Below are 66201 nucleotides of genomic sequence, written 5' to 3' on the forward strand. Positions count from 1 at the left end.
CCACGGGAAAGTTTCTCAGATAAATATGTATTGGAGAAAAACTGGCTTTAACCGAGGGGAGTAAACCAGTTGAAGGGCCACAGGGGCGCATTGTTGATCTCATGCTTTCAAAATATGGCTCTGACAGTTTAACACATTTACAAGAATGGTGTGATGAATGTGATTTCCCGGCAGTGGGGTCATTAAGTACGGCACATATAGCGAAACTAGGCATGAATTCCAATGTTATTTTATACTATTTTAATTCTGCTATTTTATCTGCTATTTTAATTCTGCTATTTTTATACAATTTTAATTCTGATATATTATATTATTTTAATTCTTCTATTTTAGACTATTTTATCTGCTATTTTATCTGCTATTTTATCTGCTATTTTTATAATGGTACTTCAGACTCATTTACATCTACAGTGTGATTATTGTACTATAAATGCTCTTATTCTGTCTATTCTTGTACTAATTGTATGTTTTTGCTGTGAAGCACTTTGGGCTGCAATTCTTGTATGAAAGGTGCTATACCAATACAACTTATTATTATTGTTATTATTATTATTACAACCATTTATAAAAAGAGTACACATAAATCTAGGAACATCAATATGATTTTCTATTTTTGAAAAGTCGTGGTGCGGTGACGTCATCACCAAGAGACCGTAATAAAAGTAGATGAAGATTCACACTGCTGCTAGCACGTTGAACAAAAGTGCAGGTATGAAATGTAAACCGTATAATCAATGTGTTGGCACTATGGGGTCATGGCATGTATGAACATAAGTGTATTTGTTCGCAGTGATATTTATTGTGTTTTTGGAGAATAAGCGGTCTTGCTTCTAGCCATGAAGCTAATGTTAGCAAGGCCAGCTCAACATATAAAGTTAGTTAGCTAGCGTTAGCTTGTTAGCCCACGAAGTTGTCGCTAGTTTATAAGAAGCATACCATTTGGTCAAATTTGATATCAATCATGTAATTACAAACTGAACTAAATCTCTATCTAGAGTTATTATTTTTAGTTAGATGTTCAAAAAACGACTATATTCTGTAGCTACTATACGATATGCGTAATGTACTTGATGCTATTTTTGTTCAACGTTAAACGGTTATGTTAAAGTTAGATCAAATCTCAATTCAAACATAAAATTGGGCAAATAACTTAAAAAATTAACAATTGGTAGCCGTTCAGCCGTTAATTTCAATCTCAATTTTGAAGCCAACGTGCAGTCTTTTAAGTGCTCCATTTCCTGGGGAAGAAATGTGATTTGATCTTCTGCTGAATCTTTTGTCAACTGCTGCTTCCAATATCAAGAATACACTTTATTAAAAAAAAAAAGCTGCCTTTTTATGTATGTTGTAGGTGTAGCTGTGACATAAATTTGCGCCGTCATTTTTGCAGGTTCAACAATATGGACATGCTATATGGTCCATTGGGCCTGGGTGTAGTAGCAGGACTGGGCTGTGGGCTCCTCTTCGGTTGGCAACTTCGAGCTCGCTTGGGTCCAACATCCAAAAGCCTGGTGGCAGCGATGGGGAACGGCTCTGGTGAAGCAAGCGTGATGGGAGAAGGAGGCGAGTTCAAGATGATACTAGTGGTCCGAAATGACCTGAAGATGGGTAAAGGGAAGGTGGCTGCCCAGTGCTCCCATGCTGCTGTATCTGCTTACAAACAAGTTCAGCGCAGGAACCCTGAGCTTCTCAAACAGTGGGAGTACTGTGGACAGCCCAAGGTGGTGGTGAAGGCCCCTGATGAGGACAAACTGATTGAACTGTTGAGTCATGCCAAAGAAGTGGGGCTTCCAGTCAGCCTGATTCAGGATGCAGGAAGGACACAAATTGCGCCCGGATCACGCACGGTGCTGGGTGTTGGGCCAGGCCCAGCTGATCTCATCGACAAAGTCACAGGAGACTTGAAGCTCTACTAGAGTTCCAGCTTACATCTGTAGGACTTGCATACAATGTCCTTGTTGTTTAAACTATTTGCAATGTAAACTAAGTTGAGCTACCATGAGTTTATATTTTTTATAAAAGAACAATTGACTCAATTACATGTTAACTTGTTTTTTTGGTGCAGTTGAGTATGAATCCACATCACATTAATTAATCACATTAGTTGACTCTTGAATAGCAGTAGCAAAGGCTTAATATGTATTACTGCAATACTTCTGTGACAGTGACAAAAACACCAGTCTGGAGGCCTGTGTCTGAAGACATGATGCTGAGAGGAAACGTCAAAAAAATCAGAATCCTAGCACAATAAAAATATATCGTTTTCAGTGCATACATTCTCACTTGTCATAGCAGGAAAAGCACAAGTGTTACAGAAAACATTAACGATGGCTTGGTTCCATTAAGTGTCCGAGTAAGCTATTGCAGTGAAATGTTACGCAATATAGCAGGGCCTTTAGAATATGCAAGTAGAAATGAAATGTTATTGCGTACACCTGTGCTTTTCCTGCTGGAAATGAGTATGGTCCCAAAAGGATGTTCTTTTAATAAGACAAATCTTTCCTCCATCTTTCACTGCCATGAACAATCTGATTTTATATTATTTTGCAGTGCAGCAGTAGAGCTGGTTACATCAATGTGATATCAATATTGTAATTTGACTGGATGGGAATTGGATTTTGCTATAAAATGATGAAAAATCTTAAACGCTGCATTAGTCCTGAAATTAGGGGTGTAACTAAACGTTGACCCAGATTTGAATCAGTGTGGCCATTTCTATCCAAGCACATCCTCCTTTCTAAACATTCAAAGTGCTTAAAGATGAGAATTGTGGCACTTCTTGGTTAATATCAGGTCTATGGTTATTCTTTCTATTAAAAAGTCTGGAAGAATAGCCCTGTAATAAAATCAAATCATATTTTAGTTTGTTAATACAAAAGTAACTGTTAAATGGGCATACAATATCTTCTCATTGATTGCAGGACCCGGAATTTAATCAAAATCGTATCGTGATAAGACTTGACATTACACCCCTACCTCAAATACTTTGTTCTAGATAATCAAAAGTAGGAATGAATGCCTCCATCTAAACCCATTATATCCATGTTCTTATTGTATGCATCAACTTTAATCTTTTGAAAGTAAATTCAAATCTTCCAGCTGTTAAGAGATTAATTGTATCATACATTTGTATATGTAAATGTCTGGAAGTAACTCGCATCAGATTTGACTTTCCACTAACCTGCTTTACTCCCAGCACCCTCTGATTTGTACCACCAGAGGGTGCTAGTACTACATCTATGCATTAAATGAGTCTACACTGGTGCTGAACTGATCTGAGCACATTGAGATAGTATACATTACACATGGTAGACAAAGTGAGAGGAACAAGTTAAAATCCAATGTTACACCACAGTATGACATCCAGCTGAATCATAAGACATAAGCTTCACATGCACTGCAGATTCACTACTGAACTGTGATAACTAAGTGGTTTTAAGGCACCGTCATATTAGCTCCAGTCTGAGATCAGACATTCACTTCAACTGAAGCCTTTACCAAATCAGAAATTAGTTTTTCCTGTTTCGGTACAATTTGGCAGAGTTCCCCTTTGACCGGCAACTCTGCAAAGTCAGCCAATGGAAAAGCAGAAGGCACTATTCCAGGAGAGTAATTACTTTGGGCCTCATTCACCAACTGTTAATTAAAATTAAATTGAATTAAATTAAAACCCACTTGGGCACTTTTGACGAGACAAATTTTCTTATTTTGGGAGTTGTTCTTAGGGGAGACCAGAATCTGGGCACTCTCGAAAGCACATTTTATGCACATTCGAGTGCTGACATATTTGTGAAAAAATTATTGTTTATACATTTTCTTCAAGCCTACAGTTGTGAATTACATCCATTACTGACGTTACTGAACATGAAGCTTGTTTGGCGTTTACTTCCTATAGCAGTACCTCCACTTCAGAAATTTGTTTGCCGTTTACTTAATGTCAGCTTGTGCACATCGTCCTGCTCTTTTATGAGGATTTCTGAACTAGTCAAGAATCTTTTCACAAGAACATACTTTTTTTTTTTTTTTTTTTACATAGGAAGATTGGTGAATGAGGCTTTTGTACAATATTACATTGGACTATAAACTACAGCATCTCTTCATACACCTTACAGCTGATTATCTCAGTACTGACTTAACATTCCTATCAGAACCATGACACCACCTCCATTTTATGGGCATCATGTCATTGGCTGGAAGTTAAATGTGACCCGTATCTTTATTGCATTCTTCCCCCGCATAAGACAGCACATAATGTAAGACACAATCAAACTGTTCTTGACAAACAAGAAGCCTTTATTTTTAAGTGGAAAACAAAACCGCTGTTTCATTCATTATGATCCTGATTATGCACAATCAAGTATCGTAAGTGCACAATTTAAATCTAAAGGTAATTTAGATAAGAATATAAGTTCAAAGGAGTTAATGATTGATTTCTTGTATACACGCAAGCCTTTGATAAAAACTTCAAATTACCACAAGTCCTGTGATATTGTTTCTGAATTGGATGAGCGGGTCAACTGAAAAGGTTCAAAGGCAACCCTAGACAGGACATGAGGAGAATAAAGTTTGAAAAATCTCTCCTGCACACACTCAATAGCAGTGACCTAAACCGATATCCAGCAGAAACACACCGTGAATGAAGAGGGGGCATGTTAGTCAAACACAAACAGGTCTGCAGTCCCTCCTGAGGTGGAATGGTCCCACGTTAGAGCTTGAAGCACATGGAAATGTCGTCCGAATGCTAATTTGTGAGGAGAGTCCTGCATAGGCTTTGCTGGAAAGAATCTAACTTTCCTGTAAATCATATGTAAAACACTCACTTGGGTTTTCAGCCCCGTCATATGTATGTGTGGGGACGTGCCTGGTACGACGTAGTGTTTCAGGATTGTGGTCATGGAAGCGGCGGTCTCATGTTCAAATATAGAAGAACATAGTAGCATTTTTTTGTGTCTGAATATACAATAATTAAATGCATTTTACAGTCGGACAGAAGAAGCTGCTCACACACATCAAAAGGAAGAGGTTCTACATTAATTTCTTTTCACTACAGAGTGCAAATCAGATGCTTCACAACAGACCATTTTTTTTTAACTGAGAAGAGGACTAGCTCTTCCCACAAGCCCCCCCATTGTACATAAACCATTTCCCATTCAAATAAAATAGACAAAAGAAAAATTAATCTAGTCAATACGGAATGTGAGAAAATTAATCTTTGTGATTCAATCTTTTTCTTTGACAACAGAAATAAAACTGAGTCCTTCATGACAAAACAAAGGAAAGAAAGAAAAACAGAATAAAGGGTTGTCTGTATTATCCCCCGCTCCCTGTAGAGGGCAGAGAGAGACTAATGGTCTGGTGAAGGACTGAGGGAGATGGATGGATGGTTGCTCCAGCCTGCATGTGGAGAGAAGAGGGTGGGGTCTTTACATGCCGTAGCCAAAGCCTGGCTGAGCTGGTGGCTGACTGTATCCTGCAGGCGCCTGGTAGCCGTAGCCGTAAGGTTGCTGAGGGACCACAGGTACGCTGGGGCCCGCTGTCAGCATCAGCTGGGGTGTGCCTGCAAGAAACGCACACACAAAAAGGTTTCAAACATGGAACTGGTCCGTCTTATTTCAATTCTGCAGTTCTGATGTAAAACTTTAATGATTTGGTCACAGTGCGTCCTCATTGGTTTGTTCATCTTGTATTGACGAGACACTACAGGTGAATAGGATAAATATTTTAACTGAAAGTTTGGTATGAGAAACTCATTTTGAGAAAATGGCCTTTAAAGATCTGTATTGTGAAATTCCATACATTTCGTAAATGGGGTAAAAAAACAAAAAAAAACCTCAGATATCACATAAAAACTTCCCTAGTTGATAACTTACTTTAGGACAATTAGATTTTGTATTACAAGTTTTTTTTTTAAATGTGTTTAAATATTAAATGTTAATATTAATTGAGGCGTTATCTAATGACAACTGTTGGTGAATTTAGGAGAAATCTAGACAAAGTTAGTCAAATAAACACCTAAATGTATATTTTGGATCTTTTCTTTCCACTAGTCTAAAGAAAACATGTTGTGGAAACAAAAAAGCCCAAAATAGACCAGTGCATGAGAAAAGTGGTGAAACACGTAGTTTCCTTTTCAGCTGTGGAACTAAAAGCAGCTGATATCAACCATCATGAGGAACGCACGAAAAACTAATTGTAAAACACCGCCACCTCAATTATAACACTATTTTATTATTTGATATTACATTTATGAAACTGAATTTTGTTTAAGGCTTCTAAATGTTCTCAATCAACTTCTTACTATGACGGGCAGGACCCTAAGCAAACTCACAATTTCACTTCAGGTTATTTCACACGAGTCATTTCTGCATTTCTGCTTTCACTGTTTGAAGCAGGAATGTTTGTCACATACTTCCACGCACCTTTCAGGATTTAGCAAACATTTGTTTTAGAGTACAATTGTTGCCAATTTGGCCCTAAATATTTAATTTTATAGAGCAGAAGACAAGTTTCCAGGGGCTTTAATAATTTCTAATATGGAAGGAAGACTGCTGCCTTTGTTTTTGATCACAGTGAAATGGACACCGATGTCATTCGAGGACCGTTACCGTAGACGATGGGTTGCGTCTCTGTTGCCTGCTCCTCTTCTTTCCTTACAGACTCTGAGGTTTCTAGTTTATCTACCTGCGAAGCAAAGAAAGAATAGCATTTAGAGCAAAGCCACAACACCTAACGGGTAAAAAACATACTAAACAAGTAAAAGAACAAACGACAGTTACATATATATATATATATATATTTGTTAACTAATCTGTGACAACATTTCTGACAAAGGATGTTCATGTGGTCCGCCACGCCAAGCAGAGGTCACACAGTAGCACGACAAAACAGAACCCAACTGTCAGGTACAAGTATTTTAGGCGATTGAACCAGTGCTGTAAATAATAATAATAAAAACTCCTCTGTTCTGTCAGGGTGGCCTGTCCGACCGTAACAATAATAGCAGCCAATAATGTAAATACATGAAGAAAAAAAGAACAGGCAGCAAGTCAGATGCAGCAAGGAGCAAAATGTACTGGTGCTCGGGGGGAAGCAGCAGCACCTGGATGCAGGTTATATTTACAGTTAAAGTAGAGGCTTGCTCAGCAGTGCACTTCACGTCTTGTATGTATGCATTTATCATTCAGTTTCTCCATGCCTCTTTAGAAAAACCGTAGCTCTTTAAATTAAGTTTGAAGCTCCACCGTAAACAGAAACATGCTCCAAGTGTTACACCGCTGGCAGTAAGTAAGAGGCTGCAGCACGGAGATGCAGTTTGGGAGGGAGGAGATGGTGAGTCTCAGGTCAGGCGCTCCCTCCACAGCTCAAGGCTTTCTACAGGAAGCCAGGCACAACCGGCAGCCTGCTGTTACGAATCAGCAAGAGAAGTGTTCACGCATGCTTTAATCCTTTAACCAGCTGGTTCACAAACACAAACATACAGTGTGCAGTGTGAATATCTGTTATCTGTGGGGAAATGAGGGGTGGGCGATATATCCAATATACTCAATGTATTGCGGCTTGTTCTTTGTGGGATGTAGTAAATGACAATATGGCAAACTTTAAGAGCAAATTGCCGCATCATTTCTTTAAGCCACCAGTACGAGACTCACTTTGACGTTTCGCTTCTCTCGCGTGTAAGAACTGACATCACAATAAAACTTCCAGTCGTGACAGAAGTTTCACGTTCATGCATTCAATAAGTCAGTCCGTCTGTCTTTCATAATAAACAAATAATATATAAATAACACAAAATGAGTAAATAATAAAATGAATGAAAATAAAAATAATCTACTGCCTGCAATCAGTATTTAGGAGAAAGTTTCAATTTCAATTGTGTGAACTATTAGTCAAACTTGATAAGAATATATTTCCAAAGTCCCATCTGACTTTAAAAGTACACCACACCAGGTTCTCATTGAGAAACTTCCTGTGTCCTCAGACCAATTTCACTTCAAAATGGTAATAGACCACCTCATAGTGGCACTCAGACAATATCAGGACATTCTCCCCAACCCTCTAAAACATCCCATGTGTTCCCTCTAAATACAGATAAGTTGGACAGGAAAGTTTCATCCAAATAGTTCTCTATGAGAAAATGTTGGGATATATCATACATCACGGCATAGCCGGAACATTTTGAGATATTATTTATAACCCATATCGCCCAGCCCTAGAGGAAAATGCACTCTTGAGTGAAGTTGCAGAGAATGTATTATACTTGTTGAAGCTTCTCCACCGTGTCAAACTAAATGATGAATTCACGGTAAAGCCGATATTTAACATGATTAAAGATACTGTGTGTAGTGCATTTTCTCCAACAAACTCCCCAGGGTATATTGTTTTATTTGATTTGGGACTTTGGGTATAATCTCTGTTGCAGTCTGCTGCTGGTTCATAGTTCTTTAAACAGGGGAAAGAAGCAAACCAGTCCCCTCACAACTGGCACAACAATGCATCTTATGTTGTCATCATCTACGAGTTAGCTCGGTTACAAGCATTTCTCACTCAGAGATGGCAGCGTGTGTTTTTCTCTTGTACTATATGTCCTTAAAAACGGACCACTTGTTTCCGACCCACATGCATTACTATCCCATCCTGAAGCCAGTTTGATTTGCAAGCGTTTCCTGACTAGATTAACATGTTGAGGTTTACTCTGTTCCCTTACAGAGGCACCGTAGCTCAGATGCCCATCAGGTCAATTATTATACAATCACACCCGTTTGGTTTTTTTCTTCTGATAACTGATATTGCATGCTTGTTAATGCCAGATGTCAAGCTGTGTCTGATGTCAATAAGAAATCTTCAATCCTCTGTTCTGGCAGCAGATGGCAGCAGTTGATTTTCCTCAGACAAACTTTTTTATTATTATACTACATATCTAAAAAAGTTCCCAAACAACTTCAATGTCAGCTTGAAAGATGTCTCAGTGACTGTGTCAAAGTGAGAGTGCAGCTAAAACCATGCACACTCGAAGGCCGCCGTCTTCTGAGCTAAATACTTTGAGATCAAAACAGAGCATTTAGCTTTCACCTGTTCCTTAACTGCATCAACCTGGAAGAGAAGAGGTGCAGCATAGAAGAACATCATTACAAATATTTTTACCTGGAAAACAATTTGACAACAGACAGTCAGAAATAATTCTGAGTATGTCTTTCATTTAAAACTTTCTACAGTAACTTAAGTCAAAAGGGAAGCAATGGTATCTTCATAGTTTAAATACTATAAGAATTTTAAATTGGTCAACATGCCAGATGTTCTGACTATTTGCAAAAATGTTGTCTATGAAAAATAGATGGTTTATGAATCAGAAATAAAACTCCAAAAAAACAGAACCAGAAGAATTATGATAAATTAATTAATGTTGTAGTTTGAATAATTAATGCTTATTATGCTTATTAATAGCATCACTATTGCTGACTCGTCTTCTCTTTATCATAATGCTCCCGTAAGATAACCTGCATTAAATCAGGATAAAACAAACTAAACTTCACATTTGCTCCTCTGACAGCAGTGTTGCACAGCTATATGGCCTTCATTTACGCCAAAACCTTTTTATTCATCAGTTCACTTAACTGAAAAAGATCTGACCCACCTTGCTGAGATACTCCCTCATGACCTGAATGAAGTATGGCATAGAAAAGTCCATGATGTTGTGCCTCCAGGCGGTCTCCAGCACCACGTCGGGTCGCAGCAGGTCATAGCAGGTGAACAGGCAGGCTGCGAAGCACTCTTTCTTGTCCTCCTGTAGGAACCAGGACAGCAGCTCCTCTGCCAGCTCGATGTCCTTGGACTCTGACGCATACTGCATGGCATCCTGCAGGGGAGACGCAGCACAGACAGGTTCAGGGGTGTTCTAAGCCAATTTCAGCAGTTTATCAGAAACCGTCGCAGAGAAAGTAAAAACCACCTTATAGAGCTTGTCCTTCTTGCAGAGCTCCACACTCTGTTTCCATCGGTTGTTGCCCTTGAAGAGGTAAGCAGCGATTCTCCTGAACTCAATCAGCTCGTGCTTCTCCAAGCGCTGGGCCAGGGTGATGTTGTCAAAGTTGTCGTAGGCATCTATTGATGTCCTCAGTGCCTAACGCGAGTGTGATGGGAGAATATTAAATCAAAGAATTAATCTTACAAAATAAAAACAACTAACAAATTACGGTAGCACTGTCCAAAACTCTCCCTCACCTGATAGTCCTCCTCTGTGATGAAGAGGTTATTAAGTGCTTCATTGACTGATTTGTTGTTGTGGTTCTGTACTGACCGCAGGTAGGGTTTGATCAGAGGCAGCTGTTTCACCTGTGGACACACATGTACACTCTTCATCTCACGAGCCAAGCTTCCATCCACATTTAGTACAATTTTTAACAGAATTTCCAGAAATTCATCTTTTCCATCTACTATTAGTCGGCTAATCGGTTGTTTTAGTCGACAAACCTTTTTAAAAGTTGATGTGCATTTTTTTGTTGTTGCTTTTTTCACGCTAATGACTTTTTTTCATGAAACGTACAAAGTGAATTGATTATATTTATTTATATAGTGCAATACAAGGTGCTTAATAACTTCGGCTAAACACAAGATTGAAAGTGGTGATTCTTTGAGGAACTCAGTTTTACAGATCCGTCGATTAAATGAATAAATCTATTAGTCAACAAAATCGTATGACTGTTACCGGTACTCTTTCTCTATCATAATGAGAGATTAAAGGTTACCTTGCTGAAGAAGTTGACAGCACGGGAGTGGTCCAGTCTGGGGGAAAGCACTATGAGCAAATCATTCAGTAACAAGGGCTTGAACTCCAGATAGAACTGTGTGGCTTTGTAGTACAGCTCCACGTTGGCCACCTATACAGGGTGCAGAGGGAAACAATAAAAGCAATAGTTAATATCAGGGTTATTATCCTAAAGCTAAACTGAAACAAAACTATTATTCCTTGATTGGCATTTACACTGCAGCAGGGATGTAGTGCATTTTGCAACACTAATGTGTTTTATGATACTTCAATGAATGAAGTATTTCTTATTCAGAAATCAGAAAACCAAAATTTGAGGCAATATGAGGAATAAAAGCCAAAAACAATCAGACAGTTGGATACCTCATGAAAAAGTAAAACATATGATATTTAAAAACATAATCCTACAACAACTCAAACTGTACCTTGGTGATTATGTCTTTGAACTGTCCCTCCTTCCAGGCATCTGTTGGGTGGTTCATCATGGTGATGATGGCGTTGTCGAACTCCTCGTACTTGTCGTAGAGGAAGACCAGCTCGGCCCACAGGTGAGCCTGCTCAGCTGCTCTCAGGACCTTCGGGATGTTAACTCTGGACCAGAAGAGCTCCAGATGCTCCCTCATCTTCTGGGGCTTGAACTTGGAATAAAGGATGGCCAGCTCCGTGAACATCCCCATGTGAGCGCGCTCAAGGCCCAGGGCGGCCTCCAGCATGGTGATCAGCTCCTCAAAGTAACCGCGGTCCTGAGAGAGTAAAGGGAGGATAAGATTTGGTAAAAGTGTTTCTACATGTATGTAGGACAAGTTGAAACAACAAACATACACACTAAAAAAGCCTTCATCTCCATCTTACTTGATAGTAGTTGATCAGCTCCTCCAGCTCGTCAGCGTGCACCACGATGTGGAGACCGCACATCTGGGCAAGTCGGAACTCCTTTCCGTCCACGCAGGCGAAGCACACCTCTTTCCAGGTGCGGGTGCTGTTGGCCTTTCGGGCGCCGTCCACAGCAGCCTGGTACTCCCCGAGGTGCACCAGAGTTGAAGCCAGACGACCAAAGTTGGAGACGTTGTTGTAGAGCAGCTTAGCAGCATCATACATTTTCTCATCATAGCAGCGGTCACCAACCTACATAGCAGAAAAAATAACGGAAGTTTATTTGTAAAGCACTCCTCAAAACCAGCGCTACAAAGTGCTTAACAAAAACACATAAAACACAATAATAAAATGCACAATAATGTTTGATAATCTTAAAAACAAGAGATGATTACGCTGTACTTTATTCTTAACGTCTAGAATAAAGTACAGCGTAACTCAATAGTTGAGGAAAAGAAATAAACCTAAAAATTAAAAAGGAGAAGTTATGAGAAAGCCTTTTGATGAAGTCAATAAAGCCGTAGTATTGTTGACCTGACAGCTTATTCACAAAGGGTTGTATGAGAGCAAGGCTCACCTGTTGGATGTGAGCATTGTTAGGTCCGTTGATGAACTCTTCCAGTTCAGCCAGGCGATTGGTTTTGGCCAAGGCAAAGATGAGCTCAGTCTCCACGTAGGACTCTCGGGCCTTCTTACGAGCCATCTGGAGGAATTTGACCAGGTCCTCCCAGTTACCTGAAACACATGGACAGTGAAATCAGGCTGATGGTGTGTTTCTACATTAATGAAGTCTTATATATGATGTATTTTCACCTGTTCAGTATAGATCTGAGTATTGGGAATGTGAACACATGTATAGGCTCTGTATTTGAAGATGAAAATCATACCCAATAAAGTGTGGTGAGCCACTCACAGGGGAATCAGGGTGGAGTGGGATACCGTAAGGGACATTTGGGTTCAAGATGTAAGAGTTTTTGTGACACTTACATCTCTCTTACTAAAACACTGGATCACTGCATCAACCGTGTTTTATGCTGATAGTGTGCACTTTCAAGAAAGAAATGCTGAATTAGCTGCAACTATCAGCAACTACCCCTGGAGGACAAAACTCAAACGCCACAGCACAGCTGATGTGATTCATATTGATTGCTTTCAAATCGAAGTGGCACTGGCACACAACAAACCGCTTTCTCTGAAACCCTGCCGATGTTCACAGTGACTAATCGGCTCACAATAAGTCCGGTGGTGTTCTTTCCCTCTACACTTTGCTCAGTTTTTGAACGCCCTCTGTTATGCCTCCTTGAAGAAACAGAACTGCGTGTCCTTAGACACTTTAGACACGACGAAATAAAATCGCCACCAAGTCTGGGGCTTTATTTTCTCTGCCATCTTTTCTTACTTGAGCTCAACAAGTCTCCTTACCGCTCTTATCAGCAGCCTGTACCACCTCCATGTATGCAGAGGGATCGTCGGCTTTGATGTAGGAGTCGATGGCCTCTTTAACTAAGTCCTTCTGTAGTTGAGCCTTAGCCAGCTGGCTCCACACAGCCGGCTCATTGCAGCGTTCTGCAAACTCATAGGCCCGGTCCAGGTTGCCAATATGTTCGATCAGCACCTGAGTACAAAAAAGGAAAAAAACGATCAACACTTCTTCAGGCAATAAGGCATTAGTCTACCTGTTAAAGAGCTAATAACTGACCTGCACAGCTGAGGTGTTGACATCAAACTTTTTGAAGATGGCAAAGGCCTCCTCGAAGAGCTCATTACTGATGGCAATGTTAGCGATATCGGGGGCGTCATAGTTGTCTAGCCTGCTGATGTACTCCATCACACGGGTACGGTCAGCTTTGATTGCGGTTAAGATCAGCAGGTTCTGCAGATTTCTGAGGGAAAAAGACATGGAACCCTTAGCACACGGTTGCTATTTGATTTTTAAATGACTCATGGGAACACAAACTTTTTCCCCAAAACACCTGTGTTCACTGAAGACAGAGTTGTCCAACACAATCTTCTCCAGCAGCTCAATGAGCTCGTTGGGCAAGTCTGCGGTCATGAAGGCCTTGACTGTGACGGATACCTCCTCTGGGTCCTGGGTTTCTGACAGTGCTGTCTGCACCACCTGAGGGCAAAGGAGTAGAGGCTAAAGCCGGGCTCAGACTACATGAGTTTTAAAATGCATCACATATAAGGAGAAACTTCACAGATGTTCTTCCCTTGAAACTGAAACTGAAACACACACACACAGAAAATAATGGTGCATCACATGTTGTGCCAGAGAGGAAACTAAATGGAGACTGACATGGTGCAACAATTTGCTGTCGTAATGTTTTGCAGTGAGGAGGCTAGAGTCTGGATAGGATGGTTAGGGAGACCAGTCAACGCAGGTCGTCTATTCTTCAGCGAGATTTAGCTCGTCTCTTATTGGATTTTGTGCTCCTGCTTGGAAAGTACCAAAATAATCATTAAGATTTTAACTCTAAAACATGTTTTAAATTAAATTGGCGCAACCCCGATGAGAATGAACAATCCAGGGAGATTTAGGACTGGATTTGTAAACCATCACATACCAGATAATCTGGACCAAACATCGGTACCGACCAAGTTCTGACCAGATTTCTCCAATGGGTGTAAATTGTCCGAAAACTCCTGTAGTCTGAGCACCGGGTAGTTGCATTAAATGGGATGAGACCCATCTTGTGTATACTTTACCTGGTCAATGAGTGGGCGTCTGAAGGGGTTGCTCTCCAGCAGCACGCTGGCCCACAGGTCAGGGTCTTTGCGGCGCACCAGGTAGCGAGACAAGCTCTTGAACAGGGAATTCTCATTGCAGACCTGATATGAAAAGGACAATAATTACAATTCTATACTGAAGGCAGTTTGATGTCATACAAAACTGAAAGACATTTGGATACATAGGCGAGAGGCAGGTAAGCACAAAAATCCATCCTCACATTGATCAACTCCTGGTCACACTGTCCTCTCTCGTAGGCCACACAGGCCAGGTGGGGGTCTCTCTTCTCGCAATACTTTCCCACCACACGGCTGTCATAGAACGGGTTTTCCCTCAGGAAGCGTTCAGGATTGTTGTTGCTGTCAATGTAGATCTTAGCCAGAGCATTATGGGTTGCGGGCTCCTCACAGCCTTCGTGGATACGAGACTCCAGCCAGGGCAGCAGCAGCTTCAGTCTGGAAGAGAAAAGGGATGTCAGGGACATCCGACAGGGATGAACACAAGGCACTAGTCACAGATTCCACCTTAAATTACTGTATGTGTTGTAATACTGCTATTTTTAAGAGTTTGCCGTGTTTAGACATCACAAGACCCAAAGCCTCTACAGCAAATTGCCTCACTTCTAGGAGAGTTTGATGATCAAAAATCCTTACTGTTTTTTAATTTGATCTACATTACTGCGGCAAAGAAGCAGACCGTTTGTGAGGAGAACAAATTCACAATCTAACAATTTCGATCACTAATATCACCCCAGTTGTTGTTAGAGAAAGTAATAACGCAGCGACACTGCTAAAATCAGAGCATTAATAACCTTATATTTCTAAGATTAATTGTAAGTCATTGAAAAGTTGTCCAAATGCCAGATACTCATGATCTCATCAACCATCTGGTGTTCCAGACAAAGCTGCAACTACTGGCGGGCACATTATTACATTATCTCTCCAGATCAACCTTTTCTAAATTGATGTCATTCACCATTATTTGGGAAGACAAAATTACTTAAACCTTTTAGTTGTAATGTTTTAAAGCATGTAGGTGGAATAGTGCAGCACCTGTTTCTCTTTTCCACCTCAGCGACAAGTTCATCAGTAGAGAACTGTCCCCTGACGACCAGGATCAGGCTCTTGATGACATCCTCTGAGCAGTCAACGTCTAAGAGACCACCAACCACAACAGGCAGACGGCTGGGATTCACCTAAAACACAAATTTAACAATAGATCTCGTTATGTTATTCCTGGAATACAAGGATGTAGTGTAACGTCATGATGCATTTGAATGCTTTCCCACCTTCTGAACATAGATCTCAATGTATTTCTGCAGGTTGTTGCGGTACAGGTAGAGGACCAGGTCGTGGACAAAGTCAAAGCGGTCACAGACGATGATGAGTGGCAGCTGATCAGTGAGTTTGGCTTCCTGTTGGTTACACACAGTGGAGGGAAAGAGGACAGATCCAGTGAGATAACACAACCAACAAAACGGCTCGACACACGCCACAACACACCAACACACCAACCAACCTCGGTGCAACAGGGTTGATCTGTTACCACTGCACTCACTTCTTAAAGAGAAAGGTGATTTATTTTATTGCAGGCATGACTGCATTGTTGATGGCTGGTGTACGATGGTAAGACATTTATCAGTCACTGAAAATGACATTTAAAATATAATTTTCCTGAAGTGATTCAAAATTAGACATTTCATACAATATCAATGGAGGGAAAAATAAAAGGTTTGTCACTTCAACAAAAATGAACGATTGCAAAATGAGTTTGTTGTACAGTAGAGTCACGGAACAAGACCTCTAAATATCACTAGAGATGCACCGATTTAAATGTTATTTTTTCAAATTCTGATTATTTAAAAAGACTGATTTGCTTTATTAGAACTATTACTCACAGCTTACACAAACATCCAAAAATTATTTATGAATCAGTATCCATTTACAAGAATGTTAAGGTGTGTGTATTGTATTATAATAACTCCCTCTAGTGCGGCACCTCCTCCCTGCCGTACACACAGAGCAGCGTGCTGGGGAGGGAACTACATTTATTTCTCACCTTTGCCCTGATGGTTTGATTAGGTCGCTTAATTGGTCGCTTTTTAGAATTAAAGTCTCCAAGAGGGTCAGAAAAGTTGGTAACGTTAGCGAGACAGTCGGCAAGTTGGCAAACACTGTGTGTGCGGTTGTGACGATCGTCGGTTAATGTTTGTGCTGCTGTGCATGAGACGTGAACCACCGTGCAACGCATGCTTGTAAATTTGATCGGCACAGAATCGGCTGTATCTGAGACTGACTTAAAACCATCGGTGCATCTTTATTTCTTACCTATTCAGACAGAAAGCTGATAGTTGTCGAAGCAACACTAGACAGCACTGACAACTAGTCCTCTGTCCTATTACGGGAATACACACTATACACACAGACACCTTCAGTGTCTTTAAATATGGAGTGCAGCACCCTAATTTGTTCACCATTAACTGCAATTACACACAAAACATCCAATGGCTAGGACTACATAAAGCTATGTAGTATGGGTGTATGCATTGTGGTGTATAAGCACATACATACAAATCCCAGTTTCAATCCTGAGCCTAAAGTTCTGGGGAAGGGTGAAAGCAAAAAAGGAAGGGAGAAGTCCTGTACTGTGGAGAAGGACAGATTTACCTGATACATGTCCTGCCATTCCAAAGACAAAAGAGGAAAAGCACAACATATAATTGACTGCTGGGGATCTCATAGTGACATTTTGTAGTCTATAGAAAGGGGTCAAAGTGTTAATTTGAGAAGCTTTTCTTTTAATACCATGCAGCAATTTAAAGACTTACTCAGAACATATTTGAAAACAAATTGCGAATGCAGATTCCAAAATTGGACACTAGAAGGTTTTGGCCCAAAAGGGCTTATTCTGAAAAACAAAAGGTTCCGTGGGGATTTTAAAAATAAAATAAATAGAAGCAAGAAAGCAGATGGGGAACAGAAAGATATAATGCATAAAGGGAGAGTGACAAAAGTAAAAGAAAGGACCAGGTGAAGGAAGAAAAGAGCTGTTAAATGTCACCATTTGATCACTCCAGCTGTTCCTGTGGCTTTACCTTGAGGAAGTTCTTGACGCGCTCAGGGTCGTAGCAGTTGCTCTCTCTACAGATCCTCTCCACCTCTTTGATCTGGCCCGTCTTGCAGGCGGCCTGGATGTATTTGAAGTGAACTTCAGCGTCTTGACTGAAGTTCACAATAGAGCCCAGGAAGTAGAACAGACCTGAGAGGCAGACAGTCACTTGTATTAAGCTACAGCTACACCAATCAAATGATAACATAATGGATCCAGTAATACATCCTAAAATATATACCTTACAAAGAAAATGGAGCTCTACGACTGCAGTTTTGCTCTTCCCCAATTAGCTTTCTTAAAAAAGGTGCAATGTGTAAGAAATGGCTGGAATTTTAGTTTAAAACAATCAAAAAATGAACTATCATTAACAGAATGTGAATTCTGAAATGGTACTTGTTTATCTACAGTACCGCAGGTACCGTCAGGACTTCAGACTAACGTCTTGTTGTCAATACAAAATGGTCCCATAACGTAAACTATAGATGGACGGCAGTGTTATTTTTGACCGATCTCAGAGTTTTGCATATTGTTGCCCTGCTTAGTTAGTGTCTTTTTTTAAATTGATGACTGTAATGATCTATCTCGACAGACAGACAGACAGACAGATAACTATATAAATAAAACCTTTATGCTCCAGTATTCCAGTAATAGTTGAGGTGAACTAAAATCACCTCCAGGCCATTCTGCACAATCTATTGATTTTCCTGCCTCTGCTCTACTTGTCTAGTTGATAGTGAGGGGACATCTATTCAAGTACATGAACGGGAGGGAATGGCTGCATAGATACAGCAGAAACAAGTCAAATACCACTCTAATGTCTCGCCTGGATCCAGAGATATTTAGGGTAATGGCCCTGTTGTACAATTATTCTTTAACCTTTTGGGATTGAATTGAATACTTATGAGCGTGTCATCAGTGTCCATAACATTTAAAAAGACCCAACATTTGTATGGTCTCGATTATAAAAGACAGTGTTTAACCAAAAATAATAATCAAATGAAGCAGTATGCTACTGTAAAGTTTGGGATCTCACCTTCAAAGCTCTTGAAGGACTCAAAGAGCTCAGTGAGAGACTGTGTAGTGAGCTGTTCATGGTACTTGGAAGCCACCTGGACACAGATCTGCAGGTTCTGGCGGATGTTGGCCGACAGCATGGCCCTGAGGCACTCTAGAGAGTCCTCCACGGAGAGCGAGCCAAAGTAGTTCACCAGCCACTGGAGGCAGAAGAGGGAGTTTTAGTTCAACTCATAGGTCGTACAATATCTACAGTACCATGGATTTAGTGAAGAATTCCACAATAAGGCATGAAAGAACAAGAAAGAAAAATAGCATCCAGTTTTAAGTTTTTATTTCAATCAGTGAGTAGCTGAAGCCTACCTCTGGGTTGAGCAGGTGTGTGTGCACTACAGCACGCTTGATGTCATACAGGTCGGTGTAGTGCTCCAGCGCCCTTTGCAGGAGTCCAGCCTTCTCACACAGCTGGGCGATGTGGGGACGATCGTAGTTGGTGAACATTTGGTTGCCCAGGATAGCATCTGCAACCTGCACCCATGACATGAAGTGAGAAGGAAGTTAGAAATAAATGCAACCCAGCTCTATTAATTGGATTCCTTAAAGTAACATATGTTAGATGTGCGCACCTGTGGAGCATGCATCAGGTTCATCTCCAGCAGGCGAGTCTGCAGTGGTCCTTCTGAGGGTCTGTTGTTCTTCAGTGCGTCCAGGAGGAACGAGGTGCACTGCTGGATTAGGTTGTACTCCATGAATACATCCACGATCTAGACAGACATGGAGACACACAGGAGAGCACTCAAGCGAGGAAGAGAGACCTTAACCTAGCAGATAAACCCCTGACAAGAATATGACTAGTCAAGGCCGTTCTTTGAACAAAATAAAGTACTACTGCACTGTTGCCATTAGTACACAACACCTCCCCGAACATAAACTTAACACTCCTGTCACAGTCTCTTAAAGTTCTGCACCATGACAGGATTTAACTTGAGATGCAAGACCAAAGACTTTGTTAAAGCTGCTTAAAACCCACACGCAAAGAAAAGAAAAAGTTGGCTGAATACGACACATTCCCTCTTCCAAAGATTGAAGTCTCCAATGCAATGCATTTAATTCTTGCAAGCTGCCAATAAAGCACTTTAGGCAACACAGAACGCTGTGTCAGCAGTTGACATTTGCAGTGCAGAGTTTCTGCAGTGGCAGGAGGCAAAGGAAGAGGTGCATTTCCTTTATACTACAGGAGAGCTGAGGTTCCCAGATGTTTGCAGGTCATGTGACTCAGTCAAATACCTTGTCCCGTTTCAAGGACATTTTGGGCTCGACTTGTTAACTGCAGAACTTGGGACGTAAGAAGGTCACAATGTTTATCTTAATTTAGAAATAAAGTTAGGTCTCACCCTAACCTCAAACATTCTGCAGTACTCCCTGTGCTGCAGGGGAAAAGCAGATTTTACTGAACACTAAACTCCTCATCTTGGGCATAAATATATTTTAAGTGCTGTAAGTGAGACCTATTCTATTTTTAATAATATGACAAAAAACAGCAGACATCCAAACTACTGTTTTATAATTAGGCAAACATTCATGTATTCCTGGTGGATCTCTAGAAATCCCTCTTCGCTTCCTCTGACCTGTGTGATGTCAGCGAGCGGCTCTTCATCCTGGACCAGCATCTGGGCAAACTGCAGGCCTTGTTCTGGGTTGATGCGCATCACATTCCTGAGCAGAAAGATCCAGTCTGGAGTGTAGCCCACCTAGAACACAAAAATATATCTACATTACAATCAGGTTTTAGTGCAAGGTTTAAATCAATTAATTTAGTCTTATGTTCATTATACTTCATGGGGACATGTTTTCATTAAAAGCATGATTTAACCTTCTTTTGCAATATACTTTGAATACTTGAATTAGGAATAAGGGAAAGCTTTCTTCAAAAATGGCAATCAAATCTTTAAGAACTCAAATATCATCTCAGCCAGACAGACGTACCTTCTTGGCGTACAGGACGATCTTTGGGAACTGACCAGTCTCTGCAAAGCACTGGATGACTTTGTTGGGGACGTTGGCCCTCAGGTAGACACTGAGAGCCAAAGTGGGATCCACTGCCTTCACCAGGTCACCCAGCTCCTCCGAACACTCCAACTGAAACGCAGGACAACTAGTATCAGCACTGGAAGTAATTCAGGACCATTTTTAAACAAACAGTCATATAGTCTATGTTGTGTTTTTTTACACTATCTGTACAAGTTAAATGGCTAAAGAAAAAGGCTAAATGAGATGAGCAAATACATAATGAAAATACATTCAGAATACATCTAACATCTACAATGTTGCGCCAAATGACAAAAAGAGCATACTAAGGTTAAGAAAAGGAATAGCAAATGGGTTAAGAAAAACATTAAAAAATATGAATATATGCTGAATACATTTTTTTTGAAAATTCAAAACACACATGTATTTATATCCCCCATCTCAAATGATATTGTTTACAATTGAAGCAGCTAAGAACCACCCAAATCTACAGTTTCTAAGAGCAAATTCCTTACATAACTGATGTTCTCACATGATCCACAATAATAGTCGAGTCATGTAAACAAACAGGAAGAGCCTCTTCCTGTGACTGGAGGCTGAGATGGAGATCTGCAATACCTTGTCTTCCTTCAGCCACTTCTCCAGGAGCTGCTTACGTCCCTGCTGGAGGACAGGCCTGCAAAGCTCAAGGGACTCAAACTTGTTGAGTTGGCCCTGGTCCAACAGGATACCAAAGTACTGCAGCAAGGGAGAGGTCTGGCCTGGCTGGGTGGGAACGCCCTGGAAGCGACGAATGGTGTCCGGGGTTCGCAGGATACCCTGAGAGAAGAAAGGTCAACTGAAGGTGAGAGGAGATCTAAACGACTGATGAAGGCAAAATTATTGGGGAGAATATAACGGAATCCAGCAATATATACACAACCATGTGAATCTTATAGGGCAACAACAGGTGAATATCATAACATTTTTAACTAATAAATAAAGCCATAAAATTTCCCCAGTTGATTACTTGCATTAAGAAAATATTTATTTTGGATTACAAGTTTTCTGAAATGTTATGTTTAAATATGCAAATGAAGCATTAGCATTATATTACTAAGTATGTGCTGATTTGCATACATTTCTGGAACTTATTTAATTGACATGCTAAAGTTAAAGGTTTTTAATATGTTTCTCTCTTTGTATCACTCCAGCCATAAAAAAAATATTTAGGAGGAATCTACAGACACAATTACAAAAAGTAAAATAAACACGTAAATGTAAATTTTGGATGTTTTCTTTCCACAAGTCTGAAAGAAGACAAATGCATGAACAAAACATTAGTGCCTATTGCGTCTTGTCTGTCAGAGAGCTGTTGATTTGCCCCATGCTAACAGAATGCATACCTTTGGTGCATTGGCAGCAACCTTAGCAGCCTCTGAGTAGTTGCCGGCAGCAAACAGGTTGTTGAACTTGCGTGCAAAGAGCTCTTCACCACCAGCGAGGTTGTTGCGGACAGCTAGGCGGAGTGCTAGATCTGGATTTTGGAGCACGTTAGTGATGTAGGGGATGATGTTTTCTTCTTCCACACAAACTGACAGCACCTGTGTTGCAGGAACATAGATAATGTTGTAGTACAGTACACTAGAGACAAGACAACTCAGAAGTCATGCTGCCAGATTTGATCTTAACACTTTTTATTTGTATAAATCTGAAATAATAAATCAACACATTTCTTATTTGCATCTTGTGCCAGAAACTAGCAGAGTGGGCAAGCTCAGCTGAATATAACTGTGGGCAATAGCACTAAACTCCATTAAACACCGTCTGGCCTTGGGTTGTGGCTGCTGAATGCAAATGTATTATTAGTGGGTCAGTGTAACGCATGGCTTTTCTGAGCAGTCTGGCAACAGACACAGAAAGGAGAATGAGTCGAATGAAAGAGCTGGGTGGAAGGAGAGAGGAGGGGGGCGAAGGAGAAAGACAGCCAGTGTTGGCCCCTCTACAAACAAGCCCAGCAGGTCAGTGCCCCAGCTTTTAACACGGGTGACTAGACCTCATTCTTCCTGCCACTAAAGAGTCACCTACTTACTCTAACGTGGGTGGCCTAATTGGAGGTAGTTGAACTAAAAACATTGACAGAAAATAAGGAGTTAAAAATCCTTTAATGGATATTCTGTGTTCTACTCATCAGTCAGGGAGGATACAACAACAGTTCTCAACAAGAGTCAGATGACACATGATCTGTAGTATCAAGTGATACACTGGCACACACACAAATCGTAAAACTGCAGGGCAGACAAAGCAGGTCTCTGCCATGCTGATGACGTGGAAGATAGGGTGGAGGTCGTGATTGGATGACCAGCAGTAAGAGGATTGAGGGCACCAGGCTGTGCCTCCCACTTCACATCATGTGCTGCTGATGGGGGGGGGGGGCTTTTTTCACCTCTTGCTTTTTCATTTTCTCTCACTTATTTCCCTTCCGTCTTTCTGTCCCTCTCTAGTTTGTGTGCAGCAGTTGTGCGCTGCAGTTATCATCATTGCTTGTCAATGCATGGCCAGGCACATATACACTGTCCTGTCTGAGTCTCAGAGATCCTGATGCTGAGACTCAAACACACTTCGGTACTACGTCAAATGCCAAAATTCTGTATGCCAACTAGCCAAGTTGCAGTATATATCCATGTTTGACCAAAATGTCAGTTCTGTAATGTTTTTTGTTTAACCAGGGTTTTTCCCCCAGGGGTCTTACTTTGACTTTGTTTGCTTACCATCAACTTTAACCCAAATACTGGAATACCACAACACAAATATTCAATAACTTAACTTTCATTATATCATGCTGACCTTTTCCAGCAGAAGCACACAACTACACAGCCAACTAAAATATTATACAGCATTAGATAAAAACACTTCATCAAATGGTAAGCTTTTGTTCCTGAGTCCATATGTTGCTTGCTGACCAAAAACAGCAGCAGATTTAAAAGAAATGTATACTTAGTATCAAGTTGCCAATATTGTTGGTAACCAACCCACTTAAGCAGAGACACTGACAGTGGCCTATTATCTCTCAGATCACTTCTTCTGTGTGCATGCGATGTGTGTACTTCACTGCCCCGCCATACAGCAAGATCCGTCACTGCCTCAGATCAGCTTTCCTCCCTTCACTCAATTATTCATGCGTTGTGTGGCCTGGCTGGAACATTATTCATAAGCTGGCTGGATCCAGTTCTCCTCTCCGGTTCAGCTTTACAAAAGCAGTAAGACACAACCCTCTCTCTGTGTGAAACCCTACACCTTGGATTATTTATAATGGCTCCTGGCAAAGTCTGCGCTTGCGTGATGACGACAGACAAACAAGGAGTTGCTGTTATTACCCCATGCAACAACTGATGTTGAACATGTCTCATTTACATTCATTCCCATGCGTCAGATTTGCTGTACATGCGATTGCGTGATGACATAATAGGTCAATAATAAAAATGTGGTTCTGTTGTGGCTGTGTGTTAGAGGTTAGGTTCATCAATAACATTATACTTTGACATTAGTAAGACTGAGCAGCCATGCTAAACATGCATTTAATTTCCTTGAGCACAGGTTGATCTTACCTGTCCCTTCCTGTTAACCCCGATGATGCCTGCGGTGGCCTCATGTGGAGCAGTAACAAAGATGGTCTCTCCGCTGATGCGGTTCATGTAGATGCAGGTGCCTGTCTCCAAGTCATACAAGTGAATGTAGCCATATTTGGTAATAAGGAAAACCACATCTTGTTTGGAGCTTATCTGTCAAAAAAAGATGACATATTGTGTTTGTAATTATGATTATGGTGGGGGAAAAACATACAACTCACATAATCCAATATATGATCTTTCTATCAGCCAACTGATTTAACTTTGACTGAGCAGGCGCTGTCACTTTTTATTTGAACATGGGGGAAAATAAATACTTGAACTGTAATGACTTGTTCAAATTCAAAATGTACAGTCTATAAGCAGATAAAAAAAGTTTTAAGTTTGTTGTGTGGTCCAGCAGAGGGCATTCTTAAAAATCACTATCAGCCATACATATTGCATGCCCGATTATTATCAGTAAACTAATGAATAAAAACAGAGGACAACACTAGCGAGCAGAGCCGTCCTGGTCACACAATCACAACACAAAAAGGATGCGACTTCATAAAAAAAAAACTGCCTTTGCAAGTCAGGAGGTGTGCTACACTTAAGTGTCACGATATACCAGTGTTGACGATAACCGTAAAATAAATAAATAAATAAATATATATATATATATATATATATATATATATATATATATCCAGGGGCCTCTTAAATCATCTCTGTCTTTCTGTTCCTGCTTTGTCTCCCTCTCAACACTCCACACACAAATCAGCGTAATTATTTATTTTCTAAGTAAAATAGACAAAAGACACAAAAAGAAAAAAGAAAAATAGCATTACTGAATATATATTTTTGCTTCTAATTTCCTATAGATATTGCAATAATATCGTTGTTGGGAATTATTTTGGCCAAGATTATTGTGTAGTGAAAATCTGATATAGTGACAGCCTTAGTCAGATTCAGGTGGTCAATTCTGGAAATGTGCTCAAGACCTGCATGGCCACAGGGAAGTCATTCTGGGCTTCTGGAGGAAAGAACACATCCACTGCTTTCTTTGGAAATGGCTGGTTGCCAGTTGGTGGGGTCCCCACTTCAATGATATGCAACTGTGTCGAAGATAAAGACATAAGTGAAAAACAGACTCAGGGTTTGCAAAGAGACTGACATTAAAAATCTATGTTCTTAACACCAGTCACCTTCCCACCAGCTTGCCCTCTGACAGCGAAGCAGAACAAAGTTGACTCCTCTGTATTCCCCTCCATCTTGAACTGGGCGAAGCTGGCAGCATGGCCTTCAATAGGCTGAGAAACCTTTCTGTCAACAGAATAGAGCTGCATGGCTCCAACCACCCGGTTTTGCTGAAAAAGGCAAAACACACATTAAAGTGTATACAAATATATTTATAAAACTGACTGGATATCCAACACTAAAGCAACTGTATCTATGGTAACTTATCTTTGCAAACAGGCTATCTACTGTATATTCTCTGTGACGAAGGCAGGTTCAAGTGCTAACTTTTATAACTTAATATATGTGGTATTAAACTGTATTTACCTGGGCTGAGATGCCGATGAGCAGGAGCCATTTCTGCTTGGCGTCAGTGCGGTAGTTGATGATCTGGCAGCCTGCCAGGCTGGAGTGGCGGTCGAAGACTTTCACAGGCTGCGAGTCACCCTCCATGCTCCAGTGGTAGACGGCATTGTCAGTCACAAGTGCAACTGTGTTAAGGGAGATCCACTTCCAGAAGGTAACATCGTCCGTCATGGTGTGTGCCTTCATCTTGCTCTTCATCTCAATATTGAAGATCTGAAGGGTTTTGGAGGCTAGAAGTAGGAAAAAGGGGGCAGGAACCAGGCCCCAGAAGAACGTTATAGTCTCTGACAACAGTGTATCCAAACATACCAAAACATCCATAGGAAACACCAAATTTCAATAGAAAAGGGAGAGTCATATTTGAAATATTGGTAGTCATGACACAGAGGTCATCAAGCAACGACGCCATGACTGATAGAAAGGGGAAGCCATACATGCCGTAGTCGGAAATTGTGTCTTAGCTGAAGTGTAGTGAGACTAATTGGAAAGGAAAATTTAAATACATTTCGGCCTCCTCAGACGGTACAGTAGGAGTCACTGTCAACCATGTGCACTTCTAGCAAGTAAAATGCTCTATTTGTTTTTTACTATATCTCTATTGGTACATTATGAATAGGCAGGCCAAAATCACATAACTGCAAAGCCGTCTGATGCCTATAGAATTTTATGTAAATAAATTAGGTAAGCGTAAGGAGGAAAGTTATTTTCAATTTGCATTAACTTAACGAACAATCCAGTGAGCAAAACTAAGAGCGGTCTTAGAGTGTGAATAACTGAATACATGCATATCTTTTCTTAGCATAATGATTATAAATGAAGAATATAGACTAAGAAAGCCAGTATTTAACTAAACTGTCCACAGCTCTTTAAAAGAGGTAAATGTACTCAGTATATGTCATGTATTGTCATGTCCGACTACGTAGCCCTCCCCATCAAATGAACAGCCTTCATCAAGAGAAATAAAGCAGACAGAGGGTCGAAGCAAGAAACAACTCACAAAAAAGGCAAACACATCTGCATCCGAGTGAAATATAGAACGGTGGAATACAACAGAAGTACGACAGATACAGGCACAATTAAGGGCAAAGGGTATAATTTAAACAATTAGGAGATTTTTGGACAAGAGTCACAGGAAAGGTTTCCCATATTGATTGTGGTTGATTGCCTACAAAAGGTTCACTCACCTGCATGGTTTGTTTATTAGTTAGGGTTAATTTAGTGAGCTAAAGCTTTGATAAGAAGCAGTGTGTCTTCCTTGTTTGCTCATTATTCAATAATCATCAACAAAGTGAGAAAAAGCAAAGATCAATGCGTTGGCACAACTGCCAAGATCATTGTGCCATCAGTAAGCCATAGGATCAGAGTACAATAGGCAGTGTGGGGAATGGATCACTTGAAGCAGCAGCCAAATTTCAAAGAGCAAGCAAAGGGATTTTTAATTGATTTATGATGATAGGCTGTTGGGAGGTATGTGCGCATTGTATTTGTCCTTCAGAAATTGTTATACATGAAAAGGTTAGGGCTGGATACTGTCACATGAGGAGGTCGGCTGAGAAGCATCATTACGGTAGACTGAGCAGGGAAGACAGTGGGGGGGAAAGAGTGAAGAAGAGTCTACGCTGTCGCTGACCTTACGCTGACCTTATGCTGCATAATAATGAGGAAAAGACAGGTACTAAGCTTGAATTCTCCACACACTGTTGAGCTACTGCAACGGTTTCTTTTCACATAATCAAAATATATCCTCTGTAATCACACAACTCATGTGTCCTGAGGCTAATCAGAAATATGCAGAAATGTTACTGTATTTGTAGGACTTCTCAGGTTTCTTTTTAAATACTTAAATTGCATTTTCTCCCTTTTTCCTCTGTTGTTTTGCAGTAAGCATTTACTATGGCATATTGTCTGAGCTGTTTTATAGCTAACTGGGGTGATCAGTGTCTTCGCAGCATTTGGTATAAATGTGAAAAATGTTATCACAGTGAAAGTGGATTTAAACCAATCTGCTTTTTCTGAAAGACCGAAACTTCTGTCTGCATGTCACATGTTTGTCAGCAATAAGCTACAAATACAAAAGTTCAGCACAAAATGTATGACTGCATATTGAACCACGTTTGTAGTAGAGTAAACAAAGAAAGGTTGTTGAACTCATTTTAAAACCAATACATTCAAATGGAAGGGGGCCAATTTAAAACAAATGCACACCTGTAAAGTTCTGTTACCATCAACCCTGCAGCCTTAACCTGACAAAAATGACTTTCTACCACATACTACCTCATCATTCCTCACTGTTAGTAGTTGGCACAATTATCAATTATTATTAGTCAAATGAGCTGGGATAAATACTCTTGTCATGTCAAAGCCCTAATTATAATTTTAAGTGATCAAAATATCATTGCTTTACAAGGAAACTTTAAGGATCAAAGGGCCTTTGTCATCCACTAATTTCATAGCATGAAACAGTGGGGAGATAGTTTAGCCAACAATCCTAAAACATAAGCCATGTGGCTCATGAAATATTTTAATAGTTGGGAAGGGACCGAGAGCTGAACACAGACAGCAAGGCACAAGGCTTTTGGGCTGTAGGATCAGCTGCACAGAAAGTGCTCGTTACACTACTTGTCACAGCCTGACTAGCAAACCTCACAGGTTATTATCCAAAATCTCTTCTTGACCCAGTTCACTCCTCATCTGGGACTACTTATGATAGAACCTTGAGATTGCTTTTAGCTTTGAAAGGAGCTTTATAAATACAATTTATTATTATTAACGACGTCCCAGCAGTACACGTCAAATCAATGCAGCTATCAGTTGCCATTAGACTTCCCACACAGGTTACAAGTCAGCGCATCAACTCTACACTCTACTAAACTCAACCAAAACTCTAAATTCATTCTTGGTATATAGAGAACCACAAGTTTGGCAAAAGTTGCTAAAGGAATTAAGAACTATTAAAAAAAAAAGTGAAACAACAGGTTTGGGTAAGAAGACATGAATTTCAAATGAAAATTGAGAAGAAATGTGAATTAAAATGAAATAATTTTTACCCATAGCATTACCACGTGTAAAACAAGTTCTAAATCACTTGAACATGTAATACAATGATGGAATGCCAGCAAGCTATAAGGCTGTGAAAGCTAAATCCTGTTTACGAAGAAACATTTTTCATGGCCTAGATGTGGAAGAAGGTCCAAAGAATTATCCAGAGATGGGTTCAGATGTGTGAAAAATATTAAAAGTTAGAAAATTAACATATAGGCTTTAAGAGCATTGGACCAAAACCTGAGTTTAAAGTGTCCAATGGTACACAATGGTGGATAAAGTCATGCCAGCTGTAATCAATATAGTCTGTGCTTCATTTGTTTGCTGCATTATATTGCTGATTGGGATAATTTCATAAATACTGTCTTAACTTAAACAGGATTTTACTTCCACAATGTAGTAGTTAAATTTCAACTCACCGTCTGCAAACACATAAGAAAGCAGTAAAGGAAAAAAAAGAACATAGAAAAGACAAAAACAAAAAAAACGTCAAAGCAATCATGGATGCTGGACAAAAAGAATAAAAATATGCTACTTGGAATTTTTACAGGACAAATGTTTGGGAAAAACATACATGTTGGCCAATAAAAACTACTTTACAGTGGAAAACTAAAGTAGCTGGATGTGTATGGACATACATAGAATTATTATTATTTATAAATACTTTTAAGTATTAAATGGATAATATTGCAATATTGAACAAACATGTCAGAACTGAAATCTGCAGGCCCATTACAGGGTGTTAGTTAAAACACAACACTGAAATAATATAATGTAGTTCTCACTGATTTGGACAAATATGGCCTCTGCAATGCCAATACACTGCCTTACCTTTGAGTGCAATGACTTTGCTGGCTGGATTCATGATGGCGCTGTCGGCTGAGATGGGCCTGCGGATAGGTGTATTGGGGTCTGCCATGTCAATGATCACCACCTGAGACTGTTCGCCCACCTTCTCCCGGATACAGATGAACTTATCCGACTCCATGGTTAGGGTGCTGAAGCCTATGTTGGCCGGATTGATCCCTAAGTTTTGGAGCTAAGAGAAAAGGGGAAAAAAGAAGAGGGGGGGTTAGGTTGAATAGAAATAGACTACAAAAGGTTACAGTTGAATATAATTTGCAAAGAAAATTTGTTGAAAATATAGAGATCTCATTCTTCCTGCCATCTCCAGGCTGTCATTTCACAAGAGGTAGTTTAATTTAATTAAGCTGTATAGAGTGGTGCTGGGGTGACGTATTTTTGATGGCCGACCTGGAAGTTAGCATCGCCCTGGTTCCCTCGACAAAAAGCCAATGGGATTTTTCCAATGGATTTTTGCAGAAAATAAGCTCTGTGGAAATAAACGTCTATGATACTTACACGTTTTGTTGAGCAGGATTATCTCCATATTAACGGCACTTTTGATTTTTAAGCATAAATGCAAATCGCCAGAAGTAAAGCACTAACGTTAGGCTATAAACGAACTACACTACAGTTGCATGACTTCACGTCCCCACCACTAAGCAAAAGTCCGACTCATATTTGCCGTGATGATGTTGAGTAGTCTCAACCGTTGTTTTAAAGACCAATTGAAGCATCAGAAATTCACATGTTGGGTATTTACTGAAGTATTTTATGTTGTAGACCAAAACGTTAAAACTTTCTTAAGATCTTATTTCAGGCGTCTAAAAAAAACCCATTCAAAAAACACATTGACTGAGACTAGGGAACCGGAAGTGCTAAAATGCTAACTCATTTCCGGGCTTTAGGACTCATTCCTGCACCACTCTATTTGGCAAGAGATGTCCAGGAATGTGATGAAAAAAAAAAGTGAGAAGAAAAAAAGACATACTTGTCAGACAGTAGGAAGTGACTTTCAAGTGTTTCATAGTGTCAGGATGCTTGCGAGCCCCAGTAACATTATACACAGTAATTATGATTTATAACAGTCTAATTAATTTAAATTCCCAGCACTGACCAAACAACAACAGTGTCCAATAAGAAGGCTTTGACTGTGTGGTCAGCTGCTTTGCACTAACGCAGCCAGCCGATGAGGTCACCAAGTAAAGCCTGACACTGAGCAGCAGCTCTTTGGACAAATGGAGCTACTCGCAATGGTTAGGGAGCTGGACTGGGTGGAGGACTAATCCAACGCCAAGTTCTCAAAGCATGAGCCAAAGACAACTACAACCACTTTAAACAACACTGTAGTCTCACTATAGTCTGAATAACAGCAGCTGAACAAGGTCTGACTTCTTGCAACTTTTGTCAAGGCTACGAGTAGTACTATTGTTGCATAAAGACAATTTTAACACCCAACTGTCCTGAAAACCAATTGTGATAAAGGATAAACACTAAATTGAATCAACCAACAAAAGTATACAACAGTTCAGCGGTGTGGCCTCAGTTCCCCTGACTTCCCTGGTATCCCAGCAGAACAAACAATGCTTTACAGGACATAAAGAGGTTTAACCTGCATAAAAGCAAAAGCCTGAGGATATGGGTGAAATGCTTTGCAGCACATAACACCAGCGAGCTCTGCAGCCTGGTTTACTGCCAATGCTGGAAACAGGGCATCCTGCCTGCCTCACACAAACCCTGACACAGCACTACCTACGGAGAGTAGTGCCAAAACAGCTCTGGGCAGGAGTGTCAAGACTATAGTACCAACACAAACCATGTATCAATGGTTACCATTCTAAATTAAAGCACTTGAAACCAGATTTTAACAATAACAATGAACAAATCACAAAATGCAAATCAATACACAAACAGTTCAGTGTCTTATTGCCAACACATTGCACGTAGCAACACTGCTGTGAAGCTAACACGAAGGAAATGAAACTAACAAAAACATGTCCTATAGATCATGTTTGCTGTTGCAACTTCCTGTATTTTCGCAACCTATCAGCAATACTCCACAGTTGTACAAATGTTGTATAAATACCTAAACTTTCTGGATGATGATTCCTGCCATATTAATTTGGCATAAACCAGATTATATTATTTCTACAGATTTAAAAATCATATGACCTTGAAAATGTATTTACAAACAAAAGGAATAAATATAAACAAATAGAATTACTTACTTATTAAGACTTTACCGTGTTACCCCTACATTGTCGCGGGGTGCAGCCCACCCCAATAAAAGATAAAAACTAAATATTTTATTTACCTAATGTCACGAGAACCGATACATCAGTGCCAGATGCCAATAATCGGAAAACCTGACTGTACTCATTTTTCTACAGTACCATATTTTCAGGGCTCTAGATGTCATTGTCCCGTCATCCCGGGGATGATAGAAAATGTGTTGGGGACCCAGTAAACTAAATATCGACCCTTTTTTTCATGTTAATATAGGCAAGAGGAAAGCTAGTTAATGATCAGAGGTTCCATAAAGTTGCTTAATGGTAAGTTCAAGCAAAAATTAGTATTGGGCGAAGGAAAATTATAACTTACTGTGGAGGCTCCCCATAGTATAATTTGTCCAGCCACAGTTTCATATTGAACCAAAATACTTTCCTCCCTTTTAACGGATGGGCTCACTGGCACTCGCCGGACACATTTCGTTGCGATGTCGGCAACCCACCTGACCAGTCTTGCAAACACGGTACAAGCACTACCATAGTGTGACATCACATATAAAGTTAAAAAGGTTTACAGTCATATGCAAAGTTTAAAAAAAGTTTCCATGTAATGAATTTCTCCTTCCACTCTGAACACCAAATACAAGGAAACACGAGGTATAAAGAAATACATACAAGAATAGAAATAATGAACACTACATACAATGTACAGAATAGAGAGCGATATGTGCACAATTATATTCAGATAGTGGGTAGCCTAAATGTCTGAGTGTGTGGTGTTAGGCAGGGGCAATGGATTGGATATGCATGTCTATACAAACAATGTTATGAAACAATTGTTTATAGAGCACACAATTGTTACCAGAAATAGTTTACAAGAGCACAAAGTTCTTCATAAATCTAATCTCTTATTTCTGCTCTCAAAGTGCACCAGATTGATTCATTTAACTTTAAAATGTGTAAAATGTTCCTAGATGGTCTGCGGTCCACCCACCATACGCAGTCTCACAAATTCTGTGGGAAACACTGCTGACTCCATGGCATTAGCTGAACAAGGAAATTCTTAAGACCTGTATTCTGCATTTCAAATAGTGATCATTAATGACTGCCGTATAGGTTAGCACATTTATAATCCGCCCCCACACACACACAATTAAAAATGTTAAATCGCAAGATGAATTGTGTGAACACAAATTGGATCTCGGCTAAAAAATAAAATAAAAACTACTAGGTTTGCCAGTCACAGCCACAATGTCCCCGTGGTTGGTGGAGTGTTCCTTTCAAGGCTTGCTAATGATAAAATGTGGCTCCAATGTCAACAATTTGACATAGTTGAGTCCTAATCAGCAAACAGACACCACAGTTCCAGGAATTGCTCAACGAAATGGGAACACCTTTTATCAATGACAGGACACACCCTCCTCTCAGCCTGCCCCACCCACATTCTTTCACTAGTGTGTAACCGGGTTCCCTCTCAATGACACTACAATAACTGACCTTACAGCACAAGTGTTACTACCAGCTCTGTGGAAAGAACTGAAAAGCAAACCGTCTAAAGCTAGATTTCACCAGTGTTTCATGTTTGTTTATTACTGTGGAGGTTGACAGTAAACGTCATTTAAGCTTCCATGCCCCTTATCGTTGCCATTGTCCGATACAGAAGCCTTGTTTACTAACCGTAACGCAACATTTATTTAAATACCAGACAAAAGGGAAAGAGCTTGCCGAGAGAATATACTTTCGACACTGAATACATCCGCTTTCAGTAATAAGTAGCAACAGATTCAGTTTTCTGTATCAGAAAACTTTATCACTATAAAAACTAGCCATCTTCCTTGAAATGGACTTACTAAACATGGATTAAAAAAATCTAATCAAAGCACATTCTTTTGTAACAATATCAGAAGATCCCATGTAGTAGCTCTGAGATCTAAAACTGTGAATTAACCATTTTAGACTTTCTTAAAATCTTCTCTCTAATCTCTGTTAAACAGACGGCGGTATGTCTACGTATTAGGCGGAAGAGGAGGGTCATCCTCCAGCATTACACAATCGTTTTCGCGACAGATTTACTTGATCTCTCTCTCTCTACACTCTACCATCTATTCTGGGATCAGCAGGAAGCACTTTCATTCACAATGAAAAGCATTCGTAAAACAGGAAAGAGCGGTATGGCATAATCACAATGAATATGTTACCTTAAGAAAAACAAAACAAACAGACAGCTGTTGCACTGTTTGAAGATTGACCACCACACCACAGTTTGTTCTGTCAGACTGGTTTGATTTCCTTATTGTAAGTCACTGCTGTGGGCAAACACTGCTGTGACATAAATGAGCAGGAATTTGGGTGAAAGCAGGTCAAACCAGTGGAGCTACAACCAATGTTGAAAATCATTTAGTCATCTAGGCTAGCCTGCCCAGGCCTTGGTTCTGCTGCTTTTAGCGCAGCTGTTAACACAAGCTTTCATGGGCAGATGCCAGTTAAAAACCTATGAATCAATCAACAGCTAATTAGCAACAGTGTAGCGAGAGGAGAGCACAAGGGAGACTGGACAGCAATCCAAGGGAAAAGTGAGAAGCAGAGTGTCATGTATACACTAGCACAGGGGTGCCCAAACTTTTTCCCTTGGAGGGCCAAAACTAAAACTTAATAGTGGGACACAGGCCAAAAGCAAACACCCATTTGTATTGTTAAGATACAAAATTGTAGTGGTACTAGCAAAATTGATAATAATGTATCCTACATATTCATAGAGCATTTTTAACTCACAAAAAAAAAAAAAAAAAAAGATCCGCTAGAAATATCTCCTGGGCCAAAACGAGCCGTATGCCGGCCCAAGTCCCCCACTTTGGGCAGCCCTTCTCTAGCACAATGATCAACAAACTAATATGGTGATTGTGTTCAACACATGTGGTTCAAAGCTTATTAAAAGAAAAAAGCACAGACTAGAGGGAGAACAACAGAATCCATTTACACAAGGACCTAAAGGCTAAAGTGGCAGAGACTAGGCCAGCTAGCCAGTGCAATGGCAGCAACAAATTGCCAGCAAGGCATTGTGACTCACTATTACACTATGCATTACTATCATTAGCCCCTTGACAAGCCTAACTAAGCCTCTATGCCCCCACTTTATTCTAATCACTGTCAGAACTGTCTTCAAAAGACATGACATTATAGTAGGGCATGGACTAAATTAGTGTTTTGCAAGGCAATATTTTTGCACCAGAGACAGTAAAATTGCCATGCAAATAAGTAAACAAATAACAGCCTCACTTAAAGCTGGGCAGCACGATATAGGAGAAAACTTTTTCTATGATAAATTGCAATATGAAAACAATACAGGATAATTCACCCTAAACAATATATTGTGTATAATAATAAAAACCCGGCTCTCTAGTCATAGATGGAGTTAAGTTAAATAAAGCTTCACAGCAGGAGCACATAGGGCAGGATAGGCTATTATTAGCACTGTAGAGAAGAACCAAAAGACATGAGCCCAAGTCCAAGCAAGTCTAGGGATCATTTATAGCATAATCTTGAAATCATTGTTGTATCACGTATCTTGTTTATGCTGCGAATATAATGCTTTGTTCAGAATCAGTTGCCAAAATAAATTCTTCTTTTTTAGTACCCATGCTGATTAATTGCTCAACAATGTTTCCTAGTGTCTGAAATAATTCAATGGAATTGCAACAAAGCACTTCAACCATAATGTGAAAACATTAACTTTGGCATAAAATTATTAGAACACTCTTGTATTTCTCTTTTGCATTGGACCCTTGACAGCTTCACTGCAACTGGTGCAATATCAGGCATTAAAACATTTTATGCAACTCTTGCCCAGTACATATAACCGATACATCATGATGCAGCCCTAGTGAGGATGTTTTCTTGCTCATTCGAGCTGATGCATAACATACAATCATCCAGCGCAGAGGACACGGTGCTCTCTAGTAAGGAAGGCAAACTGAGTAAATTCACATTCAAAGCCATACAATTGAGCTGATGGTTGCTTCTGAATCCTACAGAGATAAGAAATCCGCCAGCAGATTTGAAATATTCCTAACGACGCCAAGGGAGTCCCATCTGTTGATATAACCTGTATGCTCTTCCTTCAAAAAAAGGAAAGCAGCATCTTGTTCAGCAGAAAAAAGCCCTATGTGTGTCCCGCACATGTAAAGTTCAAGGCAGGGCAGGGAAGGATGTGCTATGTAATGTGCTGAGGCTTGCAGCACTTCATTGCTGTGCTCCACAACAGGAAACCAGGGACCCATTGTCTAACAGGACTGAAACAACAGGCCTGTCGAGGGCTGCCTCCTCCAGTACCATGTGATACTGGTGGGGAACATGTGACAAACCCAGGAGTGAGGCGCAAGAGGGCCGCCTTTACTGTTAAATACAAAGAAGTGGGGGAGAGAAGGAAGGAATGCATGCATTTCTTGACCTCATCCATCTCCACTCCAGTTCTGCTGAGGTGGTTTTGGGATTGCAGTTTCCTTTTCTCACAAATGCACGCTTTATCTTACATTTAGACAGTGCTGCAGAATGTCAAGTGTTCAGCAAATCAGTCACGAGATATCAGCTGGTCAGTTACTAGCACAGTTCAAAGTGCAACATGCAAACCTTGTAAGGTGATATTTAAAGAGCATGGCACCTTTCCACTAGGCAAACAGTAGGGATGTAATAGTACAGGTGTCAGAGCAAATAAAAATTACTCTCAAAAATAAATCTGAATCGTATGCATTTAGTGTCAGAACTGCCAGTTTTAAGCCCCATCTTTTAAGAGTTTAGGGAACTGAATCCTTTCTCATACCACAAACATCTCATTTAAAACTATCAACAATGATCTGAATTAACTTGACTTTAACTTTTTTTCATTCCCTAATATTAGCATTCTGGGCAAATTTAGAAATTGTATTCACAAAGTTAACTGCTGGGATCTGAGGATACCGTGCCCACTTCACTAAGGTATACCCCTAAAGGATGTTTAAAATGGAAAGTTAGGTTCTCATTTTAATATTTGCCTTAGTTTCCTCTTCCAAAAGCATTGATGACTCTGGGTTCTACAACCTGCCTGATGCTCTGCTCATGTGGCTAACCCTGTTTGATGAAATGTGCGAGTAAATTATGTTCTCAGCGGTTATGAATGACAGTCTAATCGTCTAAAATAGAGTGATGCCTGGTCATTTTAGTATTATGTATACAAGATATGTAAATACACATTTTATGTATGATACCACCATTACCAAGTGTTCTGGGGAGAATGTAAACTACATATTACACATTTAACAAAAGGTTTCTTGGTGGGTGTTTTGTAAGTGCTTCATCAAGGAGTTAACTGATGAAATGTTTTGTAAGCATAACAGATTATTGCATATACTTACAAAACATCCACATATGCAGAGAAAGTGAATTAACAGTAACATGTCATTATGGACAGTGCATTTGTGAAATACTGTGATGAATGATCACACTGTTTGATAAACTTAGGCTTTTCCCTCCACAAATCATCAACAGAGCCTATTTGGGACAGAAAAGGAAACCTGGCTTGTCAAACCCTGCTTACTAAATAATATATGCAAGGAAGACTTTGTCAACAAAGAATGGGCACTATGTTGTCATTACACAAACAGGATCAAGAGTCATTTTTAATTATAACAGACAGCCAACTTCCAGGTAGGGATGGGTATCAAGGACCTGTCTTAAATTGATACCGATTCCTGCTAGGATAAGAGTTAAAAGTAAAGCGCATGACAAACTGAGTGCATATACTATGTTGTATGGGGGCCTAAGTTATAGATATTTTACATGACACTTGTGCAATTGAAGTTCTTTAACTGGAGTCTGCACTAAACTATATAAATGGATGATATATAAAAATGCAAGCTATGCAAGTCAGCCGGATGACAGAAGACACACACTTGCCAAGTTTGAGAGAGAGAGAGAGAGAGAGAGAGAGAGAGAGAGAGAGAGAGAGAGAGAGAGAGAGAGAGAGAGAGAGAGAGAGAGAGAGAGAGAGAGAGAGAGAGAGAGAGAGAGAGAGAGAGAGAGAGAGAGAGAGAGAGAGAGAGAGAGAGAGAGAGAGAGAGAGAGAGAGAGAGAGAGAGAGAGGAGAGAGAGAGAGAGAGAGAGAGAGAGAGAGAGAGAGAATCATGTGTGCAAGCGTCATTTAAAAGACAAAAGTGGGATACAACAAATCATTACTTGGCACATAACATTTCTAAAGTTCATTTTAGTGGCAACACACTTATATAAAATGTATATTTTAGAATGACAACTGAGACGCATAACATCTTGATATGAGAGTGGTTTCACACTTACCACATTTCAATTCAAATGGACAATAAATGTATCACCCAGCCTTTGATATTTCTCCGTGGTAATCCACAACAATATATACAACGATGGGCAGCATACATAAACTTCTCAAGACATCTTCATATGGTATACTAGTATCTTAAACTATATGCAAAACAGGAGTTCTTTGATTTGTTTTAGGAGACATGGTGCAAATAAGAGTTATCTGAACCCACTCGCACAAAACAATCTTAATGTTAGCTCTAATTGCCTAAAAATACCCAATTTGTAAAATTACATGGCCAGTTAGGAATTCATCACAGCAGCCTTGTGGAGTAAAGTTTCTCAAACAAATGTTTTGTTGAAGCACAAGTTTAAAATTATAGTTAGTATGAAGTGATTATTTTTAAATATACATAGTAGCTTTTATGTACAGAGCAAACTGAATATAGTGGCCCTGTTTATCTCTTGTTTGCAGAGTTGCAATATGGTGGGTAATCAATTTATTTAGTAATTTATCAGGCTCAACTTGGGAACAACCTCCTGTATCTAAAGCTGATTTGCTGAGCATGCATGCTGTGATAGCTGTGTAAAAAGATCATGACAGCACCAAAGCAGCCATAAAACCAGCTTATGGAGGTTAGTCTCTCCAGGATCCTGTGACTCCACTGCATCAATAAGCTACGATAACTTCCTTCCTGCTACCTTGGTGCTTTTGTGGTGAGCATCCAGTATCTTATAATACCTCACAAACTCTGTCCATTAACAAGATTAATGGACAAACTCATTAGAGAAAACCAACCAGAAATAAGCCAACAATTGAGAGAATTTATCCTGACACATATTTAAGGTCATATCTACCAGCTTTAATTTTCTGCATGATCTGCTCAAGTGTGAAACATGCATGAAACAGCAGATGCGGGTCATGCATTAGTGATAGTTGCTGAGATCTTTGGGGAGTTGATAAGTCACACAAAATGACCTTGTGATGTGCCAATGACACAAATCAGGGAAAGCAAACACTTCATATCACAGAGTGCTGTGAGTAATGTGAACAAAATGTAAGCAGTTATTGTATTATGAAAACATAACAAGAAGCTACTTGACGTTCCATTAGAAATAAACTGGTTCCTTGAATGAAATCTGATGGTTGAGTTCAAAAGCTATAAGTATGATTTTACTACAAAGTTCAATTTTAATTCAGTGCCACAGTAATTCACCACTTCTGTATAGCTCTCTTTTCACTCCACTTCTGCAATAAATAGGGCTACCAAAGACACAAATTATTCCATAATCATTTCATTGTAACTGTATGTACAAAAGACCCTTGCATAGCTCTGTAAAGCTCAGTCTTCATATATTATCTTGTAGTAGGCCAAAATAACTTAACTGATGTTAAATTAAGATGACATTAACACATAGTGCTGTGCTGCACTGTGACTTTGGTGAATTCTTTAAGGAATTTTTACACGTGTCTTTTGTTGCATCATCTTCAACAGCAAACAAAAATGACAACATTTGAGGACAGCATTCACTTGCTTCGAAAAAGAACAACCAAGGTGATCATTTCTCAGTAGCAGATAGAAATAAAAAGATCAGGAGGACTAGGTTCAAACATTCACTGTTGAGCAGTCACTGGACTACATACTGAAAGTCACAATCTAGTCCAATGGTAGTGACCCTGACCTTTGACCTCACTTCAAGGATCAGTGTCAAAACACTTTTTTTATATTATGTAATTAGTGTTGAGCAGAGACTGGGCTTCTTAGAAATTAAGGAAACAAAACAAGTAAATTGTCTACATTTAGCCCAAAGTCATTATTCTCATAAGCCTGTGAAACCCAAAGCTGTTTGTGTTCATACAAGGCTAAAAACAAAAAAGTTTGACCATACAAATTATTTTCTTGACGCCAAGACGTCATCTGAGGTTTGACAGAAACACCAAAAATCACTATAATTTATTCATCACATCTTGAAAGTCAGCACTCCAGACTGAATCCATAAGCTTGGAGAGCCATGAATGTTTCCACTTCCTCAACCTGACCTACTGGCAGATTTATTGGGGTTATATTAAAAGGTGTGGCCATTTAAACCAAGAGGCAAGCTCAATCCATTTAGAACACAGGACTGCACAATCAAGGAAACCACCTGTTTTTCTAGGATTAGAAAAATGTTTAATACCAGCTTTATTACTACCTTACCAAGGGGACAGTTTGCCTAACAGACAACAGAAACATATTAACAGAAACAGAAGTCATTCTCGATGAATACTTGATCCTCAGCCAACTTTGGCAAAGTCATTCAACATGGGTAGACGGGGAGTTGTCGGCAAGCAAACACCACATGACCAATTCTACAACCGACCAACGTGATTATCCTCTTGAGGTCGGGTAATGACTTCAAAAGTTATAAGACAATGGATATTTTTTTAAATATGTAAACGACACACAAATAAGTTAACAGTAATGGTGGAAATATTTAAACTTTTTATTAAGCTGTCAATGTGTCATGACAAGTGTACATAATGCGGTTCAACAATGTCAGTGCAGGTAACAAGATAATGAACAACTATTAAGCTATATTTCTACCATTCATACTTATCGCAGCATTAACAATCCCCATTTGTACTATAGCAGTGTGTAACGTTAATCTGAGAAAACGAATACTTTTTCTGAGAATGTGTTCAAGGCCGATATAATTTAACGTTATAAGAAAGGGCTGGGATAAGATAACATTTCTGAAAACGACCTTGTAGCAATTTGTATGTACCTTCGGTTTGTGTATTGCAGACTTTTCGTCATTTATGTCACGAACAAGGGTGGCTAGTCAAAGTGTTAGCAAGAAGGCTAGATGCTAACTAAGATAAACGTCATCCACCCTGCCAAGCTAGTTAGCATAGCTCGTATTAGCTAACTCAGTTTGTTAGCAATCCTTAATTTGTGTTTGAGAAGTCTGTGGAGCCGTTGATAATCTCGTACAGATTACGAATGAAAGACAAACTTCACCTAATAATTTAACCGTTCATTCATCCACATACCTGCAGGTGCTCCTGAAAGCGAATAGGCAGTATCTGAGCCATGGCGGTTCCTCTCTCACTCTCCTCCGGTTTCTTCTAATGCTAACAAACTACGGCTTCTTCTCTCTGATCCTAGCCGGACAGCCAGGGGCCTCTAGTCTAAAATCCCAATTAATTAATTCTAAGCCTTGTGTAAAACGAGCTGTCAGTGTGACGGTACTTTATTATTCGTCCCTAAACTGTTTACTTGCGGGCTTCCCCTGGCTAACAACTGACTGCCGCTACACCGACTCCCTGGACCTGCAATGGCGGTGGAGGTTGGTCTGCAGAGAAAACATCCCGGAAATGGAAGTCCACTCAATGAGGCGGATGAATACAGAGTCACACTTTTTTTAAAAGTGCATCATGGCGTGTATAATTATTATTTCCTTGCTACATTTTAGAATATTTAATATATATTTGATATTATCTTTGAAATAACAAACAACAACACAAGACTTAGACATAAAAAATATATAAAAATAAATGTAGAACTGGAACTACTTCTTTCTATTCGCCCTTTGATTTTTGCCACATCATTCGTCTTTGTAAATTAACGTCAGTCCTACGTGTTGTTCCTCTCAGCCAATCAGAACACTCTCAACCCAAGCCAGAAATTCAACTTTATCTTGTTCTCAATAACAAGATATTTAACATTAATTATATTTAAATTAGGTTGCATATGCTCCCAGTCAGTGTGCTCCACATGCTCTATTATCATATGATCATAAATCAACATTTATTTGCCTTCTGTTAGACATCACTGAAATGAAGCTGCTGATCTGGACACATTGCTGACAAAAATATCAACGACAAACCTTTTATATGTACATAAACGTGTGCATAGTATGTGTTTGATAATGTCACATGACATATACTGTAGCATTTATTACAACCGTTTTTGTGACACAAGTAGATAAGTAGACTGGTTCTTACTGACATAGTTGTCCTACATCAGCTATTATTCCATTCAAAGCTAGCAAGCAATGCAAAATATGTACTTTTTATACCTTTATCCTTACACTGAAATGCAACTTAAAATGTAAAAAAATAAGCCAGTTCATGTCATTTTCTTAGGACAATTTCTGAAATAAAAATGATAGGCTATAACAATAATGATATATTCACTAAAGTCTGTGTTTTGGTGTTTTGGTGTCATGCAATACCTGTTGGGTGGAGTGTGCACACAAGTGATCGTTTCCCTTTTTTACATCCACAATTTCTGTTGGCAGAGGATGTAACTTTATTGCTCAATTTAAAACTGACAGCTGGGAAAACCGTTCCTCAAACAGGTTGACCTTTTAGCTGAGATGTCATTCTGCTGAGCCAGCAAATGGGGATTATGAAGAAAGGAGTAGTCACAGGAAAATGAGTACATGGCATTTGTCAATCACGTTTCATAATGTCTGGGAAATGTAGCAAGATCCCAAACCTTTCCCTGCAAGGACACCATGATGTAGAGACACTGTAGAAAATGAAGCCCTATTTAATGAAGGTTGTGTCATCTGAGAAGATTATTATTGTTTGGAAGATATGAGAGAGTAAAACTGCAAACCAGAATACAATAGTTTTTTTACTCAATGTTTCATTGCGTTCATATCTACTGAATAATAAATGCAAAATTTAGTCAATCATCATGTAAGACACATTGGTATAGAGATGCCAGCCAAATGAAAGTACCAGATCAGTGCCAACAATGTCCTGTAAGCAGTGCAGATGTTTGTGCATTGTTCAAAGGTTTTTGAGGATAAATGACATGAGGAAACAACATCAGGTGAAAACACTCTAAATGTACTAAGAGTGTTATTGTTGATGAAAATATCCAACACCATGACAATAAAGGACTCATTCAGCTGCTTTCCCATATGACTAGTGTCTATGTGCATTCAGACAATTTTATTGCAGATTCCTTAACAGACAACAAATCAAGTTAGTTTCAAAAATATGCATGCAATGTTATTGAAATGGAAATTCCCCTTGATGACATTGACTTTTTCTATTTTCTGTGGCATCATAATAATGATTTTTCTCAAGAGCATCAGAATCCTACAAACAACATCTGTGATCCATCCAGAACGATACTCTGGCCAAAGCGGCTCAATAAAAAAAAGAGAAAGAGAAGAGAAAAAAGACGGAAACATTTCACAATCAAACTTTAAGGGGAAGTGCTGGGGGTAGGGTATATAATTTACACAAAATGCTCAAGAAAGAATTCCTGCATCGTAAACCTGCATCGCAAAATTACTGTAATGAAATCTCCGTGAGGTCTTTGCCTTAATGTATTTCTGAGTCAAAATAAAGGTTGAATGAATAAACACCTAAATGATTGGTTTAGCACTTTAGCGCCTCAATGAATGAGTTTCATTGGAGACCAGTCACTGCTGAGATGCATAGAGCATGAACAGAAGTCTCCCTATTCCTTTCTCCTGAGATTAATTTGATGATTTTTGTTTCCCACCTGGGACCAAGTCTAATAAACCTGGACCCAACCATGCAATGTGTTTGCTGATCTATTTCTCAGAGGCAGAGGGTGTAGTGGAGGCCGTCCTGAATAGACCATTCACACTGCTGTTGCCATGGATTCACAGACCGAGGAAACACCAGACTCAGACACTAACAGAGAAGCCATGTGTGTCACGATAAAAGAGTGGCCTTTGGACTCTCTGCAAGGATGTCACACAGGCCTGCTGATGCTGAGATTAGCCTCAGGCTCCATACAAAATGAAGGGCAGCGCTGGCTGGTGGTTCTGCAGCCTTTACCCTTGCCATTTCTTATAGACTCTCAAACAAGATGTCCCCATCCTTTATTTAATTTATCTCATCTCCTTCAGCTCACCGAGGAGTCAAGTAAGGTCTATAGAGGAGCAGCCATGAGTGGACTTGAGATATGTGAAGCAAATGGGATCATGCTTACAAAAAGGTAACTGTCTCCTTTACAGATTTTTGACCGTTAGTAGACTCCAGTGTTTTGGCAAGGATTTAGGCACAGATGGGAGCTCCGTGTCTTCCTGTGGCCGGGAGGATCCCATCAGGGATGACTGAGCGGGACTGACATTTGGATCCGGAACCAGGATTGAAAATTCCCATAGAAGCCCTATTGGCTCTTCTCTTCGTCCTTTCTGTCAGTCGCAAGAGATTATGTTGCATTGCTACATAGAATGTGAAAGACTTAAAGTGTTAATTGAAGCCCTGACAAATGTCTTCTCACAATGTAACTGTGAATGGTCTGAAACTGGTTTTATCTTTGGTGCTGGGCACAAGCAGAAAGATGTAGTGGGACAAGCTAAACTCTCGATTTATAAAAGTAGTAAGAGCCAAATCCAGAATGGGTCAGGGGTGTCTTTACTTCCTTTGTTTGTTACACTGGTGAAAGCCAGAGTCTGTGTTGATTTCACATTATTTTCCCTGATGAAAAACATGGATGAGTTATTTCACAGTGGTATTGAATTACATCTATTTCCCCAGTTCCTGAGAGGGAATTCTTTTTATTAGACAGAAATGTTTTTTATGTAACCTTTTTAAATTAAGTGTGTCTAATGATGTGTCCTGTCTGATCTGTTTCTGATTTGTAAATAAAGTATATTTATGTATACAAACACACTTACTGTTATTTCTCTCTCTCTTTTTGTCTGACATTTACCAGGTTCAAGTTCGTTCAGCTCCCTCTGTCATTATCACATGAGGATGGTAACACCACCACTCTTGTAATCTTGTAAATATTGTGTCTGTCTAAGTTGAACTATTATGCACATGATAAAAAAAATGCTTGCACAAATCATCTTGGGTCATTTGGGTTTCATTTCATTTTCACAGTATTTTGTCGTCTAACCTTTGAACATCAGTGGTGGTGAAGTTACTAATTGATTGTGTGGGGGCCTTTGCACCTTGCAAGCAAGAAGAAGAATTGTTTGTCAAGAATACCAGTCTGACGAGGGACCAATAAAGTCAAATCATTTTAATGCAAGGACCTGTTGCTGTCTTGAGTACGAGTCAGCTGCCCTCATTGTACTAAATTCAAAACCTACATTATGCAGTGCAAACCTGCCTCTCCCCAAAACAAACACATTATTTTCGAGCTTGACTTAGCTTATCACAAATACTAGAATATGATTATGTAATAACAAATACAATTTTCATATTTGTAAGTGAAATTATATGTAAAATGAATGTAATGCCATCTAGTGGACAGAGGCCTAATTACAGAGAACCAAAAACCCAGTTAATGACCTCCTATCTCCATTTGTGTATCCAAGTGTTGCATGGCTTCCTGGAACACTTCAAATTAAATAGATATGACCATGAATAATAATTTGATTTCTTATCACTCCTCCATCCTCATTTTCTCTGTATTTACGTATGTATGCCCACCATGTGCATCAGCACCATTCCTTCTGCTGCACCAGCTGAACTAAATCACTACTCTTCAGTGGTGGAATATAACTAAATTTACTCAAGTAATGCACTTATGTACACATTTCAGCTACTTGTACTTTTCTTGAGTATTTCTATTTAATGCAACTTCAAACTTGTACTTTCCTACATCTCAGAGGTAAATTTTGTATTCCACTACATTTATTTGACAGCTTTAGTTACTCTTCAGTAGTTCAGTTGAAAGCCATGTATCTCCAGATGTGCTGATGTTGAATGTTTGAGATAAAGTGAAGGTTCTCAACACATAAAGGTGTTCCTTTATGTGTTTGAGAAATCTCTCCTACTTCTTAAGCTAAATAAACTCTTTAAAAAGCCTCTTGGATCAGCTGGAAATGCATCATCACAAAGCTGTATACAGGCTGTTGACTTTTTAGAAATATGTGGTTCTCACAGGACGGAGACAAAGCTCCAAACATATGATGATTTTAGAGAATACATAGAAACATGGCTGTAGATTACCCAACAGTATATACATAAGTTAAAATGAGCACAACCTTAAACATCTACACCAGTAAAATGCAACATATACATTAATGCAGCTGTAATATTAATCCAGAAACATCCTATATAACATTTTACTGCACAATGAGTACTTTTCATACTATAGTTACATGTTGCTGATCATTCATACATACTGTTGAGTAAGGTTTGGAATGCAGGACTTCTACTTGTAGTGGAATATGTTGAGTGTGGTATTTGTACTCTTAAGTAAAGGATCTTCCACCTCTGCTACTCTGTTGTTTCTATTGGAATGTTGGTCTGTTTGTGCAACTTGAGCTTTGGCCTTGACACCGACAGTCAGTCTTGGATGTAGTGCTCATGGGAACATGGCACATACAGTTGTAACTTTTACAGATCAACAAGATGTTATGTGTTTTGTTCATTCAGTACATGGTACAATGTGAAGTGGACGTTACACATTTGTGCTCAAAATTTCCCCCACAGATTAAACATTAAGCCTGGTGTCTTTCAAAGGGAGGAGTCTCTGTGTAGTCAGAATACATGTTTGTTCGTACAGTACTCCCTCGGTTACTTCCCTCTGTGCGGGTCACTGCTGACCAGATGGGAAAGAGACACAACATGAGATCAAGTACAGGTAATGCATTCAAATCTTTCGACATTTCCTAAAGTTTGTTTTCAAGCTATCTAATACTGCATGTGCTCTCTGATCCATCTTGTCCTTTATATTCGTATATTTAATCATTTTTATGTTTTTATCTCTCAATGTGTGCCTGTGCTGTCTTTGTATTCTACTGTGCTGCATTTAGGATCACATTTAGATTGTTAAGACTCATTGTCTGTATGTCTAGTGAAATATAGGTTTGAACTTGATTTCTAAACCTTGATAAAACTTGATGAAGAAATTAAATCTGTCCATTCGGATAGTGCTTCCAAGATAGAAATGATTTTTCAAATTGTGATCATTCACAACTCAAAGTTCTCATGTCATCTTTCAGCAGCTTGTCTTTGTGTGTGTGTGTGTGTGTGTGTGTGTGTGTGTGTGTGTGTATATAAGACCGCTTTGTCCTAGAACATTAAAAAGACGATTTATGGTAAGGAAAAACAAACAGTGACCCATTAGCTGCTCTGAAGTGTCTGTGGTATGAGCTATTCAGGAGAAGGGCTGCATGTGAGAGATAGATTTCATCTGGGATCAGAGAGTAGCTAAGCGTGTTACATTATTGTAACAGTTTGTTTTTATGTTCCACTGTGTCAGAGCAACAAGGACTCTGTGTCACTGACATGATGAACCAGGCAGATAAGCAGTGTAGATTTAATGTGTCAGCTGTAGACATATTTATTCATCATATTTTTATTTTTATTAAATCTTTATTTATACTGCATAGGTTGGCTGTAGCATATACAAATCCCTGTTAATGGTGTTATATAACAATAGAAGTCAATAGATAGATACTTTATTCATCCCGACGGAAATTTAGGAATGGCAAGGTACAGAGAGGGGGGAGTATTTGAGACAGAAACAGAAAAGGCTCTTAGATCAGTTTTGGTTCAAGCCTGCTGGAGCATCAACCAATCACTGGAGCAGGCTTAGGCAGTGTGGAAGAAGTATTCAGATGCTTTATTCAGGTAAAAGTACTAACATCACATTATACAGATACTTCAATACAAGTAAAAGTCCTTCATTCAAAACCTTAAGTTATAAGTTATCAGCAACATTTGATTGAAGTAAAAGTATTGATTGTGCAGTAAAATGTCAGTGTTTTATTATTATATACGATGTTTCTGGATTAATATTACAGCTGCATTAATGTATATGATGCATTTTCCTGCTGTAGATGTTTTAAGGTTGTGCTCATTTTAACTCTTAAAAATACTTAAATACTGTTGGGTAGTTTAATCTACAGCAATGCATCATATTCTATAAGATCATCACATGTCTATGAGAACCTAGTATTTCTAAAGTCACTGTTTTCAGCTTTGTGACAATGCATATTTCAACGGTTCCAAGAGGCTTCATAACTAGTTTAGAAGTAAGAAAATACCCATAAGGCAACACTTCATCCTTCAGTTTCACAAACATTCAACGTCAGATGCATGGCTTTCACTGGACAGGAAGGGGATGGAAATGTGTAACTGTAAAATAACTAAAGCTGTCAGACAAATGTAGTGGAGTAGAAATGTGCCTCTGAGAGTAGGATACAATGGAAATAATAAAGGTAGTTAAAGTGTCTACTTAAGTACAGCACTGGAGTAAATGTATTTAGTTGGCACTCTGGCCTGTACTCAGTGCCACAGCAAAAAGGATGAGATGTGACACTTTACCAACCAGGGTTTTGTAGATGAATAAGTGCCACTAGTTATTACTTCTCTCAGACAGGGAAGGCCAACCAACATTATCAAATGGATTGCAGTGAGGGATGTTATCACCAGTAATGAACCTGAGAGCAGAGTGGTCAATGCCATGTAGGGGCCTCAGAGTGGAGGCAACAGCATGATGACACCCCCATAATCAAGATCTGAGAGCAAAGTGGCTTCAACAAACCTCTCTATGCAGCTTAGATGGGAAGTTGGTGCTGTTTCTGTACAATAAGCCACGTATCAGTAAGTTTATCAACAAGGTTTTTCTACGTGCTATTACAATGTCAATTTCTCATTAAACCCAAAGCCAAGTTATTTCTATTCGGTTACATCTCAATCTTAAATGGTCAGAGTGTAAATAAATATATTTTAATCTATATATTTGCATACAATAGCAATGATAACCAAGTAAATAAAAAAAAACTATTTAGTATACGTGCAACTTGCATTGCATTCAGAGTTGTAATTTCTCTATCGTTAATTGAACAGAATCAGCAACACAATATAAAACTATCGTTAGCGTAAAAGGGATTATTACACTCAGACAGCGACAGAGAAGAGACAACCTCATTTACATAAATGGTGAACAGGACTGGGCCCAACATGGATCCCAGTGGTACACAACTTGGATACTAGGAAAGGAGGAATGAAAATGTATGAATAAATTGTTCCATTAATGAGCAGTTATACCCCTTTATACCCCATTTTGTTTTGTTTTTAACCCATGAACTGATAGTAACTTTGTTCTTGAATGTATATCGCTGACATATCATCTAAATGGCTCTGATAAAATAATCCACTTAGAAGCTAATTATGATTTCTGTAAAAAATTCTGTCTGATATTTTAAGTGTGAGGTCCGGCCAAGTTTTGATTCTTTATCTGTCACATATCTATTGGACATTTTCAACTTAAATGGTTTTAATGTTCATTGATTCCCTCCCCTTTTAGAGAGGGCAAAGACTAAAGATAATTACATGAAGTCAAACCCTGTTTTATGGTGCCTTACTTGATAGTTTAAGTCAGCAGATATGTCAGTGGCTCAAATCTTACTGTTAAACTGAGGCCTCACAGTTTATTGGAAAGAACCACGCAGACGTTCAGAGCTGTAAATTCAAATTAGTATACCAAATGTGATTGACGGCCAATAATCATGTCTGATTTAAATTTGATCTGGGGTGTGTGGTACCAATGATTAAAAGGGAATATGGTAACTATATCACACATTTTAATAAATAGATATGTATGAATATTAAATGTCACTCCATAAATGTTATCCTGCTAAAGCTATTAAATTCATACATTATCTGTTTTTCTAGGTTTGGTGGAAATCATAGGGTTGACAGAGTAAGTCTGCTTTTCGTCTAATTGTTTCCTCTAATGCTCATACATTTTGAAAAACCTTCATATATTTAATTGTAAATTCAAGCTTAAATGTGAACCCTATACTTCTATTACAGCATAGAACAGAGTTGGACATTTAGCCTGAAAAACAGAATTACACATTTATGTCTCGCCAAAACTACTGTATCACATTAATGTTTAGTACATGCAGCTTAAAAATGTAAATGACTTGGCATGTTGGCTTTTGGAACGTAGTAATCTTTATACTTTGGGCCAGAGATAAGGCTGTATAGATTCTTGTAACGATAATAACAGTTGAGATTGTGCAACTAATCTGTACTAAAAAGTGTAATGATTGTTTAATTACTTTCAATAAAATGTAGCTCAAACTTTAAGTTTAGATGGTCATAAAGAGGGAAAATTGTTTATTATACTTTTATTTTTTCCTAGAGCTACCAAATGCATAACATTTAATAGTCAATAGTTTGCAACTAAAACTTAAGTCAAACGTCTCTCTTCTCGTTATCAGGACATTTATATTTAATCCTAAAGAGGGAATAGACAACCCAGTGATGGTCACCACAGAAGACGCAGGTATCTTGCTACACATGTCTAAATATCTTCTGTGTACCAGACCAAGATGAAACTCTGCTCTGAGCAGGTATGACAGCACTTTTCTGTCTCCTCCTGCTCAGACTCTGTGTCGACACCCAGCCCACGTCTGTGTGTTCTTAAACGAGACGAAAGGGAGTCCTACGGCTTCCATCTGAGGGTGGAGAGGGGACGCCAGGGTCACATCATCAGAAATGTAGTGTCAGGAGGGGTGGCGGTATGCAGTGGCCTTCAGGATGGAGACAGGCTTCTGGAAGTCAACAACTGCTATGTTGATGATGTCCCTCACCCTGAGGTAGTTGAGCTCCCTACATTATTAAATGACAGAAGCCTATCCAAAGGGCTGATGGGATTCTAACTTCTATGTTTACTTTGTAATGAAACAGGTGGCTAGGAAGATAAAGCTAAGTGGACACCAGTTATGTTTATTAGTGTTGGATGGGGGGGAATATGAGCAGGCGATGTCCCGAGGTGAAGACCTCCAAAGTCTGGCCAAAGCACACAAGGGCGAGGGCTGCAAACCACCCAGACTCTGCCATATCACCAAGGATCCAGCCTCAGATCTGGGCATCAACTTCACACCCGTGGAAGGTAATCACAAAAAGTCCAAGGTTCGAGATAAGATGTCTAAGTTGTGCATTGTGATTGAGTTGCTCCTCCTGTTTCTGCTATGTAGGAGAGAAAGGTCGCTTCTCTGTGAGGGTGGTGAAAGGAGGTGCAGCTGAAAAGGCCGGGGTGTGTAAGGGAGATCACTTGGTGTGGATGAATGGAGCAACAGTGTCCGATCTCACACACTCTGCACTCAGCAGGATGGTAAGAAGTCAGCCTTAAAATCAACATAAAAAAGTCACAACTCTTTTTGCTGTACTTTGTCTTGCTGTCATTGATATACAAACGGGTGAATTATTCCTTTAATAAACTGTTTGAGTAAATTACTCATTCCGTGTTACGCTTTCCAAAGAAATAAGAATCCAAAAACGGAGAAAAGTCTTGATGAATCGAAGTAAATGGGGCCGCGTTTAACAACATTTAAAACTTTATCAAAACATCCGTTTTCAAAGTCTCACACAATTTGTGCAGTATATTCCAAGTCTCATGCAGTATTATCCAGTCTCACTACGTCCAAAACATATGCATTTTCACTATTTAAAGCATTTCCGAATAAACACTCACGTTTGCGCAGGCGCAATGTTTTGATCTAGTTTTGCTGGTGTTAAACGCAGCCCCCATTTACTTCAATTAATCAAGACTTTGCTCTGTTTTTGGATTCTTCGTTCATCGTGGAGGAATGCCAAAAAATTGTTTTCTCAAAGAATTCAAGGTAACACGGGGTGAGTATTAAATATACAATGATTTTGGGGGTGAATGTACCTCTGAACCTTTATGGCCTACAAAGGGTGTTTATAATAAGATTGAAGTTACTGTCCAGCCTTGTCTTGCAGTAATAAATAACATTTTGCTGTAGATGAAAAAATGTGGCAATCACATCACCATCCTAGTGATTGACGGTGAGAGTGAGACGAACTACGAGCGACAGAGGATGCCCATCCTGCCCGCCATGGCTGTTCCACATAACCTGCCTTATAGAGCCAGAAGACTCCACCTGGAGTCTGAGCCTGAGGGATATGGCTTCCTCCTTCGGCTGGAGAAGGCACCATCAGGACGCACATGTGAGAGGATAAAAGAGTGCAAAACTCAAACACAAGCATTCCAGACTTAGGTTTTTTACTTAAATATCTGTGTATTTTTCAATAATAGCTCATGTTCTGCGTGAGATGGGCAGTGGCAGTCCAGCAGAGAGGGCAGGTATGCAGGATGGAGAGCTGCTGATGGAGGTTAATGGGGAGTCAGTGGAGTCACTTAAGCATGAGGAGATTGTGGACAAAGTGAGACGGAGTGGCCAACAGATGTCTCTCACCACCATCACTCGCCACGGGCTGGAGTTTTACACCCAGGTGGGCGCCGCTTACCAGAAACATGTCACACATTTTATCTTGCTTTTTTTTTTTATCTCTTGAAAGAAGATGAAGAAAAATAATCTGAAATGTATTTGGAAGCCATAACTAAACATAATTCAGTTAAGATCAGTGATTACTGTTTCTTTACTTTATTTTGTTTCTGCAGTTGGGTCTATCCCCTCTTCTCTTCTGCGAGGATGGTGCTGTTGAGAGGGAAAAGGGGAGAAGCATATCAGCCTTTGCAGCAGAGCAGTCCCTACAAAAGGAAATGGATGGCTCATGCAAGCCCAGACACTGTTCTGTCCAAAAAGGCCCTTTGGGGTTTGGCTTTAACCTAGACTGTGTCCCACAGAGTTCTGGGACCTTTGTCAGTCAGGTGGGGATGAAACACTGAATTGCACTTAGTCAGTGGTGAAAGGAGTACTCGTATCCTTTACTTAAGTAGTATACATATTAAATATAGATTTTTGAATGTCTTGTCAAATGCTTTTTCCCTCTGTAGGTGGCTTTTGGTGGCTCTGGGCAGAGTGCAGGCTTACTTGTGGGTGATGTGCTGATGGAAGTCAATGGACAAAATGTGGAGGAGAAGTATCTGGAGGATGTGATTTTTCTTGTGAAGGAAGGAGGAAATATTCTTTCTCTACTAGTTATGGATAAGACTGGCTACAACAAGCTGAAGCAGACTGACACACCTATGAGAGATATCACTGACAGTGAGGTATAACATTTTTTAAAATTATATCTACTACATAACTTTCAAGTTTCTAAATTAATTTGTGATCACAATATTTACCATATTTTCTTGCTTGTAACCCAGCAGGAGGATAATGAAATATCATATTTGTGAGCGGCAAAGATACTCACACTATTCTGAAGACATTCCCATCCCACAACGCCTACTGAGCAGACTTCAAACTGAGCTGAACAAGAAAATCTAACCTATTAATAACAATAATATAATATATTGGTCAATATATATATATTGGCAGGGAAACACTATACTTTATCGGCACTTTGTCCTACACACTTATTTCCCAATATAGAAACAATAGGTCTTATATGCTTTGGCCTAAATATAAATAAAACAATCATTAAAACAAAAGAAATCTGTCAAAGCGAACCTCGTTTTAGCCATTTGCGCACGGTGGGAAATATTAGAGTGTGACACATAAAGGCTCTCTGCTAGTGTGAAGGAGAATAGCTTCTTACAAGGACTAGGCTAAATAAATGTTCACAGAGTGATAACAGTGATACTATGTGTTACAGAGGGGATTTTTCCCAGATATGAACTCAGAGCCTTGAGATTTTGGTTTGGTCTTTGGTGTGCCTTGGCCACAGAAAGTTTGGGAACCCCTGATCTAAAGTGTGAATCGTATTGTTTTAGCTGGAATAGAGTGTCATGTGTTTAAGTATTACGTATAAGATATTACATATAAAAGGTTTGTTCTTGCAGAGAAAGTATGTTTTCTTTGAGAATGTAGCTGAACTGAGCAAATACTGGAGTGATTGAAAATGTTTTCCATTATGTAATATTTTTAAGTGTACCTATGTTTCTCAATATAATGAAACTATTTGCTATGTTACACTCCCAAAATACCTTACCTATAACACACAAATAAAATGGCCATGTGAAAATTAATAGAAAGCATGACAAGATTTTGACAAAAGTGTTATTGTGCCCAATAAGTCAGAATTTATCTAACGAGAGCCAAGATTTTATTGTAACCTAACCAAATATCTCCTATTGTCTAAATCAAATTGATCAGGACGTCGGTGTTGATCTTGGCTGATTTGTGATATGATGGCTGGATCATGCCCTGGGTATAGTCTCTGTTTTGTTACTTTCATCAATTTGCCAGTTTAGTGTATGTTGCAAATGATGTCATAAAATGCATTAAGCATTATGTCCTAATTTATCTTCTAATTTTCCCCCTTGGGGAACATCGCTTGCAGGATATGTTAGAATATAAATCACCTGTTATATATATGCATGTTGCTGGGTGATTTGTAGTTAGTGAGTGACTGTATGCCTTGCCACGTATGCCGGGGGTCAGAGGAGCCAAAGTGCTCTTCGATCCTGTTTGTAGCAGTATTTGGCATGTGAGCAGTATTTGGCATGTGAGATAGTGAATGTGGCTCCATTCACATTTAAAACACCCTCCTCCTCCATCTCTGCATCATCGACCTGTTTGCCCCATGTCATTTTTTCAACAGTATCATTTTCTTGTATTTCACCTGCCTCTCCAACCTGTGTTTTACCTGTCTCCTTCTTTTCTCTTATTTGTTCTTTACCATTTTTCCCCCAACTGTACTTTCTCCTGCCTCACCCAAAACATTTTTCTCACTTTCCTGTACATCATTATTAGTACACACACCCTGTGCACCTCACAGACCGCCACCTCTAAAATGAAGTCAAATCATCAAATAATCAGAACATGCTCAATTTAAAGAATATTGATTAAATATTGAATTTGCTGTTGGACGGGTCGCTCTGCCATAGCATAGTAAGTATGTTTTATATAAAAGTATATTATATAAAAATTCAGTGCATTATGTCATAAAAATAGCATAAACCAGTTCAGTACCCAGTTGAGTAGCTTTAACTGAGTTTTGCTGATCTTTCAGTCTGAGATTTTCATTTTATTTTTTAAAAACATGCAGGATCTGTGTCTTGGACTTCTCCACCATGTGGTGAATACATTGAGTGCTTTGACGAAGCTCCACAAAGAGGGTCAATGGTTTCACTAAACTCCCACTGACATCGTCATGAACAAGTGATGTTTGAAGACTGTAAACAAGTACCTTCAGGTGATTAAGATAGAAAGCTTTGTGTCTAACACACAGCTCACAGGTCAAATGTAACTCAACCTCTCAACTTGTTCTGCTTCATTCACCACAACACATCTGTTCATTCGAGGAGAAACTGACTTAACGTCTACACACCGTTATATTCACCACATATTTAATTTGACGTGGCTTTACTGGCCTGATCAAGTAGGTAAGACAGTCCAACAGTTATTGTTATTCAGCCATATTGCGTGATACAGACTTCTATTATAACTGATATAATAGGATGTGCTGTTACAATCTAGGGGTGGATGTAATTTATTGCATGTGTGCTTTATCAATTGTTTGTGAAGATGCAGCATAATGTCTAGTTAAAGATATCAAATTGAAAACTACTAATACAACAGTGAGAAAAATTAATTGAAGTAAGCAACATATACATCAATGCAGCATTTATATCCAGAACCATCATATATAAAAAAAAATGTAAGTTATCTGAATTAGAAATGCAAAAAATATCTTTGAATCATAAATACATAAACAACACTATTACAGCCTTTATTGCAATTAATTTAAAACACTTCTTTTACACTTTGATACTTTCCTCTATATGTTGACAACTGATTCATATAGTATGCAGTCGTGTAGTTGAATGCTGAATACTATAAATCAAATAAATGAACGTTTGGATACAATTACGTGTGACAGTCAGGAGGAAGTGTTCAGATCCTTTACTTATGTCAAAGCACCAACTCTCCACTACGAGTGAATGTTCAAAACAAGCTGAAGTAAACACGTTTGCGTAACAGTAAAATGGACTTTAAATGACCAAAAGTACTTATGTACCTAGGTGCTGTCGAAACGGCTGGGTTTTCAGTCTGCAACGGAAGATGTGAAGTGTCCATCCATCCATCCATCCATCGTCTACCGCTTATCCGGGATCGGGTCGCGGGGGCAGCAGCTCCAGTAAGGAACCCTAATCTTCCCTTCTCCGGGCCACATCCTCCAGCTCCGACTGGGGGATCCCTGAGGTGTTCCCAGGCCAGAGAGGAGATATAATCTCTCCACCGAGTCCTGGGTCTTCCCCGGGCTCTCCTCCCAGCTGGACGTGCCTGGAACACCTCCCTAGGGAGGCGCCCAGGTGGCATCCTTACTAGATGCCCGAACCACCTCAACTGGCTCCTTTCAACGTAAAGGAGCAGGCGGCTCTACTCAGAGTCTCTCACTGGATGGCTGAGCTTCTCACCCTATCTCTAAGGGAGACGCCAGCCACCCGTCTGAGAAAACCCATTTCGGCCGCTTGTACCCGTGATCTGTTCTCGTTCTGTGAAGTGTCACAGAGAATAAATATATATTTTCATACTATTGATATGCACTTTGCCTGTTAGTATCGTGTTTCTTTTTTTTTGAGAGAGACGATTTGTTAAGCATCTGTATGTGACTGCATGTACTCATGATGCGTCCATGGAGCAAGTCCTTAAAATAATTTGGTGCAAAATATATGCCTTTGCCCAGTGTTGGGTACACAAGTGTTTCGAGCATATTATTATTATTGTTATTTATGTTTTTATGATTGTTAACATTATTGTCTCGGTGTTCTGAAGAATAGACCAGAAAATACTTTTAATCAGGTTTAGTTTACAAACACAAAGTTTCCATCTTTGTGAAGAAGTTTCTTCCAGGATTAACAGATAAGTGAAGTTTTGCCAACTGACCAAGAACAATAAGTGATGGTTCATTGAGTTTCACATGACTGCAGCATTATTTGTGCCCTATATATCATATGTCATCATATATAGCATATATCACGACCTCATCTGTTCAAAATAACTGCACATTATCTCATATTGTGAAAAGGCTAATAAGACAAAGTGTAGTGAAATAAACACCTACATGACCCTGCGCAGGGTCGTTTGTGCCGCTACACGTGGGTTTTAACAGAGCTCAATCTTAACACGTACAAGCATCGTCTATGTTTTTAGAATGTCACCATGAAAAAGCCATCTGATTAAAGGCTTTTCACTTCATGCCAGGAGAGTGAATGGGTCCTTTCTTCTGTTTTGAAGCTAAAAGTGTATTTTGGATGTTTTCTTTCCACTAGTCTGAAAGAAGACAGGCTTGAGCACGTCGTCAATTATGAAGTTTGTCTCAGCCCAGAGAGAGGAATACAGCTCTCCTGAATTCATCTCTGCTATGAAACGTTCTATTCCTGCAGCGGAAGAGTGTCATTAAAGTGTTTTAAGTGTGTACTTAAGAACCATTTTAAGTTACTTGAGTATTTCTAATTTCTGCTACTTTGTATTTTGATTCCAGCGCATTTCAGATGCCAAATCTTGTACTTTCTACTCCACTACATTTATTTAGCAGCTCTAGTTACAAGTTACTTGGCTGATTCAGATTTTACACACAAAACTATCCCAACAGTTGATTTTACAGCGACAGAAAGTTATATAAAGTATAAAGTAAGTACGTATATGACCAGCTCCAACATTAAAATGCTGCTGTCAAGTTCAAGGGGCAAACAAGGAGGGCTGGGCAGGAGGCCAGCGAAGCAGCTCAGGGAGCACAGGGGCTGGGGTCTCGAGGGACTTTTAAAAAGGTACATTTTTAAAAGTAAAATTCAGGTACCGTAATTTCCGCACTATAAGGCGCACTTAAAAGCCTTTAATTTTCTCAAAAAGCGACAGTGCGCTTTATAATCCGGAGCGTTTTATATATGGATTAATTCTGGTTGTGTTTACTGATCTCGAAGCGATTTTGTGTGGTACACGGCGCTCTGTCAAAATGTTTTAGTACGACTTTGGTAAACTACAAAGCCGCACTGTGCTGCCTATTTCTATGTTTATAGAGTTGGGACATGTTTTTTGACTCAGAGTGAGCGCTCCTTGGTTTGTTGGTTTGATGGGGGCGTGTCAGAGTGAGCGCTTCTGCTTTGCGAGGATCTTTGTTTACGGAGCTACGAGATCAACACGTGGAGCAGAGACGCCAAAAAACTGTGTTTGTGACTGTGATGCTTGAGCCTTGGAAACTATTTGTCTTTTTACAAAGTAAAAGAAGAACAGTAAAGTCAAGAAAGCAAGCCTTGCATCTTTATTGGAGGACTTTTGCATGTTAGCCAACTTTTCTAGCTACGCAAAGGGATACGCGCTGTAATGGCAGAACACGCACCGCTTGCAGCATTACGGCTACCGTAGTCAGGAGCTTCACGGAGTAATGCATACTGTGCTTCACCATAATATTACAGTGTGTGTGTATAAGGACCCCAAAATGGCACCTGTCAAGAGACACGCTTACGACGCGGACTTCAAATTCAAGGCTATCAGTCACGCAGTAGAACATGGGAATAGAGCAGCTGCGAGATGACATTTGATTTGGCGTATCAGACTGTTTTTTTTACGTGTTACAACTGAACAAGGTTGGGAGTTATTGTGAATACGCTCATTAACGTTTGAACATTGTTGAGAGTTATTGTGAACACGTTTAATAAAGTTTGACTGACTGATTTATCTGACTGTTTTGTTTCGCTTAATGCGCCTTATAGTCCGGTGCGCTTTATATATGAAAAAAGATCGAAAATAGACCATTCATTGACAGTGCGCCTTATAATCCAGTACGCTCTATAGTGCGGAAAATACGGTACAATTCAGTATGTGGTTGCTGACAACCTTGGAGCACACTGTATTGATGGATTTGTTGAACATTTCTCGGGGTTGCATATATGTAGATTTTGCTCTGCGGAAAGTTCAGAGTTCCAGACAAAAGAAGTTAGAAGTGAAGTCTTTACTTTGAGAACCAAAGACATTCATGCACATCATTTAGAAATCCTTGAGGAAAACGAACTGCCCAATTATTGTGGTGTAAAATCACAGTGTGTTTTGTCAAAGCACCTCTCACATTAATGAGATAAATAACGTAAGCGTTTAGTTTATTTAATAAAAGAGCACCTGTTCAATGCAACACTGATACCGCTATTAGTACTCAGAGACGTGTTATTCTTAAAAAAATGCACACATAAAGTTGCGTTCAAATGCATTAAATATATGTCTCTCAAGGAAATACATAAAAAAATATTTGGCTTTTATGGCTCTCCCAGCCAAAAAGGTTCCCGACCCCTGCCCTATGCGCTTTGAAGCAAAGCATCTTTTTTTTTTTTTTTTTTAAAGAGTTGCCAGGAATATCAGGTGCTTCAAAAATGTGCTCCTTTCCCTTTCAGAGAGAATCAAATATGGACAGTGTGCTTGACCAAAAGTGTGACATATAATGGAATACATTACAAGTGTGGGATGATCTTGATCCCCGGCTCACTTGGAGGACTTCCAGGGGCGGTTTCACAGAGAGTTTAGATTAAGACAGGAATAGGCCTTAATGTGGACTAGTTAATCTAAAACAGTCTTTAGCATAAAAGTGGCTTAACTTTGGCTTAGTCGCAGACTATAGAGTCTTGGAGTAAGGTAAGCAAGACTAAAGGAGAACACCTGGGTTAAGCCTCATTAGGTTAAGTATGAGCACATGCTGTTGGTGTAATGGTGCTCATGAAAAACCAGAATTAATTAAAAAATACCAATTCTGATGTGAATCTAGAGACAGAAGTCTGGCAGATGCAAAACGAATACGTTCCAAAAACTTTAGTGAATATGAAAAAAAGCTACCAAAGCTAATTGTGTCCAACCATCCAACTATAGAAAGTAAAAACCATACTATAATTATTTCATATTTCTCAAATTTATATTTTCCAAAATCACATGTAGAATTATATCTGTCTTTATAGACTCTGGAAGAACCTTAAACTGGCTTTAAAAGGCTTGAACGCAGAGGCCAGAAGAGAGCGATTTAAGACAAACAAAGTCGATGAATTCAGTGACTTGCTGTCTGGAATTATAGAGCACCAGCAACCTCTGGGTGGTTACCAGACGATGACCTTGTAGAACAGGGGTGTCAAACATGCGGCCTGGGGGCCAAAACGGGCCCACCAGAGGGTCCAATCCGGCCAGTGGGATGACTTTACAAAGTGTAAAAATGTGTTGTTTTGATCATAAAGTAACATACTGTTCCAGATAACTGACGAAATGTTTTGTGCCTTTGTACACTGTGATCCGTAAATTGTAATGCACATGTGTAAATTATAAACTGAGGCATAATATTGTTGAAATTGCACTTTTTTTTCTTAAGAAATTTCAGGTTGTTCATAATGTTTAGTAGAAAGATCAAATTTGAACATTTTCAGAATGTACTTGTACTTTTTTGCACTAAAACGAAGGGAACATTTGGAGTTGTCGTTATTTCTAGGTTATTATGCTCTGATTTTACTGGTCTGGCCCACTTGAGATTGAATTGTGCTGTATGTGGCCCCTGAACTAAAATTAGTTTGACACCCCTGATGTAGAAAGTTCAGATGAAGACCTGAGCACGAATGGCAAATACACCACAGAAAATGAATTAGTTACGTTGTCAGGTAATTATAGTTCCCTGTCAGTTTATCTTTTCACACAGCTTTCATATTGCTGATCTGTGGATGACATGGTTATATTTGTGTTTCTAATGGATTTCTATTCCCAGAGGAAAGGACTCTGAACAGGCTGGAAGAGCCAGGGCACAGTGAGTGTGTGCCATCCACATCTGCTGTAGCATCCCTGAGAGAAGATGATGCCACCACCTTTCAGCAGAGAACAAGATGACTGTGGCAGTGGGGTGTGGTTAGGGCGCCGGCTGCTGGGGAGAGACAGGAGTGTCCCAGCTGGAGGCCAGACAGCTGAACGGAATCAGGTAATCAGTCACATAATAAATGCATGGTGATGAACTGGTTGTGTTCTCTTGCAGTAGGCTGGGTTCTAGAGGAGACGGAGACGCTTCTTCAGCCACGAAGCAGCGGACAGGAGAGCGACGGACAGGAGAGCGACCTGTCAGCGGTGCCTGTAATATAAGCGTACCTGTGTGCGAATAAAGCTGTGTGTGTGACACTATACCATCTCTCTGTCATCCCTGTAACGGACTGTGGACAAGAGGCTCCACAAGTGGCGCCTGAAAAGGGACATGACAGAGGAGGTAGCTGCGCAGAGCCCGCTAGGGCTGATCCTCCAGCGTCTGGCGGCCATGCACGAGGGCACCTCGGCCCTTCAGCAACAGCAGAGCCAGACGCTCGTAGACCTGGCGGCGTACCAGAAGGCGGACCGAGACCTCCTGCAGGGAATGCTCCGGTCATCGGCTGCCCCGGAGGGTGAGTCGGGAGGCGGGCCAGCCCAGCTCCCGCGGGTCGCAGTGCAGAAGATGACGGCGGAGGACGACCCGGAGGCCTTCCTGGACATTTTCGGGGGCACGGCAGAGGCGTGCGGGTGGCCGCAGGCGGAGTGGGGTATACGACTGCTCCCCCTGCTGTCCGGGGAAGCCCAGCGGGCCGCCCATACCCTGCCTGCGGCCTCCAGATATGACTACAACCAGCTCCGGAAGGCGATCCTGGACCGGTTGGGCAGCACACCAGAGGGACATTGCCGCCGGCTCCGGAGCCTGCCCTTTGAGGACGCTGGCCGACCCTTTGCCTTCGCCCAGCAGCTCCTCGACTCGGCTAGGCGCTGGCTCCAGCCGGGAGTCAACTCCGTTGAGGACATCGTAGGGCAGGTGGCCCTGGAGCAATTCATCGCCGGACTCCCCCTCTCCTCGGCGAACTGGGTCCAGTGTCACCGTCCGGCCAGCCTTGAAGCCGCCGTCAGACTCGCGGAGGACCACCTCTCCCTGCCCCGGCCTGCCGTGGGGGCCGCTGGCCCTGGCACTACACCATCCTCCGGGGGTCCTGCCTACAACCCTGGGACAGCTGGACCCCAGTCGCTCCCTAACCCCCAGTTTCCTTTATTTTCTCCTCCACAGGACCCAGCCTACGCGTCTGGTCGCCCGGCACCGCAGAGGGCTCCTCGAATGCCAGGGCTGGGGTGCTGGCGGTGCGGCAAGCTCGGCCACACCCGGCGGGACTGTCCAGTCATGGAGGTGGGGCAGTTGGTCCGGATTGTGGCACCGCCAGACTCCTCCCCCGGTCCGGAAGGGATGTACCGGTATGTATACAGGGGGTATTCACCAAGCTCTGTGGGACTCGGGATGTACGCAGACCATGGTCCACCAGCGCTTGGTTCGGCCCGGGGCGTTACTGGAGGCATCGTGGGTGAAGGTGAGGTGTGTGCATGGGGATATTCACGAGTACCCGGTGGTGACCCTGGTAATTTCATTTAAGGGGAAAAAGCATAGAGTTAAGGCTGGAGTTAGTACTCGCCTCACGCACCCCCTGATCCTGGGAACAAATTGGCCGGGGTTTGACAAGATAGAGGGGAAGACTGGGGGTGCGTTCACGGGCGGTAGGGAAATGTGAGTTGTGTGCTGTGTTCAATGGGGAGACAGAGGTGGCGAACACCGGGGAGGGGAGTGCAGGGCCGGAGGAGGCTTGTGATGAGCTTCCACCGTTACGTCCGGTGGAAGACTTTCCCCTCGAGATGAGACCCTCCGTCACGCGTTCGAGCAAGTAGTGTGTGTGGATGGTTCCCCACTACACCCGAACGTCTTATCCTGCTAAACCTAAATGCAGCATTTGACACGATCGATTCATCCTAATGAATCATCTAGAAAAACTGGTTGGTCTTTCTGACTGTGTATTAAACTGGTTCGGAACATATATCAAAGGGAGAAAGTATTTTGTCAGGCTTGGAGATCATGCGTCAGAGAAGCATGATGCCCACTTTGGAGTTCCACAAGGGAGCTGCCTCGGTCCATTACTGTTCTCCCTAGACATGCTACCACTGGGGGACATCATTAGAGAACACAATGTGTACTTCCATAGGATGACACACAACTGTACATCTCTGCTGAACCAAATGATGCTACAGCTATTAACTCCATCACCACCTGTCTGTCAGCAATAAATAAATGGATGAGCAATAATTTCTTAAAATTAAATGAGAACAAAACTGAAATCCTACTAGTAGGTCCTGTAACAAAAAGAGAGATGATGGTGACAAAAACATCCTTCTTCCACCTTAGAAATATAGCTAAAATCCGACAATTTATAAATCAAAAGGAATTTGAAAAACTAATCCATGCTTTTATCTCAAGCCGACTCGATTACTGTAATGCACTCTTTACCAGCGTCCCAAAAAACAACAACAGAGAACAACGCTGCAGCGAGGCTGCTGACTAGAACCAAGAGGAGAGACCACATCAGGCCAGTGTTAGCTGCTCTACACTGGCTTCCAGGAACTTTTAGAATTTACTTTAAGGTCCTCCTTCTTGTATACAAAGCCCTAAACCAGTGTTACTCATTGCGCGGCTCGCCAAGCTTTAATTGGTGGCTCGCATGGCAGGAGGCTAAATAAAGGGTGATAGATATGATTATGGAGTCAATACAGATATTTCATAAAAACAAGCAGGGCTATTACATATAACCCATTAAAAACACAGTGTATGCTCTATTAGCCTACAAATAATTGATCATAATAATTGATAAAACATGTAAATATAGACTAGAAGCAAGATATTTAAACTTGCTCAGCGGAACACTGACTCACTGCGGAGTTGCCAGTTTTGGCGGTCTATCAGCACTACAATGGTGAATGTGCTCATGGACGGGTAGCTACATGGTGGGCTAGTATATAAATAACCTTAAGCTCATTAAAAATATGTTAACATTAGCATGCTTATGAATATGGACATTTGCTAAAAAATAATTTATATCACTAAATTTGAACAATTAAATTGGAGGATACTATGATGCTGGAGATGTGGTTTGTGGACAGACAACAGCTGCTCTCGTTAAAAAGAAACAAAGGTACGAGCCATACAAGACGAGCAAAGGAAATTTCAAGACAAGTGGACAGAGGAATGTGTATTTGTCCTCCACGAGTCGAACCCTTCGTGCTTAATGTGCAAACAGACCCGCTCTGTTTCAAGCGAAGTCATTTGGAGCGGCATTTCTAAACGACACATCCAAAATTCAACGAAACTTACGCACCTGGAAGTGAAATTAGTAAAAATAAAGAAAGAAATAGAGCAGCTTTCTTCTCTTTATGGACAACAAAGGCTCATACACGGGACAACTAATACAGCTGAACGATTAACTGAGGCATCTTTTGAGATCCCATGGATTTTGGCTCGGGCAAAAAAACCTTCTCAGACTCAAATTGTGAAACACTGCTTTTTGGCTTCAGCTGAAATATTGTTTGCAGAGTTTGACAACATCATCCCAGTATTAAACTAATCCTGCTTGTATTGGTTGGCTGCATTGAATATTGTATGTTTTGGGTGGGATGACAGATTAATAAACAGACTGCTTTTTATGACTGGATGTAGCTTTTCATACTTTGCAGTAAAAGTGGCTCTCCTATTGACTTTGTCCTGTCAATGTGGCTCTCATGTAAAAAATAGTGAAGACCACTGCCCTAAACGGAACCGCACCAAGTTACACTGCCAACTGTCTAATCAACTATGTGCCCCCCAAGAACATTACAATCATCAAATACTGGTTTATTAAATGTTCCCAGAAACATCCAAAAGAAAAATCGGGAATGGAGCGTTTTGCAATTACGCACCAAAGCTATGGAACACTTTACCTGCAGACATTAGGGAGGCAAGCTTGCTCAATATCTTCAAAAGTAAACTAAAAACATATCTCTTTACTTTAGCCTTTTAATAGTGATATTTTATATCTTTTTATCTTAGCCTTTTAATGGTGAATTATTATTATTATTATTATTATTATTACTTTTAAATGCTGCTACTCTATGCCACTTTAAACTAACTTAAAATTATTTCATTAATTTTTGCTATACCTGGTTTAACATTGAATGTGTAAAGGTAACTGAGATAAATTTCAGAGTGTGTATTTTTGAAAAACCTGAGATCAAATAGATTGTTTTACCACGGGAAAGTTTCTCAGATAAATGTGTATTGGAGAAAAACTGGCTTTAACCAAAGGGAGTAAACCAGTTGAAAGACCACAGGGGCCCATTGTTGATCTCATGCTTTCAAAATATGGCTGATAGTTTAAAGCATTTACAAGAATGGTGTGATGAATGTGATTTCCCGGCAGGAGGGTCGTTAAGTACGGCACAGATAGGGAAACTAGGCATAATCTCCAATGTTATTTTATACTATTTTAATTCTGCTAGTTTTATACTATTTTAATTCTACTATTTTATCTGCTATTTTTATAATGGTACTTCAGACTCATTTACTCTGTAAATGCTCTTATTCTGTCTAATCTTTACTGATTGTTACGTTTTTGCTGTGAAGCACTTTGGGCTGCAATTCTTGTATGAAAGGTGCTATACAAATAAAGATTATTATTATTATTATTATTATTATTATAAGAAGTCCCACCATACATAGCTAATGGGCAGTGAGCTCAGGAGGAGCCAACATATGTTATGCAAGTACCAAAATAAAAGAAATAGATGGGATCATTCCTCAATTTTAAACTGAAGGCTCCACATACTCTTGTCATAAAACGGCACTTATCCGTTTTGTTAAACCATTGCAGTGCTTAACACAAATGTAGCAGAATAGCTAGTTATCAGAGACAAATGTAACTTAAAATCACCAATACCCATAAGAGCTGGCCTCAGTAGTACTTATTAACTCAACCTCATTTAAAGCTATTGCTTTCAAGCTTGTAACTTAAATACGCCGTGCAACATTGGTGAGATACTGAGAAGTATGGTGTAAACATAAAAAAAATAAAAACAACCCAGAAATAAGTGCTAGGTCAGGGCTAACGTAATTAGCGTCCCATGTGTGGTATCGGATCCCAATGTTATGTATGGTTAAAAAACACTCGTGACCACCAGAACATATAAACACAACATTTGGTCAGTGTCAGTCATTCAGTTCAAGTAGATGCCCGACCGCAAATACTTTAAAGAAAATAAGTCATGATACCTACACAGTTAGCCCATATTAGCCCTTTAGCCGCAGCCACAGGTTACGTTACTCAGCCTGTCCCTCCTCTCTTGCAATCCGCTCGATGAAGTTCTCCACAGCAGACGGGTTCTCAAAAGTGTGCGACTTGTCCTTGTAAGTCACCAGGAGCCTAGCCGGCAATAGCA

The 66201-nt window shown here is 40.0% G+C and overlaps 3 protein-coding genes across 5 annotated transcripts; 2 read left to right on the forward strand and 1 right to left on the reverse strand.

Annotated features, from left to right (window-relative positions):
• Positions 1-604: 604 nt before the first annotated feature.
• On the forward strand, positions 605-2041 carry ptrh2 (peptidyl-tRNA hydrolase 2). The gene is made up of 2 exons (XM_029448226.1): positions 605-709; positions 1391-2041. Exon 2 carries the CDS (start codon positions 1401-1403, stop codon positions 1914-1916), a length of 516 nt encoding a protein of 171 aa, XP_029304086.1. The 5' UTR covers positions 605-709; positions 1391-1400; the 3' UTR covers positions 1917-2041.
• A 2226-nt stretch (positions 2042-4267) lies between these two features.
• Positions 4268-41476, reverse strand: cltca (clathrin, heavy chain a (Hc)). 3 transcript variants are annotated; one of them, XM_029449051.1, is made up of 31 exons: positions 41159-41474; positions 29582-29789; positions 29170-29172; positions 25670-25938; positions 25312-25473; positions 25108-25221; positions 24107-24280; positions 21905-22102; positions 21138-21338; positions 20478-20630; positions 20120-20242; positions 19118-19255; positions 18855-19019; positions 18511-18691; positions 17461-17624; positions 15655-15780; positions 15419-15561; positions 14587-14821; positions 14345-14467; positions 13609-13754; positions 13335-13518; positions 13058-13250; positions 12213-12370; positions 11615-11887; positions 11188-11505; positions 10743-10874; positions 10219-10329; positions 9947-10117; positions 9632-9853; positions 6606-6681; positions 4268-5557 (listed from the first exon to the last, which is right to left on the reverse strand). In XM_029449051.1, exons 1-31 carry the CDS (start codon positions 41198-41200, stop codon positions 5424-5426), a joined length of 5040 nt encoding a protein of 1679 aa, XP_029304911.1. In that variant the 5' UTR covers positions 41201-41474; the 3' UTR covers positions 4268-5423. The 3 variants fall into 3 exon arrangements, with proteins under 3 accessions (XP_029304911.1, XP_029304912.1, XP_029304913.1); XM_029449052.1 differs by lacking the exon at positions 29170-29172; XM_029449053.1 differs by lacking the exons at positions 4268-5557; positions 6606-6681 and adding an exon at positions 6702-9090 and having other exon boundaries at positions 41159-41476.
• Positions 41477-46645: 5169 nt separating this feature from the next.
• Positions 46646-62277, forward strand: nherf4b (NHERF family PDZ scaffold protein 4b). The gene is made up of 13 exons (XM_029447917.1): positions 46646-46703; positions 49745-49772; positions 50299-50363; positions 50465-50676; positions 50768-50972; positions 51058-51194; positions 51847-52051; positions 52140-52336; positions 52506-52715; positions 52842-53057; positions 55977-56018; positions 61127-61340; positions 61985-62277. Exons 1-13 carry the CDS (start codon positions 46670-46672, stop codon positions 62275-62277), a joined length of 2058 nt encoding a protein of 685 aa, XP_029303777.1. The 5' UTR covers positions 46646-46669.
• The last annotated feature ends 3924 nt before the right edge of the window (positions 62278-66201 follow it).

This window comes from Cottoperca gobio, chromosome 14, assembly GCF_900634415.1.
Source record: "Cottoperca gobio chromosome 14, fCotGob3.1, whole genome shotgun sequence".
Lineage (NCBI taxonomy): Eukaryota > Metazoa > Chordata > Actinopteri > Perciformes > Bovichtidae > Cottoperca > Cottoperca gobio.

Excerpts from the sequence above, each read along its gene's own strand:
- nherf4b (XM_029447917.1), top strand. The coding sequence starts at position 46,670 with ATGGGAAAGAGACACAACATGAGATCAAGTACAG. Across the intron at positions 46,704-49,744 it reads CAACATGAGATCAAGTACAG|GTTTGGTGGAAATCATAGGG; the intron begins GTAATGCATTCA and ends CTGTTTTTCTAG. Across the intron at positions 61,341-61,984 it reads GTCATCGGCTGCCCCGGAGG|GACCCAGCCTACGCGTCTGG; the intron begins GTGAGTCGGGAG and ends TCTCCTCCACAG.
- cltca (XM_029449051.1), bottom strand. The coding sequence starts at position 41,200 with ATGGCTCAGATACTGCCTATTCGCTTTCAGGAGCACCTGCAG. Across the intron at positions 20,243-20,477 it reads TCGTCCTGTACGCCAAGAAG|GTGGGCTACACTCCAGACTG; the intron begins GTACGTCTGTCT and ends TTTGTGTTCTAG. Across the intron at positions 13,755-14,344 it reads GACGCCCACTCATTGACCAG|GTGGTGCAGACAGCACTGTC; the intron begins GTAAAGTATACA and ends CTTTGCCCTCAG.
- ptrh2 (XM_029448226.1), top strand. The coding sequence starts at position 1,401 with ATGGACATGCTATATGGTCCATTGGGCCTGGGTGTAGTAGCAGGACTG.